Source organism: Anomalospiza imberbis, chromosome 8 (genome assembly GCF_031753505.1).
Source record: "Anomalospiza imberbis isolate Cuckoo-Finch-1a 21T00152 chromosome 8, ASM3175350v1, whole genome shotgun sequence".
Lineage (NCBI taxonomy): Eukaryota > Metazoa > Chordata > Aves > Passeriformes > Viduidae > Anomalospiza > Anomalospiza imberbis.
This window is the reverse complement of record NC_089688.1, coordinates 16,942,065-16,994,953: the sequence shown is the minus strand read 5'-3', so window position 1 is coordinate 16,994,953 and position 52,889 is coordinate 16,942,065. Positions and strand designations below refer to the sequence as shown.

The 52,889-nt window shown below is 42.9% G+C and overlaps 3 protein-coding genes across 7 annotated transcripts; 1 reads left to right on the top strand and 2 right to left on the bottom strand.

The window, feature by feature from the left end:
- The first annotated feature begins 18,373 nt into the window (after positions 1–18,373).
- LOC137478025 (cytochrome P450 2H1-like) lies at positions 18,374–26,050 on the top strand. The gene is made up of 9 exons (XM_068197522.1): positions 18,374–18,602; positions 19,572–19,734; positions 20,639–20,788; positions 22,572–22,732; positions 22,949–23,125; positions 23,530–23,671; positions 23,955–24,142; positions 24,611–24,752; positions 25,233–26,050. Exons 1-9 carry the CDS (start codon positions 18,426–18,428, stop codon positions 25,412–25,414), a joined length of 1,482 nt encoding a protein of 493 aa, XP_068053623.1. The 5' UTR covers positions 18,374–18,425; the 3' UTR covers positions 25,415–26,050.
- BLOC1S2 (biogenesis of lysosomal organelles complex 1 subunit 2) lies at positions 24,369–32,538 on the bottom strand. Of its 3 annotated transcripts, none has more exons than XM_068197526.1 (6): positions 32,399–32,538; positions 31,255–31,371; positions 30,309–30,428; positions 29,711–29,815; positions 28,124–29,187; positions 24,369–28,076 (listed from the first exon to the last, which is right to left on the bottom strand). In XM_068197526.1, the coding sequence occupies exons 2-5, from the start codon at positions 31,295–31,297 to the stop codon at positions 29,156–29,158; spliced, it is 300 nt and encodes a 99-aa protein (XP_068053627.1). In that variant the 5' UTR covers positions 31,298–31,371; positions 32,399–32,538; the 3' UTR covers positions 24,369–28,076; positions 28,124–29,155. The 3 variants fall into 3 exon arrangements, with proteins under 3 accessions (XP_068053627.1, XP_068053626.1, XP_068053628.1); XM_068197525.1 differs by lacking the exon at positions 32,399–32,538 and adding an exon at positions 32,170–32,314; XM_068197527.1 differs by lacking the exon at positions 32,399–32,538 and adding an exon at positions 31,770–32,001.
- A 353-nt stretch (positions 32,539–32,891) lies between these two features.
- LOC137478021 (broad substrate specificity ATP-binding cassette transporter ABCG2-like) lies at positions 32,892–52,516 on the bottom strand. 3 transcript variants are annotated; one of them, XM_068197511.1, is made up of 16 exons: positions 52,310–52,516; positions 49,455–49,729; positions 48,844–48,903; positions 47,471–47,585; positions 45,092–45,244; positions 44,226–44,383; positions 43,016–43,167; positions 41,709–41,825; positions 40,627–40,892; positions 39,989–40,071; positions 39,530–39,619; positions 37,935–38,059; positions 37,433–37,587; positions 35,918–36,007; positions 34,649–34,761; positions 32,892–33,771 (listed from the first exon to the last, which is right to left on the bottom strand). In XM_068197511.1, exons 1-16 carry the CDS (start codon positions 52,370–52,372, stop codon positions 33,624–33,626), a joined length of 2,163 nt encoding a protein of 720 aa, XP_068053612.1. In that variant the 5' UTR covers positions 52,373–52,516; the 3' UTR covers positions 32,892–33,623. The 3 variants fall into 3 exon arrangements, 2 of the variants coding, with proteins under 2 accessions (XP_068053612.1, XP_068053611.1); XM_068197510.1 differs by lacking the exon at positions 52,310–52,516 and adding an exon at positions 51,229–51,696; XR_011001360.1 differs by lacking the exons at positions 37,935–38,059; positions 52,310–52,516 and adding an exon at positions 51,229–51,698 and having other exon boundaries at positions 33,633–33,771.
- Between the last annotated feature and the right edge of the window lie 373 nt (positions 52,517–52,889).

Sequence of the window (52,889 nt, the reverse complement as noted above, 5' to 3'; positions counted from 1 at the left end):
AGCCAGACTTGCTCAGAGCTGTCTCCTAAAGTCATGGTACTAAGGTACAGTACCCACTTGCAGGCCCCTCCTAGGTGGAAATGAAAGTATCAGCTCTCTCTGAAGTGTGTCGTGCACTCAGCTTGTGTCAGACATTAGAGCTGGATGTGCATTGCCCCAGCTCTACCAGGGTTTGACAGCAGCTGGTGTCTTGGCCGGATGGCTGATGCTACTGGCCAATCAAGGGAATGTAGCCTGACTCTTCAACTCAGTCTCCTGTGCTGGAAAATCACTTGCAGTGATTCTCAACTGGCTGAAAGATTGAACTACTTCCAGGAAGTCCTGCCAGCATATCTGAACCTGCTTTCCTCTTTTTGCAGGGTGAATTTAACTCTATAAACTACTTTTTGTAGGATTGTCCCTTTCCCAACCCCAAAAACATACCTTGCAATAATATGAGTCTCACTGCCCCGAAAACAAAGCCTTCATGTTTGTTAGTCATCCTGTAAGAAGTAAGCTACTCTTTTCCCATCATTTCCCATTTTACATGTGGGGAAATGGAACAAGAGCAATGAAATTCAGTAGATCAGCTCTGATTTAAAGTTCATCCTTTACAGAGAGACTGTGAGAAAGTTGTGTATCTGAAGCATGCTAGTTTTATCCTTCTAGAGAGTGGACAACAAGTTCAGACTTGGTTGCTCAGAATTACTTGCTCTGTTGTGTGTTGAGCAGAACATAAAATAAACCCCCAAAGATGCATTTCTAACTAGCAAGCTTCAACCAGCCACTGCCCTTTCCTGCTACAGTAATAGCGACATGGTATCCAAGACGAAACTGCACACTGAGATAGTATCACCAGGGCACTATTTGCTTTATTTATATTATAAAAAGGCATAAATATTGCACAATCTGGTATGGCTGGTACATTTAGAGGTTAACTGAGTCATGGGTTTTTATGGCCAGAAGATGGGGGTTTTGATTGCTTAGACTGACCTCACCATAACACAGGCAGTTGGATTTCCCTGAAGCATTTCCCTCTTCAAATTCAATACAGGGGTTCTTGATCTAGGAATCATTCACTCACAATGGACCAAAACATGATTCACCCTGGTGCTTGAGACACTTGTTGCACTGGTGAATCCCTCATGCTGTGAAAGATAAATGCTGTGTTTCTAGTTCAGTGTGCATTCTAGCTTCACATCTTGCAACGGATGGCATGCTTCTTGCAGCAGCCTTGTGGGACTGAAAACCCTTCTTGGACCATATTCCCTACTACATGCTTCCCCTTTCTTTTGATAAACTGAATAATTTCCTGAGTCTTTTGCTGTAAGACTTACTTTAAACCTCTTATCTCTTTCCACTGTGTGCACAGCGTGTGGGCAGATGACGATGATGATTAAATGGCTCTTTCAGTCGTTATTTCATAGGCTGCATTTCCTTGTGCTTGCAGCTATGTATCTGCAGTTTTTGCATAGATTTTTGTTACAAACCACACAGCAAATTGTCTGTGTTACTGAACAAATTTCCTGTTTGCACATATGCAAGCAGTGGACAATACCTTCAGGGAATAAAATAAATATTAAATGAGTTGTTTAAATATTTCCTTCTAAGAGTTGAGTGGGGACCTGGACTTCAGTAGGTCCCTATCAAGCTTCAAATTCAGCATACTGTATATCCAGCAGCCTTTCATCTTCAGATTTGCAGTGTTTTAAATCCAGTAGTTGGTGATTAGGCTCAATCTCTAATTACATAGCTGAGTTACTGTAGAATCATAGAGTAGCTTGAGTTGGAAGTTGGCTACCTGCATAGAGCAGAATACAGCAGAGGTTTCTGGGGAGCCTGGCCAGCCAATTCTGTGGAGCTGTGCAAGATACAGCAGAGGAAAGCCAGTGCAGTTACCGCAGTCTGTGTCAGCAGTGGGAATTAAACTGAGAATATCCTTTAACACAGGACACTGAAGAACCATTTCTTTCCCAACTTGGTGCTTGTTTGTAGAGGTCTTCCTTCACTCTTCTGTACCTGTTTGAGCACCTCTCTCACATGTATGAAGTGACTAATGTCAGTGCAAACTGACAGCTGTCACGTGTCAATCCTCCCTCTCCACTTGCTGCCTTTTCAGGATGCCTTTCAGGAGAAATCCCCATAGGCAAGTGGTGTGCTGGTCTTCTGCAGACTTGGAAGCAAAGCGTCTCTGTGGGAAGTACAGCAGTGTAAGAGCCACTGTCTCTGGGGCAGCTAAAGCACTGGATGATTCTCATCTCATTTAAATGGCTGTAGATATTTTGTAATGCAGCGTGCTTTGGTTACAGCCTGCTGCTCTCAGATGGATGTTTTGTTTCATTGCACCAATAAGTTGAGCCATACCATTTATCTCAAAGATACTGCAGTCATGACAGCAGGGGGGAGCTCTATTTCTGCCCTCAGGCAGTGTCAAATAAAGACTCCAGCTTTTATTTTCTTTCTGGTTCTAGGGTCAGATCTAGACAAGCTACACAACATAATAAGCCAGTTCTCACTCATCTGTGAGGAAAATATTATAAGGGTCATTGTCAAAGCTGGTTGGTAACTTTTCAGATCTGCCAACTTTATAAATATCTTTTTTGCATGTTCTTGTGAGCGGTGATCTGTGGCACTGTCTGCTGCCAGTCATGTCTGCTAATGGTTAGCAGCCATCAGTCTTCAACAGTCATCAATAATCAGCATTAACCACTATCCTAATAATTGTAGGATAATGTCTGATGACATGTTTACTGAAAAGCAGACATGCATGGTGACAAAGCCAACCTGATATGCTTGATGATCAGGTATCACAAAGTGTTTGGGTAAAGCTTTGAACAGTCTGGCTTTGTCTGGCGCTTGCCTGGTCACCACTGAGCTCCAAATGGTAGAAGAGCTGTGTTTGGTCAGGTCTAAAACAAGCAGATCTGGTTTGCCTGGCACTCTGGAAACAACAGGTCAGAGGCAGACTTCCTACCCTCCTGTATTTGTGGGAAGTATGTCAGTGTTGCCTGATTTTCACTTGGCCACTGCATTTGACCCAACATAAGCATACCTGTTAACAGGCTTTATAGTGGTCTGCACAAAGTCAGACGTGATTTTGGCATGAAGAAAAAAGGTTTTTTACATTTTAACCTAAAAGCAATGGATTTACACCACTGGAATCCTACTTAAGCCTGGGTTGTATCAGTATAGTCAAGCTGTTTCAGCAGCAGCGTTTCACAGCATGTTTTTCTTGTTTGGGGAAGAGAAGGCCATCTGGAAGCCTTCTCCTTCCCAGGAACTGTGCTGCTCAGACATTATTTTTCTGGCATCAGTAGATCTCAAAGGCTAATGAGCGCTACATGATTTAAAAGTGGGGTAGTGGTACTTCTGTCTGCATAGATGGAAGTGAGTAGAAACAATCAATAAGCATGGCCAAGATTTAGTTATGTTTCTTTCCCTTTTATTTTACAGGGCTAACTTGACAGCAAAGATATTAACAGTTCTCTTCAAGCATGAATGGGAAATGTTTCTGGAAAGAAAACTTTCTTAACACTTTCTTGTGTCTCAAAAGGAAATCAACAGATGTAGTAATAGTAGGATGCAGGAGGCTTTGCAAAATCCATGTACTGGAAGCAGAGGGTCTGCAGAGCACAGGGACAGAGCAGGTTTGAGCTGCATTTGGGTGACCCACAGAAAGGTCTGAGACTTTGCTGAAGTAATGGATCATATTGAGATGTACAAATTGATCAAAGCAGCTAATGACAAAATGTCTTTCCAGGTTTTTGGGAGTTAAACAGGTGGAGATCCATAAAGTAAGTTTGGCAATAAGCTAGCAGCTCACCCACAGTTTGGATGAGCTCTGGATTAAGGTTCTTGGCTCTGTTTATGTGAAAAATCTCCCAGAACAGGTGTTATCAATCATGAAAAGGGAATCTGTGCTTCAGCGTTTGACCCAGTGTGTGGAAAACTGCCAAAGGAGACTCAGTGGGACTGACCACATGCGATGGGTCAACACTAAGAATTCAAGACTTTATAAACATTGACATCTTGTGAAATCAGATCTTGAAAGACCTCAGAAATTATGTGAATCATAGTATCATAGAATATCCTGAGTTGTTAGGAACCCACAAGGCTCACTGAGTCCAAGTCCTAGCCCTGCATAGAGCAACCCTGTGAATCACACCATATGCGTGAGAACATTGTCCAGTTGCTTCTTAAACAACATATAAATACAAGAATAATAAAACCATATGAAAACTAGAATAAAAGCTGTCACAAGCAGGTTGTCTGAAGGCTTCAGCTGCTTTCAGAAACATGCAGTGCAGCTTCACTGCATGGACTAAACTTCCCTGTTCATATTTCCTTTACCTTTGGCACATGCTGTGCTGGAAATGGGAGCACCACAGAGAGGAGAAGCTTGTCCTTTTGGTGAGATATCGCTCTGAACAAGTTACTGGGGAGACTTTTGCAAGAGTCATGTATGACTTGGCACTGGTAAAGAGTTAAACACGCTTTATTTAAAAATCTGAAGAGGGATAAAGAGCAATGAGGGATAAATTAGGAGCAACTTTTTGGACACCTATGCCCATATGCCAGCATACAACTTGTACGTATATGAAGAGAAATAGGCTTATTGATAAATTTGCCTGGCTGTTTCTTCAGGCAACTTCAAGAAAAGTGATTCACACAACATACTTCCAGTGAAGCATGAAAGCCTCACTGTTGAGTGAAACAGTGCTTTGGTTTGGTTTCATATCACTTTATCTCTTTTAAAACTTTATCTGCTTTATCAATAGAATCACTTAAATGCTGCAGTCAAAACCATGTCAAGAGCCAGTAGCTAAAGAGAGAAAAATTCAGATAAGAGGGACTGGTGATTGATTTATCATTTTTGAACTCAGTCTGGCTGAATCTTGAAAGATTTTGCTGGCAGTCTAACAAGCAAAAATTCATCATTCTGTAGAGATGGTCATGTCAAACTGCATTAGTTTATGGTTTCATCATTTATAAATGCACATTTTAACAGGAGAACCCAGTTTAGAGGAGTCAGCAGAATAAGGAAAAATCCTTGAACAACTGGAAAAAATTTAGTGGGTGCAGTTATATATATGCAGTTTTTCTGTGACACTTTATGGTTTTGTTTATTGCTTTTGGTCTCGTTTGATCTGCCAAAGTTTATCTGTTTCTAGGTCTTCCATGATAGATATTTTTACTATGAGTAAATTCACTGGGAAAAAAGTGTACGTAAAACCAGGTTTCCCATTAGTGGCATGCGTGGTGCAAGTAATGAATGGTATTTTCACACCAAATCTTCTCAGGCCAATAACATTTCAGAATATATTTTGGATGTATTCTTGGTTTTCCAAATCTTCGGCCACTTAAAGCTGGAAAATGTCACTTGTTTGCTCCTTATGCAAAGTTAAATCACGATACTGTTCTTTTACTCTTTTTACTCTTCAGTCATTCACATGGCTAATTAAATTCATAGGACCAGTAAATGCAGCTTTTTTTCATTGCAAAGAGTGCAATTCTCCAATCCTTCCTTTAAAGACAGCTGGCTTTCACCAAGGTTTTTGAAGGAGGAGCTTGACTCTGTATTGCCATAACAGGTAAGATTCAAATTCTGTCCTTTTCTTCATGAATATGACAGCCATCTTGTCACTAATGAAGTTGATTTTCAGGCTATGAAAATAACTCATAACTGCTTGTGTGAGTTGGTGTCACCCAGATTGAGCCATATGACCAAGATGGCCCTTCACATGTACAGCATGAGAACATACTGGCAGTAAAAGAAATCGTGCACTGCTTCCCCATGCCCGCTGTGCTGGTGAGGGCAGCAGGAGTATTTGTGAGAGCTTTGCCAGCGCTGTGTCCCCGGGTATGCAGTGCCTGTGGCCTGACTTCCCATGCGTGGAGCACTGGCAGGGGACAACTGTGCATTCAGACCTGGAGGGGAGGTAAGAGAGGGCAGATGTGATGCAGCTGCAGGAGAGTTTTGACTTTCAAGGGTGTGGATGTGAGCCAGTGAAGAAAACCAGAGAGAAATACCTGACACGAGTATGATATGAATCCTGATACAAACCGCATGTCTTTAATACTGTGGGTCTTCCATGTGTTGTCACTGCTGTTCTCTTGCAGTCCTGGAACCCAGCTTGGTTCAGGTGGAAGCTGGTTTGGTTTGGAAGCAGCTTTGTGACTGTGTTTAGCTAGTCTGCTGTGCTCTAGGAGGTCATTGGGAAGGCTGAGAAAAAGAAACTCTTCATAGCAAAATGATGAGATCAGAATTTTCTAGAGTATTTTATGATAGATTTATGAAAGGGGAGTCACAGTGGCCATGACCTCTCAAATTCCAGGTGTGGGTCCTTGTGGAGGATGGGAAGGAGTGCTGGAATTCTTGGAGGGGTAGTCATGGGGCAGGCACATCCCTGGGGGAAGTACCACAGGGTGTGGGGCAGCCAGGGAGAGGTACCTGTGATGTAACTCCTTCCATCTGGGGCAGGGCACCTGAAGCAAAGTGGGAAGGATGTCGAGGGGGCTCAGAGCACAAGCTTGGAGTGGGAATGGTCACGGCATAGGTGAGGATCACACAGGGAGGAGTTAGGAGAAGTATCATGAGAGATGAGTGAAACTGAAGCACTGCCCAAAGCTGAGCAGCAAGAGAAGCTGAAACACCAGAAGCGAAGCAGATCTGCAGAGATATAAAGGAGAGTTCTGGAGAACTGCTGGAGCCTCCAAAGGGCCTTGTGGGTCTGTGGGGACTGCCCTGGTTCTGGACACTGAAGCACTTAGATGTTCTTGTCACTGGTGCCCTCTGCTGCTGCTCAGCTGTGGTAATATTTTTTAGAAACATTTCTTGTTCTTTGCCAACACTGTTAATATTTACCACCTGGTAAGCGGAGCGCTCTGGCATCTCACTGCGGGATTTCTAGAGTACGTATAAGCATGGAGATAGGCTCTTACTCCTTGATAGAGTTTTACTTCTGAGAGCACTAAGGTCCCAATTCTTTACATCTCAGCAATTTGTGCAGTTGTCCCTAGTGATCCCTGCTTGTCTGCTTTCCTTTGGAATCAGCACTGAGCTCAGATTCAGATTTTCCAGAAGCTTATGTTTTCACCTGGACATGTCTGACATTCCCCTGGTACAGTGATTTTTCTAATTTTAATCACACAGTCATGGCTTTACATGACTGACTGCTATTGACTGTGTCCCTCACTCAGAGGTTATTGGTATAAAAACACTGAGTCATTTTGTGTAGACACCATTCCCATGACTTGGGTGGGTATAGCATCTTTTCATGATGAATAGGCAACAGGTTCCATTACCTGAGATCATAAAATATGTTGATGACATTTGTTGAAGTTGTGCCGGCGCTTCATCCAGCTACAACCACACAGAAGACTCTCTTCCTTTCTCAGCCACAGCAGAAACACCAGAGCAGCAGTTTCTGGAGCAAGGTGGTACAAGGAGAGCCCCATGATGGTAAAGGCAGTCCCACAGCAGTAATGTGGCCGTGAGGTATCAGTGTGGGGCTTTTGGGGCTATCACAAGTTCTGTGACTGCAGGAGTGCTCTCAGGCACATCATGTCACCAACCAGTCAGTCCCTCATCTCTGTCTCCTCCTGCAGCTCCAGAATTTTGCAACCGAAAACTTCTGCCACTCTCTTTGTGCATCTTTTGGTAGCAACAAGTGCCCAAGCTTTAGTGTGTGTGGTGGCAGAAACAAGAGATTATAGGAAACATCAAGTTTAAATTTACTAATTTTATAAAGTCTGTATGCAGACCCCTTGCAAAAAGAACAGTCAGAGCAAAGCAGGGAGAGAAAGATCAATGATCTTATCTCTGAAAGCAGAGATGGAAACCTCAGAAAAGGAATATTCATTGTCTAACTCCACAGAAGAATGATTTTCAGCTTGCTATCAATGGGCTTTCTCTATACTTATTTGACTTTCGTAATCATATCAGAACTGGATCATAGCTTTTCCTTTCCCTGGAGCCTGCCAGGCCAAGGTTAAAAATCAGATATCATATTGTAGAGAGGTCTTTTTGAAGATAATGAAGGCATTACTGGATAATTCTGCTCTTATTCATTCCCATGTTAATTCAAAGTGTTTCTTCTGAATTTAATTTTTGTGTATCCGTATCGTGTGTTGGAGTAAAGAGTCCCTTCTCATCCTGAGACTTTCTTAGATGTATTACCTGGTGTCTGCATTTGTCATTTCTTGAGCTGGGGTCCCAGATAAGAAGGTATAAGAGGATCCTTCTAGGTGGACAGAGGAATGAGACTTAACTTTGGAGCGTTCCTGCTGCTAAGTCTATCCTTGAGTAGGGAAATCACCATGTAGCTGTAACTCTTTGCATGAAGTGTTCTGTGGTAGTGGCTGCTCTGTGTGCATTCCAAGGAGCTGAACAGCAGTGGAGACAGGAGGAACCCTTCAGCCATATTTACCATATGGTTTTATCGTTAGACCCTGATCTTCTACAAGCTTTTGGCAACATTTTAGACCCTGCAATCCCCCTCAAGTCCAGCTGTTGGAAAGAAGTGATCTTTATTCCTCCCAGCAAAACAAGTGGGAAGAGATGGTTTATGAATTTGAGGCATAAATAGGAGCCCAGCTTATTTCAGGGAGGCTGGATGGTATAGTAATGCTGCCATTAACTGTCTTTAATGAAAAAAAGACGGAAAACCCCAAACTGTTAGACCTCTTCAAATCCCTGATTCATTGTCTATGAAAATTCCAGCATGGCCAGTACCAGCCAGGAGAGGGCACTGGGATCTCAAAACACTAAGCCTGAACACTACACAGTTGCTGGTGGGACTGAACAGCAACAGGATATCCTCTCTCCTGCATCCTGCATTTCTGATCAGAAGTTATTAACAAGCCAGCCAAGCAGCAGAAAATGTTCCTTTCTCAAAATAAGATGGTACCAGTTAATGAGTGTTCACCCAATCATGGTTTGGTTTGGTCTGGTTTTCTTTGCTTTGTTTTGAGATTATGCAGGTATTGTTTGTTTTGTTTTGTGTTGGGTTGGTGGTTGTCTGTCGTCATGTCCACTCAGTGTCCACCTGAGTGACCCAGCCAGACAGGCACGACAACAGCAGAGGGCAGTCCCTTAGGATCCCTCAGGTTTTCCAGGGGTGCCTCTGGAGGAGTGACAGACAACTGATCCATTGAAGAAAAGAGGCTGACTCTTGTCGGGGGTAAAAGTCCAGAAGTTTATTTGGGACTCCTACGAGCCCAAGTGCACTTGGGACTGGAAGTGGGATTTCCAGAAGCACCAACCACCAAGAGCCCCGAGAGCGCCTCGTCAACAGTTTATAAACAGGGGAGTGGAAGTCTTAACAGCCAATGAGATAAACTTGGGGAGTGGTTCTATGGGTGATGGATAGGAGTAACAACATATTAGGGAAGGTCAGGGGAGGGTCCCCTGGTCCTCACCCAATCACTCGATTCCCCTGATTGGAAGCTTCCAGACTGTTGGGATGGGATGCTGGGTGACGGACAAGGCACCAGGGAGGGGACATAGGAATGGCTCAGCAGTTGTGCTAGGTCAAGGGGCAGGCTTAGGAAGGCTTGACACGGATGGGACCATAGGGGTAAAGAGAGGGTTCGGGGATAAACCATCTATCCAACATAGGTACTAACATAGGTACAAATAAACACAATACAACAGTTGTCTTTTTGGGGATTGGGGTTTTTTGCCATAGGGCATCTACCAGCCTTTCAATGGTCTGTTACTAATGACACTATTTCTCTTCTAGCCAGAAGAACACATCAGTGGTGGGCAGGAACCCAACCACTACCTATAAACAACCTTTGCAGCCATACTGCAAGGTTTTTGGTTTTAGTCACTTTTAAATAGCACTTTTAATTTTAATATATCAGTACATGACCTTTGGGAATAAAAATAGGCAATTTTCTTTGCTGAAACATAATTGTGATAACAAACAGTTGGTTTGGGTTTTGGGGGGGTATGAGAGTGTGTGTGTGGGTCACTGTCTATTGGTTTGGGGATTTTTTTCCCCAGAATTTCTTGGTGAATTTCAGTGAAAACTGGGCTAAAAAAACAGTAATTACTTCTGATGAAGAGATAAAATTCTGTCCCCCACTTCATCAACTCTGTCATTAATAACATCCTAAATTGTACAGCAGCACACAGCTGGAAATGCATGTGGAAGTGTAAGAAAAGCCAGGCACCAACCCTGGGCCAGACCAACATTCCATCTGTGCCAAAGACTGTCTGTCAGTGGCTGGGAATGCATGAGATGTGAATGTGTGTGGCACACACTTCTGGCCACTTGCAACAGACTCTGTATTGACAGTGAAAGAGTCAAAAAGGTGGTGCTTGGGAGAGAGGACAAGGCCTTCCTCACCCCTCCAGGCACAGTCCTAGATGGGGACAAGGAGAAGACTGAGTGAGGGACTGTAGCAAGAATTTCAGCTGTGTAACTCTTCATGGGATTAATTAATTCATTCATGAGATTAAGGGTGTAATTCTTAGGTTGAACAGGAGACAAAGTTGTTTTGCATTAGATGGCAGTACTGAGAATTGGCCTAAAGAAGAAATTGCTGCCTGACATGCTCATTTTAGCAGCAGCCTGTAACATGGAAAAGAAGTCTGGATCTCAGGTGTTAAAGCACCTCTGCAGACATCCAGCTTCTTGGGGCAAAGCATGATCAATCTCTTGGTGCAATCTCTCTGTTAAGCAGTATACAACTTTCAGCACAAGCTCTAAATGAACATCACCCAGGTTTGTCCAAATTTCTGTAGCTGATCTGCAGGCTGTGCATATCCCAGTGCTGCTGGCTCAGGTGTGTCAGATATGGTCCATATGCCCTCCCTCCACCGGTGCAATCACATTGCACATGGCCATTTGTTGTATAGCACATTGCCATCACTGAAGCAAATAACGTGCCTGGCCAGAGGCATGGAAAGAAAGAGGATCCACAGGGCACCTGAGGAAGCAGCACATTCACAGCACCTCACCTTCTCCAGCACAAAGCTTGCTCAGCAGCCATTTGGAGTTTATCCACTTTGTTTATCCATGACAGTGTGAACTCCTTCCTGGACTTGGGATAAGCCAGCCAGCAGTAGGAAAGTAGCGGAGGAATGTCCCATTGATTGTGGAGCCTGTTATGTAATTTTTTGAGCTACAAGAGAAGGCCCATATATTTTTTTTTCCCTTGGAGGGTTGAGAAGAAAAAGGAGAGAGGTGAGAGAAACAGCATATAAAGAAAGGAACCCAAATTTACTTAACCCAGCCCACAGACATAAGGAACTTACTGTATTATCACACCACAGAGTGAGACTATATATACATGATTCTAGTAGGTTCAAATTTCCTTATATAGCAATAAAAAATTAAATTAAAAAACAATGACTGAAGCAAGTAGTTTAGAATCCTTTTTAAAGTGGTATACCATGGCTATACATTATTCAGCTAGCTGTATTTATTTTTATAAATATGCTTTGTCTCATTTAAATTTGTTTTTTACTTTCAACTGCTCTTTATAATAGCTAAGATATATTTCCCCTTAGGGGCACAAGGGGAAGTGCCTCAGAAGTGCCTCCTTGATCTTTGTACATCCCTTTCTTTCCAGTGGCACAGCATGTCTTTCCATGGAATGAAATGGGGCCCCCGGCCAGGGCACCTGCCAGTATCTCTCCCTCCTGCTTCCTCCTCTGTGGGCCATAGTCCCCTGCAGGGTCTCAGAAATGGGGCCACAGCCCCAGTTCCAGAGGCTGCTTCTCATAGGCTGTGCCCTCCTCCTGCATTTATTCTGCCACCTATTTTCTTTTAACCCAGTGTACCTGCTACCCCCAGATAGCTCTTGTTTGCTGCTCAGGTTTTTGTGCTGAGGCTTCCTGCTAGCAACACTTGGAGACCTCTGCATCTGACCAGTCTCCTATGGGGAATGCCAGCAGATCCATGCTGCTTGGAGCTGGCTTTCTGGGCTCCTATTTTGCTTAGAGCATTCTCTTTTCTTGGCCTCCAAGTACAGTGTCTGTGAGACATTCAAAGTTCAGGACCTGCTTTTAGGGGTTGGGCTGATAATTTTCTACCTCAGTAGCCTTTTTTTTTCCCAGGCAGCAGTCTGCAAATGATATCCAAATGGACCCATGGAAAGCAGAATTACTCTGCCTCCAGGACAGAAATAAACCTCTCATAAGGATGAATTCAGTAATCAGGATAGGGCAGTCTCTTTATATCATAACAAGAGGATGACAATGTACTTTTTTCTTTCTTTCTCAATTTTTCCTTTTATAAGGCTGAAACATTTCTAGGCAGGCCTTTGCCATGACATGATCTACCCCAGGTAGATAGTTACACCTGGATCAAATAATAAATAGTAATCCATCTTTAATAGCTCTTAGTCTAATGAGTCAATGTACCTTAGATGAAAGGTGCAATGAAAAAGGTAAGGGAACACTGAAAGAGATAATGGAAGCTAATTTTCAGTGAAACCTAGTTACAAAGTCTGATCCTTTTAGGTCATGCCTGGATTAACTGAGTTCATAAAGAAACATTTAACCATCTTATTTGCACGGATAAATCAAATATCCTTCTTGCCAAGTCCTTGTGAAATACTAAATAACCTGCGCAATGTTTGTTTTGCTTTTAGGAGCTGTGTCATCTGAGCTGTTGAATAGGAAGAGAATGTTTTGTACAGTACCACATGTGGATCACACTGCGTCTTTTGCCATAGCCCTACTGGGAGATTTACTTAAATTAATAACTTTATCTGAAAGTCACAGAGAAAGAAGGAAGAGGTACCTATCAAAATATTTTTTTCTTTTTTTCTGACAATTTTTCATTGAAATATCATATACTTCACACCTCTTAAGTGGGAAAATAAATCATAGTTAATGTTCTCCTCTTTCACTATTCCAAAAAAATGAAAAAGGATAGGGGACATCTTTCATTTTTATGAGAGAGAATGCATTAGGCATCACCATTTCCAGAGGAAGTGATATGTGTAGGAGAAGGTGGTGGCTGGGAGGGGGAAAACAGCCACTTTCACGCTTGAGGGAGACAGGGATGACATCTGAAGTAGGAGAGTCTTTGCATGGGCCCTTTGTTGGGGTCACTTCTTGGGGTTGTATCATTTTTCTGTATGATATGCACTGTTTTCAGAGCATACAGACTACCAGCAAATTATATGCTTCCATGATTTTTTGTGATGATGATAAGTAATTTTCTAAAGTTGCAGAATGCCTCTAGTTCAGGCCCTAGCTCGAGTTTGAGCAGTTCTGTGCTCAAATCTTGTTTGTCCTGCCGATTCCCTGGTCAGCCTTTGGAAAGGCACGGTGGGCACTCTGCCCTGTGATGATGGTGTTACAGCTGGGGACAGCTGAAAAATGTTGCCCACTGCTGTACACCACAGTGGGTCTGCAGCTGGTCAGGAGGAGCTCAGCTGCTCATGCAGGTAGCTGAGAGCAGCACTCTCAGGAAATCTGCTAAGGTCTTTTGCCCTCTTTGAAACTAGCAGTCTTTGATTTTGTGCCTCTTTTTACCGTGTATGGCACCTGATTGACTTTCACCATTTCCTGACTCTTTTTTTTTCCTGACTTGGGGAAATGCCTGTTGTTTTTTTATGCTGACCAGAGTCTAGAACTAATCACCTTACTGAGAGATAATGGGGTATAGCAGCAACATAGTGACTTACTGTTGGTGGAGTCACCTACAGATCAAGTGGGAAGGCTGTTACGAGCTTCATTTTCTTGCCCTTCTGATTACTAAAAAGCAGTTTGCCATGTATTGCGAATGACTGATGAATTTCATTGACTTCATCCTTTTTCAGCTGAGTTATGTTTTGGGTCTAGTGAGTTCATACATAAATATTTAACCAAGTTTTTTGATCTAGCTGGTCAAATGTAATTTCTGTGATCTGAAAACAAATGATGTAGTTTGTATCTTATCTATAGTACAACGTGTAGCATTTTACAAATATGGGTGTTCCATAAATTGGTGAATACTGAAGATATCACTGAACCTTAATACTTGCTGACCATGGCAGATTCTTTGTCAAATTGCTGCCAGAAATAAGGCAGAGGTTGATATTGTATTTTCTACACAGCACTAAGGAAAGTCCTGTCTGAAAGCAGTAAAAGCTTAGTAGCTAAGATGTTGCTATTCACAGCAGAAAAGGCAAGATGATTTCTACAGGCTACTCTGCCAACTTGCTGTCCTGGTTTTGGATGGGTAAAGTTAATTTTCTCCATAGTAGCTGGTAAGGGGCCATGTTTTGGATTTGTGCTGGAAACAGTGTTAATAATTCAGGCATGTTTTAGTGATTTTTGAGCAGTGCTTGCGCAGCCTCAAGGTCTTTTCTAATTTTCCTACCACCCAGTTAGCAAATAGGTTGGGGTAGCACAAGTTGTGAGGAGACACAGCTGGGACAGCTGATCTCAACTGTTCAAAGGGATATTTCATACCATATGGCAACATGCTCAAGGCATAAAATAGAGAGAAATAGGCTGGGGGCCAATGCTCAGCAGTGACTGGGCATTAATTGGTTGGTAGTGGCAATTGTGCTTAGTTTCTGTTACTCGTCTTTCTTGAGTTTCATTTTTATAATTTCTTCATCATCATCATCGTTATCTATTTAATTATTAAAATGTTCTTATGTCAACCCATGAGTTTTCTCACTTGTAATGTTCCAGTTCTCTTTCCCTCTACCCTGCTGGAGAGAGAGAGAGAGAGTAAGCGGCTGTGTGGTGCTCAGTTGTCAGCTGGGGTTAAACCATCTCAATGAAAATGTTTAGTGAAATGTCACATTTTAATGTAAGGACATAGGAACCCAAAGATGGGTGTACTGGATCATGACAACAGTCAAGGCAACCCAGAATTATGACCAACTCCAACACTAGCTTAAAAATTAGTTCCCAAGGAAGAGAACAAAAGTGAACGTGGCTACCACAGAGGAATATTCTTTCAGACTGCTTCAGTCTCCAGTGATTCCTGAGTTATCAGTGGTATCTTTGTGTTTGAGTACTCTCAATTTTGCTCCCATAAATTAGCCTGGTTACTTTTTGGACACATACATCTTGAAAAATTGTGTTCCACAGCCCAAGTGTATGGTGTGTGAAAAGCCACCTCCTTTGGCCTATTTGAAAATATAGAAAGGAACAAATACCAAAAATTGCTACATATATTTGTGCCTGGATGCCAGGGAATAGACACCATCTAGTAGTCTGTACCCAGCTTTCCACTTTGCAAACTCTAGATTTCTCTCTAACAGCATGAGGGAGCAATCTGGAAAAACAAAAATGATAAAATTTCCTGGTCAAGATAAAGACAGTTAAACAAAGAGACAGAAAAAATAAACAAGTGATGCAAAGACTCACCACCAAAAAGCTCATGATCACACAGTCTCTGAATAATGGCTGCATTGGAGAGACAATTCTCCAGTTTTCATTGCCAAGCATGATGTTAGACATGGATTATCTCTTAGGTCAGTTTGGGATGGTTGTCCAAGCAGTCTCCACTCCCAATCCCTTGCTATCCCCCAGCCTGCTACTTGGGCTGGGGACAGAGGGAGCAACCAAGAAAGCCTCAGTGGTGTGCAAGCATTGTTCAGCAGTAGCTAAAACACTGGTGTGTCCTCACCGCTGTCACAAATCTAAATTGCGGCGCCACACCCGCTGCTGCAAGGGAGCCAGATCCAGGTTGCCTGAGCAGGCTGTGAATACACTTGAAGAGGCTGTTCTGGGGAGAAAAAGGTGTCTGTTTTCTCACAGAGCTAATCTGGAGGACAACAGACGCAAATTGATTAAGTGCAGGTCCCAGATTAAAGGCTACGTGTAACACAGGATGGAATCCTAGGAGCTGGCCCATACATGCCACTAGGTAGGCCCAGCAAAGCAACAGCTTCCAGAAGGCACTCTAAGGAAGGTCTGGAATTTGAAATATTGGTTCATACAGCAGCATCCCACCCTGTCAATTTGAGCTTGAATTTGCAGGTGGAGCCAGAGAATAGTGCCAATTTGTAACAAGACCAGAGGCCCTGGCATCTGCTTTCCTACCACACTGGGAAGAAAGCTTGGAAGAAAACAGAATCTCTTAGGTGCTTCCTGTGAATGTGAACTATATCAGGATGGGTCTTTCAGACCCAGATAAACCTTCCATACTCAAATAATCCCTGTCTTTCTGTCATCAGAGGTGACCCTAGACCTTTGGCAGTTAAATCTCTTCCCAGTTAAACTCATGGATCCCTCCAAGCAGCTCTGGCTTTATTCCCAACACCATTTTGAAATCCTTTGGGGATTATGTGAGTAATTAGATAAATAATAAAAAAGGATGGATGTGGGATGATGCTGCAAGCAAAGCTCTGCTTTTCCAGTGCATTAGGCTTCACAGAATTTGTTCACCCTCAGGGCTGCCAATAGAGGAATGCAAGGCACTTTATCTACAAAAGCAAAGGAAAAGAAAAAGCAAACAACTAGAGTTTTTCCTTGATGACAATAAAACTGACTGTTTTCAGCAATATAATCATCCCTCCAAAGCCTAGAAGGTTCCTTTCAATTTCACTCATCTGCCCACTTCTGGTTTTAAATACCCTGGTGTGCAGTATTCAGAGTAATGCCCTTTGTACTAGAAGTTGCAGAATTTATTGCTGATAAAAAAACCCCATTAGGACCAGGAGAAATGACCAGGGAATTAGAGTCATCTGTCTCAAAACAGATCTTTAGTAGGCAGACATGTAAATCTGTATCTCTCCAGAGCCTTTCTTTGTAGTCAGGGAAAACAAACTTCTTCAGTGACTGACTCATTTCACATGAATAAGCTCATAGGCAAAGTGAGATGACCTGTTCTCTGGAAGTATCAGTATTTCCCCACTAACAGGTGACACTGTCAGCTCATTTGTACACCCATCTTTTTAATATCTAAATTTAAGCTGGCTATGTTTCTTTCCTCACTGTTGTAGAGTCTGCTAGTACTCAGCTAACTGGGCTAAAGATAAAATCTACCCATCCTTAAACCCCATTTTGACAACTCAGTAGAGAACTAAGTGTGGAATTTACAGTATGTCTGGTTATTTTTGTACACATGAACAACCAAAAACTGGTTGAACAAATGTGGACTCAAGTTCTAAGCCAACAAGTTCATGCAGGAAGACAAATTGCTTTCCATTACCATTATCAGAGAGACAAAGAAGAGATTAAGATACATATATATTCTTATGCATAGGATATGTATTCTTATATATAGGATATATAAGATTATATGCATTTTAACACATCCTTCCAGCATCACAGCATCTAAGGGGTCAGTATCATTTTGGCTATGTGTCAAATGATGGAATGGGATGGGAAGAGTCTTGGCAGGTGGCAGAGCCTGTTTCTCTGATTGAAATGGTCCCTGACATGGTTGTTTGGTTGGGATACTCCTAATCTGACATTAGTTGTCTGAAAATCTGGATGAGCTCCCTCCTTAGTATGTAAAGAGAAACAGGCACTGCCAGAGGACACTGACACCAATTTAATGCTCATCCATTGTCAGTAGGTGCTTTACAGAGACCCAGGTGTCTGAAGCAAAGAGAAGGAGAGTGCTCAGAGTGTGACCAGAGCCTATGGGGTGATAGGTGAGGGCTCTTCTGTGGGGCAAGACTTACCCCACAGAAGCAGGGAGCAATGAGGATTTCTCTCCCCTGCTAGGAGTCTGGGGCTGCAACACAGAAAGATTCTCAAAAACAGAGGGGAAGGTGGGAGGGGGAGGAGGGAGAATAAAAAAGAGATAGCTGTTCCAAACAGAACTGTCCAGACAGATTTTGCTACAGAGAATTCATACTGACCTTAGCTGAACTGATATAGCATGGTGCTAATAATGTCAAGGTTGTGCGTTTGATCCCTGGAGGGGTGATTCACTTTAGAGTTGGACTAGATGATCCTTGTTGGTCCCTTCCAACTCAGAATATTCTGTAAGTGTTCAACACATTTCATTTTTCTTGCCAGCATTATCCACTGCATTGTCTTTGAGCACCAGTTTCACAGATCAGAGATAGAGATAAATAGAGATAACCAATCTTCTTCTGCAGATTCTCATTCAGGATTACTTTAAGAGTAATGTCATGTCTCTTTCTTATTACACAGAGACTTCCTAAGGTAATGAAAGCTATTTCTTTTTTTATTCAACTAATATTTCCATTCCCCTTCTTAAGCTACAGTTTTTACCGTCTTCTGCTCTCTACACATGTTCTCATTCCTTGTTCACTTGTTTCCCTACCAGGGCTTTGCAAGGTCTTACTTACCATTGCTTTAGGACTATTACATAACTCACAAAGTCAGTTTTATTAACATTCATTCTTATCATTAGCAGATTAATAAGTAAACTCATATCTCAACAGGAATGACAAGGCTAATTTCAACCACGTGCTTTGGCATCACAGCATATAAATGAGCATGGATTTACAGGTCCAGCACCAGGCTTTTCTGACACTTGACTTCTCTTCCTCAGCCCACCATGGAGGCCCTGGGAGTGACCACTATTTTCTTGCTGGTATGCATCTCATGCCTTCTCTTTGCCACATGGAGAAGCAGATCTCAAAAAGGGAAGGAGCCTCCTGGTCCCACTGCATTCCCCATTGTTGGAAACCTGCTCCAGATAAACCCATGGAATTTGCCTGAAAGCATGAAACAGGTAAGGGACTGTCTTATTCTTTCTATGTTATCTTTATGGTGTATAAAATAAAGTCCAGTCCTGCCGTTCTCAGCTAAATTCACAAGCTTAATTTGCATTGACCAAATGTTAAACAAAAGGTTTCCCAGATTTACATGCTTATTAAGCCTAATCACAATAATCTATTGCATTTCTAAGTCTACATATTACAGGTATGTATATATAAATATATATATGTCAGTCTATATATTTGCAATGACCATAGAGAAATGAGTTATGTGCTGCACTCACAATTTGTACCACAGTACTACAATTTGCAGTGGATTAGCAATCAAGGCATTGATGCTGTTGCACTTTAATCCTCCTGTGCTCAATTCCTCACCATGCTGGCAACACAGCCTGGCCTTTTTTGGGGGAGGAGCCCTGCTCCATTTTGCTGCATCTGCTCCCTAGCAGATATGTAGGATCTTCTGGGAGTGGAAGTAGCAAGTGCAGAAATTGAAGTAAAAACGTTTGCATTTGGAGGTGAATTGTGCTGTCCATTCCCTCCCCTGACTGATGTCACCCATCTGGCAAAAATACCCATTTGAGAGACAGTTTCACTGTCTGTGGTCAAAAACCCTTTAGGCATTTGCTTCCATATTGTGTCTATTACTGATTTTAGAGCTCATGTAAATTGTTATCCACTATGCCCTGCACAAAGGTATTCTGAAATGTTTTGCCAGCCCTGTGAAGGGCTATTTCCTTTTCTCAGGTTCAGACTAGATACTCACCATTTCCATTCATATTTCCTATTTCTGGTATGATTCCCTCTTCCCTTGTCTGTAAGTCATAATTGAAAGATTTCTGCACTGTTGTTAATCAATGTTATGTCTCAACAGTGTTGGGACAATGACACATCACCTCTCAGACCTCTTTGTTTGACCTACAAACGTCACATGATTATCACTGATGTTGTCATGTTGCTCTTTGTGCTCACCTTTCCTACAGCTCAGTGAGAAGTATGGTCCTGTCTTCACAGTACATTTGGGCCCACAAAAGGTTGTGGTGCTGTATGGCTATGATGTTGTAAAAGAAGCTCTGGTTGATCAAGGAGATGACTTCAGTGGAAGAGGCATTCTACCAATGATTAAAAAACTCTTCCAAGGCACAGGTACGTTCTTGGTAATGCCAACATGCAAAACAGATGCTTTCAGAGCTTCAGAAACACAGCTGAGAGAGCACTGCAGAGGGGCATGTAGATTTCATTTACTACTTTTATGCAGACAAATTAGCAATTAAAAGCAAAAAAACCCAGTTCATTACTTATGCAGACAAATTAGCAATTAAAGACAAAAAGCCCAACTCATTACTCAAGGGGACCTTGAGTAAACTGGTCCCCTGGAGAACTGGTTAAGGTCCCAGGATGACTTCACTGAGTGCCTTTTTATTTCCAGTGTGCTCCAAGCTCTGGCTAAAATTTTGTACATTAAATGTGCCTCTAAGGTCTCTTCTCCCATTTCTGAAAATATTCTAAATATAGACACAGCTAAGGAACCAGCAAAAGAAAAGTCCAGAGCACAACAAAGATAAGATAATATAGGCTGACTCAGTAAGGGCCACAGTCCAGAGTAGATAATGATATTATTAACCAGGTCAGACCCTGGTATGGCATTTATAGTACATATTCCGTGGTATTACATATACAGTGCAGTACCATTGGTATTGTCAATAATGATATGCTCTATGCAGGTGCACAGCAGAACATTTGAGTGGTTATGTCAGTGTAAAGGCCTTCTGTCCAAGACCAATTCAGTGTTACTTCTTGCTTGCTTTGTAACATAGTTTTCCTTATCCTTGGAATAAAGTCCGTTTTATTCAAGTGCTGTGACAGATGGATCAATTTTGCCACCTTCAGAATTGCAAAGAAGTTATGGTTTTGGGCAGATAGCAATTCCAGTGTAACTCCACAGAGAGGTGTCTTTGCATACTGAGTACTTACTGTGTAGCTCCCATTAAAGGAAAAAAAAAAAAAAAACTGTTTCATCATGAAGGTCTATTTTTCCTCCCTGTGTCAGGCATTGTGACCAGCAATGGGGAGACCTGGAAGCAGCTGAGACGATTTGCACTCACCACCCTGCGGGATTTTGGGATGGGGAAAAAGGGTATTGAGGAGCGAATCCAGGAGGAAGCTCATTTTCTGGTGGAGAGGCTCAGGAACACACGTGGTATGATAAGGACTTTGTGCCTGTTGAGACACTGTGCATATCTGCAATGAGACAATGAGGGGTGTAGGGCTGCTTTACAAAATCTATGACCCAAGGAGTGGGTGTATGGCTGCTGTTTCTGCTCCCTGCTTCTGTGGGCAAAGTTATCAGTGGGTCAATCAAAGGCACTGTGACAGTATGGAGGATAAAAGTAGGAGAAAGAGACTTGGAAAGCGCCTTTTAACCTATTCTGCTTAAGGAACAAGACAGGAAGGGGCAAAAGGAATGGCTTTGCCACAGAGCCAAGGGTTTGATGGAATTCAGCCATGGAGACAGTGCTGGATGCTGTCAGGTAACCAAGTATGCTCTTCTTCACCTTGTCTCCTGCAACTCTATGTAAACAGATCTTGAAGAAGTAGGTGACCAGAGAACTGATTTGCAGATATTTGGGGTTGGGTCCATCTGAACACTAGACAATACATCCCAGTATTGGTGGGGCTGTCCAATGGGAACAGGTATATAACCTGCTTCTGAGGGCAGGGTATAACGTTACCCACTTGGTTTCAACCTGCAAATGTGTTTTCTAGTAATATATAAGTCAGTGTTACTTCTAAATGTGTCCCCTGAGGGTGGCACAGTATCAGCCACACTTTTCATTGCCAGCCCTCAATGTGTGCCTATTCTGCAAGGGGAGAAAAGGAGATTGATCTAAAAGAATGATTAAGCATCACTGGTTTCCATGAGCCACTAGAAAATACAATCTGACTTCTCAGATAAACATTCATTTTATAAATCAGAGAAAGCACTCTCACCTGCATTGCTTTTATCTTTTGACTGTCACAGTAATACTATATTTCTTATGCCCTTATGCAAGCCTCTAAATCTGGCTCACCTTGTTGCAGCATCTTTTACTGTGTATTAAAAGGTTTTACAAGCAAGATATATACAACCAAAAAGTATAAATCCAGTATAAATTATTTACCCTTAAAGCATAAATCCAGTATTAATTATTTACCCTTAATGCAATTAATAAATAGCTATGACTAGTGTCTTCTACAATCAGCATTAATATACTCACCACCTCTGAAATATCCGCTGAGTCTTCAATGGCCACGGAGTCACCAGTCAGGCAGAGAACTGGTGCTATTGCTCCTTGGAATAGTCTGCTACCAAGCTGACATTTTTTCACTCTGTGGTTTTCTTTCAGGATTTTATATATTTTCATGTTACTGATTCTCATCTTGAAACTTTGAGGTGTACCCTATCACTGTCTGTTATTAGCTCTCCTTTCTTTCTTGAGTCTAATCTTGCTCTTTGCTTACACCATAATTCTCTGCAACGGAGTCATGCAGCTGTGCTATCAAAACTAGACTTAGATCACAGGCATTTGAACCCCAAGGACAGGGTTATATAACTGAGGTTGCACTAATGAAGTTAATAAGGAGAGTGCAATAACCTCAAGACGTGGTTCAGGCAAAGTCCCCATGGTTTCATTGGGGTTTTTTGGTAATGTTTAGGCTGTTTCTAATACAGTCTATAAGACAGACAGGTATGTGCTAGCTGAAGAGCAACTAAGGCACTCAGACCAGGGTGCTGCTGAGAGCAAGACAGAAGAGATACTTAAGCCACTATAAGAGTGAAATTAGTTCACTTCAAGAATAAGTTGGTAAGCCCTTCACTGTCCTTTCAAAGGAGTGCAAAATTCTGGATCTCCAGAAAATGTGAAACTACCTTGTAGTGTAAGAGGAGGGGTTGATCCATTAAATACTGAAAGTAAGATACCTTTTTTTGATGTTTGTTGCAGAGCAACCCCTCAACCCTGGCAGTTTCCTAATCCACGCTGTTTCCAACATCATCTGCTCCATCGTCTTTGGGGATCGGTTTGACTATGAGGACAAGAATTTTCTGACTTTAATTGATTTGATAGAGGAAAACAACAAGCTCCAGGTCTCTACACAAACACAGGTGTGTCTGGTTTGATTTAATACATTTGTTAGTTATTATAATATTCAAATCGCTGAATGTAGTGAAACCATAAAGTAAATGACCATAAAATCCTGAGTAAGAAAGACCTACTGCTCCAAAACAGTTTAACTGCCTCATTTTCATAGTTACAATCAGGAACATTTTAGTTTATCCACATTAATCAGAATGTGCTTTTTCATACCTTTATTTTTACAGCTATATAATTTCTTCCCAAATGTCATGGATTATTTACCTGGACCTCATCAACGACTGATAAAAAATGTTGAAAAAGTTGATAAATTTGCAACAGATATCGTAATGGAACACCAGAAAACCCTGGATCCCACTTGTCCTCGAGATTTTATTGATGCTTTTCTTAATAAAATGGAACAGGTACTGTAAGTGTAGAGATTCATTGGATTATATGGAAATCACTACTTGAATCAGATCTTTTCTTTTTACTTGTGATGAGGCATTGGCTTTTTGCAAATACAGAGGGGAACGTGCTCTTCATGATACACTGACTTCATTTTATCATCTCTATTTTCTTATCAAGGATTCTTAAACACAGAATAAACAGCATGAGCCAAAGTGATGAAAGCTGAAGACCAATCTGGTTAATACAATTAAATGCTCCTTCCATATAATAATATTATTTAGTAAACCTACCATAAATGCTGGTGTTCTGAGTGTTGTATTTTTGAAAGAACATTAGATGTGTTCATACACCTACATTTTCTTTTTAAGCAAACTTCTTGGGTTTGTCATTCAAAACCTTCTGCCAAATCTTCCTGCAGGAGAAAGGGAATGATGACTCAAAATTCACCATTGAGACCTTGAGCAGAACCACACTCGACTTGTTCCTTGCAGGAACAGGGACCACAAGCATCACACTGAGATTTGCGGTTCTGATTCTCCATAAATACCCAGAGATAGTAGGTAATGGAAATAAATAGTTTAAAACTTTTTAATAGGTTGTGGGATCAGTTTGGACAATTCCTGTCACTACCACATGTGGCAACAGTCCCCTGACTAAGGAAGTATGTTTTTGCAGTGTGGAAATGTGTATGTCTTGGATGTCTTCACGAAAAGCAAAAGTTAGTACTAAGTATAAAAATATATTCCTGGTGTGCTAAAAGCATATTTTGTTGTAAATATGGAGAGAGGTTCAGGCAAACACATGGGGGACTTGTTCATCCAACATTTACTGATTTCTCAACAGAGAAAATGCAAAAGGAGATTGATTCCGTGATTGGCCGAGACCGAAGCCCTCGCATGTCGGATCGGAGCCAGATGCCCTTTACAGATGCTGTGATCCATGAAATCCAGAGATACATTGATTTCCTTCCTACTAATGTCCCACATGCTGTAATCAGAGACACCAAATTCAGAGACTATTTTATTCCCAAGGTCTGTTACACTGTGTCTGAGAAAGGTCGTAATCGCTTGAAAACAATTATGAGTTTTGTTCTTTGTATTTCATTTATTTTCAAAAGCATTGAAATGTGATACTGAATTGGATTTTTTTTTTTTCCAAAGGGGATTCTGGAAGTTATTGAGTCCAATCCCTTGTATTAGAAAAAAAAAGAAGAAAATACTTTTGCATCCTCTGTATGAAGAGGGTGATATTTCTGGGTTTTTTTTCACATCAGTGTAAGTTTTAATTTATTTGGAAGCAATATTAAATACTCTAAACAGACTCTTTATTAAATTCACAAAAAAACATCTTTGCCATACCAATGGCACATATTTTCATGCATTAAATGTTCATTTAAAACTGTTTAAACTTTGACTAGCCTTCTGTTTGGCTCTGGGAACTTCTTAGTGCCTCCTTGCTTTAATGTATCTCCATTGTACCTTTCTTTTTTGTTAATTCAGGACACTCTGATATTCCCTATGCTGAGTTCTGTCCTACATGATAGCAAGGAATTTCCAAATCCAGAAAAATTTGACCCAGGACATTTCTTGAATGCAAATGGGACCTTTAAAAAAAGTGACTACTTCATGCCATTTTCTATAGGTAAGACCTCTTGCTATTTCAGATCCTAGACTATCCTCTCCTGAAATCTCTCTGAAGATTTCATGGCTCCATCACTATTGTCTGTACAATGATGTCAGGTGACATCTACTAGAGTCACTTCTAGGAAGCTCTAACCCCTGCAATACAGTTCCAGCTGACTTCCTTTTTTAGCTAACACAAGAACTCCCCCAATGCCTTCTACAAGATGTGTATGAAGTAGGACTCATACAACTTGTCTCTCAAACCATCAAACAGCAACAGAACTTGAGCAACCAGAGCCTTCAAACTGCCTTCAGACACTGAGCACTCTCATTGTTCTAGATCTTGAGTTCCTAGTTTCATTCATGCTTCCCCAAAATACTGCAGTGCTGCCTGTGCATTCTGAGATGTCTGAATTTTCATGGGACTGTGGCTAAAATCGGTTATCAGCAAAATACTCCATGTGACCTTTTTTTTTTTTTTTTTTCTTTTCGGTTGTAGGAAAACGCGTATGTGCAGGAGAAGGTCTGGCCCGGATGGAGATATTCATATTTTTAACATCCATCCTACAGAACTTTACTTTGAAGCCTGTTGTGGATCACAAAGACATTGACATTAGCCCAGTAATCACCAGTCTGGCAAATATGCCCCAACACTATGAGGTCTCTTTTGTTCCACGTTAGCCAAGTGAAGACAGTTTCCAGCTCCCAAACTCCTGAGTGCTCTGGCTGAATGACAGTCATTCCCCACTCTGCTGAGAATGAAACACTCAGACCATTTGGTAGATATTTTATGGAGAGAAGAGCGTTTAGAAAAAAAAAATTGTATGGTACTTTTATAATCACCACAGCCAGCTCTTAACAGAGTAGGCAATCACACAGGGAAGGACACAGTACCCTGTGCAGAATTACAGATTCTTCTCTGCATCTACCTCACCCAGCTGTGGTTCCTGTCTGGCTCCTGACATGCCAGGCCACCTGCACTAGTTCTCTGAGAGCCCTGCTGCTGCTGTCCCTACCACCTGAGGCGTTCCAGCAGGAATAGATGCTTGTACTCCAGGGTTTTTACAAACTCTGCTTGAAGTACCTCTCTCTGTACTTTCAGTTAGTTTGCAATCTATTTGTAAAGGCAAACATAAAATAAGGGTTTTTTTGTGGTAGATAATGATCATCTATTGTATTCGTGACCCAATACTTACTGTCTACTGTGGTGGGGATAGAGTTTATCAATGACTAGACAGATGGGTTATCCTCTGTGATTACAATGAGAGTTTGTGAAATTACAATTTATACTGCAAAATAAAGAAGTAGTGTACTGAATTGTTGTTTTTCTGATATTCCAGAACATCTTTTGGTGAAAAACCAGTGTCCACAAAGCTTATACTCCAAAATCTTTTTCAAGTCCTGTACACATCTGACTGCTTCATTTCACTCATATGAAATGTACTATGGCTTGAAGAATGAGCTGGTTAAAGATCTATAAACATCCATTCCCAACTTGGGATAAAGCTACACTGACCCTATGGGACCCATTAGAACCCCAACTGTGGATACAGAGCTGTTCATTGGGGAGAAACAGGACAAATTAAATAATACCAGGATCGCCCCCTAATGCCTTTTCCTAGATGAATGCCAGCTTTCATCTTCCCAGTATTTTATAAAGTACATAAAGATCACTACAGCAATGTTACAATCAGGAAAAAATTCATAAATAGAGTTTATATGACTTGCCAAGCATATATGTACAGATCAATGGCTGGCATTTCCTGCCTTAATCACATTCCCATCAATGTATAATATATAGTGATTACAGTGAAGAAAGAGAGCTGAATCTGTATTATGTGGGAAAACACAGAACTGTAATATTACCACAATGTCATTAACTGTTTATGTGAAACGGATAGAATTTGCTTCCTTTCAAAGATTAATAAGCTAGATATACTATGCATTACTAGCACGGCATTGCAAAGGCAAAAAGCCACAAATTCCACAGAATTACAGAAATAAATTCCCTCACCAGATAAAAAGAAAGCAATGTACTTCCTCTTTAGCCGTGCCACTACTAAAATAGCCAAAACAAATGAGTGTAGCTTTCTTATTCCAGTTATCTTCCTCCATGCTGAAAAGTCAAGGAGGCAGCCAATGCAAATCAGCTTTAGTGCCTGGAGACTCCACCATGGTATGAAGTGGGCTTTGGGATTAGAGGAGGGCTAAAGCCATGTGCCCTGATTCCAAACACCGTGGATATCTCCACAAAGTACTGCTCTGAAACTTGAATGACTTCAGAATAACCTGTTAGAGCGGCTGAGCAGAACTCTCTCAAGATGCTGGAAAAAAAATTCTCTGGAACTGAACTCTTCTGCTTCTTCTAAAAGAGCTGTTATTTGCTAGGCTGATTTTCATCCCCTGGTTTGCAGTTGCAGTCTAAGCCATCAAGAATTGCTTCAGCCCTCCCTTTTCTATTTTCCTCCTGTTCCTCCTTTTAAGAACCCACTATTTTCTTACTCTATCTTCCACCAGAAAATGCTGCAAAGGAGAACTCTGAGATTTAATCTCTTTCTGTACCTACTCTGGAATTTCTCAGGTGTTCTCCAGGTGAAACATCTGAGCAGTAACCAAGTTGTGGCTTTGCTTTTGGACTGACTACACCTTTCCCCAGTACAATGCTGTTCACACACCTATGTCTCTTCCATGGTGCTACTCTCCAAGGACATGCTATCCCTGACATGATGTGGATTCTACCAGTGACACAAAGGTCCCTCAGGCAAGGAGGGTAACAGTTACTCAGAGACACAATGGGGAACACAGTTGTCAGCTCTTAGCCTAACTGGGATGTCACACAGTCCTCCAGCCAGCCAGGAAGTCCATCTCTAAAATTTCCTCTCAAAAAGAAAGTCTATTGTGGGACAAGTCCCTTCTCTCATTTTTTCTTCCTGGACGTGGAATACTCAAGAGTTTGTGAAGGATCTCACTATTTCTTACTTTTCTTACCTGAAAACAACTGAGCACTTGGTGACAGTGCATGGCTAGAAGGATTTCCAACTTCAGAGCCCCTGGAGGTTTTCATCCTTGTTGTTTTAAAATAGCACTGTATTTTGTATACACAGAAAAGCAACTTCTTCAACAGGAACAGGACATGGTCCATACTGTGCCTTTCCTGCAGGATCTGTGGTTTTGCCTGCTGGTATGGCACCTGCCTGTGTCCCCCTGCAGTCCTGCCAGGTAACACCATGAGCACAGAAATGTTATTTCTATTTCAAACCCAGGACTTTCAAAGTGATGGTGAAGGCTCTCAAAAGTCGTCTGCTTCTTTTTAAAGAGCACTAGGGAAAAGTATCCATCCTGACTAAATAGTGGCTGTACACAGCCTGACAGCATGATGATCTTTATTACACTAGCACCTGACTAGACATTCTTTTAAACACTCTAAGTTTGAACCACTTCTTTCCTACATACAGTACTTGTACTACCTTCAACTACAACTCACTCAAAAGCCAGCTTGAATTACTTAAGGTCAATAGGTACAGAAAAAATATTCTTAGAGTAAGATGAATAACTGTTCAGTACAAAGGGTTCTGCCAAATCAGCAATTTGGAACATTGTTAACCTAGCAGAGAAGCAGGTTTTTGTGCTAGGTGTGCCATTTCAAAAACTATTAGGATCAAAATTCACTGAAGTAGAGAAAGGGTCTGCTAAGTCAACTAAGCATGTGATAAAATATTAAGTCTTGAAACTTCACCAGAGATCCAGACAGTCAAAGAATATAATTGCAGGAATACTTGATGCAGAGTTTAAAACATGTTCTCTTCTATCATCCCTAGTAACTTGAAGGAGTTTGTCTTTATTAACAGATTCCTTTGAAAAAAAAAATAAAAAAAAAGTTTGTGTAATCTTTCCAACAGAACTCGAAATTCCAGAGAAATATATGCAGCAAGTTTACTGGAAATTTTTAATTCTTTCTATTTCAAACAGATAAAAGGGGGCACCAAAATGAAGTGTTTTCAATACTCCACCCAGTAAGTCCAAAGGTCCAGGTATCTTCCCAACAAAGAGCTCAATGAAGGAAAAACTGAAGTTTAGGTCCTGCTGCTACTAAGGGAAAATGTCTTTACAGATTATGGAAGACTTTCCCTAGACAGAGTATTTCATGTGGAAAACAGGACTAACGCACAAATAGCCAATATCGACATGAGTTAAAGACAAGCTTCTACTTTTCACTGCAGAACTGAGGCAACAGTACCCCTTGAGAAGAGGCAAATATTATTCAACCTTAAGCCTGAATACAGCCTACCAATAGCTGGAAAAAGTCCCAGTCTCCATGTCAGCTGTAAACCAAATCCTTGTCAACATACAGAATTGCTGTTGTGCAAAACCAGAGATCAGTCCAATTCACTGCCCAACTCCAGCTTATAGAGTATTGTAATTTCATCGTTTCTCCAGTTTTTTGTACTTGGCTTCTGCAGAAGGAAAAATAGTATTTTAGTACTGGGTAGATAAAAGCTTTGCATCCTGTAAGCTAATTGACTGTATCATCCAGGATCCTTTTTTTTCTACTGCATTTTAGGCAAATATAATTGTAAAACAATTTTTTAAGAATCTGGTGTTTTAAGTCAGAAATTAATATCAATTCAAGCCAAGAGGAATTGGGTGACCAGTGGAACATTATGAATCCCTCAACTTGCAAGGTTAAACATCAGTCTTTAAAATATAAGTCAGTGCCTACCATAAAAAAGAAATCAAGCCTCACTAATAAGCAGTAGTTAAACAACACCTGTACTGGTCCCCCAAAATATAACTCATTACACGAATCTTTTCCCAATGCTTATCACTTCACACACAATATTTGTGCTCAAAAGCTGCATAGGCAACTCTACACCTCAGATTTGTTAAACAAAACAGAGTTTACTTTCTTTCTTCCTCTTTAAATTCTCTTGCAAGACACCATGCTGCTAGGTCTTAACAGTGGAGGATGATAGTTACCAAGTTTTTTGGAATATGCATCCAATTTATAAGCTGCCTGCTCCAGAGCTGCAACCTGTTCCTCAATTAGGTTTATCTGTTCCAGATATGGCTGAAGATCAGCATCTTAAAAAAGCATAAAAATTTTATCTGTCAGTTCTCAGTAGTGCACTTCCAAGAAACAGTTCACATTTGAAACACAAGAATTTCTTATTACATTCTTCAGACAATACAGTTCAAAAGGTGCCCTCTCCCGCCCCAAAATTAAGTGATGACTCTGACAGCCAGGTTCTAGGAAAATATTAAATGTTTAAGAGTACTGTCTAGTCTCTAACACAAGTAACAGGAGAACAGGAATAACACTTTTTCTAATTCATATCAGCTCCAGAGTCTGGAGTAAACTAGGACACAAATTCAGATTTATTTTCTCTTACAGCAGCCTACAGCATCTAAAGGTGTTAAGAAATATACCAGACTGGCATTGCATAGCAGCACATCTACATCAGTGAGTTTTTTTTCCTTCAGCACTAATGGAGTGTGAACCTTCTGACTCTAAGATGCTTTATTTCTCAAACAAGTGTGACATTCATGACATCCCTACCTTATTTGGTGTACTTACATTTTTGGTTTAAATCCTTCAGATTTCTACTGATGTTTATAGCAATATCTTTCATTTCTAAGTACTTCAAGCTAGTCAGCTTATTCATGTTTTCCAGGAGTTTGTAGTCTTCACTGGTGGCTTAAAAAATATCAAGTTTATTTTAATTAAAGGTGATGTAGTTTGAATTGTGTGCAGACTCTTCAAGAGGACAAGAGATTTCAAACCAACAGCCAAATGAAGCACAACAGTTTAGATGGCAGTACAGGTTATTAGTATACACTCTACGGAAAAATAACATTTTGTGAATTGCAAAAATCAACTGCACTGATGAATTCACTTCCAAACTTTTTTTGAAAAAAGTTTACTAAATCCTCCTACTTCTACTCTTAATTCTGTCAGTTAGACACTTATGTTTACAAAACTGATAGCACAAATCCAGACCGGTAATTTTTACCATAGGTCCTTAAAGTCTGCAAATCAGGAATGCTTTCAAAATTAGAGCCTATGCAATGCATTAACTTCGTGAGTAGTTTACTTCGCTCCAGTTAATTTTGCACAGCAGTTAATTCTAAAGCATAAATGTCGGAAAATATGTATGATCCCTGCTCTCAAGAAAAAAATGACTCCACTATCTGTAGTACATCCCTCCTACTCTGTCCTAACCCAGACCGCTTTTGTTAGATTGACTTTCTATGTACAAACTTCTTTGAGACAAAAAATTATTATTATTAAGCTGCTAATATCACACTGAATTGTTCTGAAAAATATTTGCGCTATTCTGGGACTTTGTTAAATTAATATAACTAATCTCAGCGTTAGCAGCCTAGCAATGTGCCAAATTTGGACTGCCAGCCTTACCAGATGAGATCCAAATAGTTACAGTTTAAACAAACTATCCAACAGATTTCTTTGAAACAAAGTGAATAGAAAGAAGAACTTGCAGGTCAATATTGCAGTGCCTTACCTGTCAGTTCACCTGTCAAGTAAGTGGCCATTTTGCTGAACATGTCTTTGCAGAGTTCATTGATATCTGCTTCCGCTGGCTCCTTAGCTTCCTCTGCAGTTTCAATAGCAGGATCCTCTACTCAGGGTAAAGACATTACAGGGTTAAGGCAAACTATAACAAGTCCAGAAGCACAATAGAAATATTACATGGTTCCATTTCTCCCCCTTCAAGCTGCCTTCAGCTACTTTCCATGTAAATTGCCTTCTTTACACTGTTAAGGAGTTACAAACCATGGCAGCTTCTTCGAAGTAGTACCAGCATTTCCAAGTAATACTTTACGGAGCATTCAAGAGACAGGCACCGACCTGACAGCACTGACAAGTATTACTGCCCCTCGCGCCTAGACAACAAAGCAATCTGGGGAGAACTTCCGAGTGGCTGTGCACGGTGCTGCTGCTTATTTCTAGTCACTGACTCGGAAAAGAAGCACAGCTGCCCCAGTCCGCTTCATAAGGGCTACAACAGATCCCCACCTGCGGAAAGCGGCAATCGCCGCTTTTCTTCTCCAAACCCGTTTCTACCACAATCTGCCCTTGTTGGGCCCCTCCCCGGAGCAGTCCGCACCTCTTTCCTAACCCGGCAGGCCGCTCTTTCCCCCGCCGGCAGAGTTTGCCGGCTCGCACACGAAGGCTGCCCGAGGCCCGCGGCTCCCTCCGACCGAAGCGGCGGCGCGGGCAGGACCCGGCCGGGCCCCAGGGCAGCAGGGGCAGAAGGCGTTCGGCCCAGCCCGGCCGGCACACGCCAGGCCCGGGCTCGCCGGAAACTCGGGCCCGCGCCGCGGCCTCCCTGGGCTGGGCCGGGCCGGGCCCAGCCCCGCACCGCGACCCCGGGGCACGCCCGGGCCCAGCCCCGACCCCTGCCCCGACCCCTTACGCTTTGCGGGCTGCGCTCCGGCCTCGGGCGGCCCCTCCGCCGCGGCCGCCATGGGCACGCAGCCGCTCCCCCGGCCCGGAGCCGCCTCCTCCGGCCCGCGCCAGGCCCGGGCCCGCCCCGCGCCCGGCACAAGGAGGAGCCCCCGGAGCCTCCGCCCCCCGAGGGGCGGCCGCGGCAGGTGCGCGGTGTGCCGGCGCCGCGCGGACGCGGCTGCAGGAAACACGAATACCGAGGTGGAGAACGTGGTACGAGGTTACTTTGCTCCAGCCGTTAAAGGCGGTGAAGCAGAACCGAGAGCGCCTGGTTTGTGCTCGATGCGGCTGCGCCGTCAGCGCGATCGTTTCCCCCTTCCCACCGCAACCGGACCGCTCATTGCAAGAACGCCGGCAGGACTCTCACGCCGCACGTCCGGGTCAGGGGCTGCTGCCAGCCCGACCCTCACAGGCAAACTCTTCAGTCCTGTGTTTGAGGATGTTTTCCTTTGGCTTAGCTGATCCGCTTACGTCTGCAGGTCTTAATGCGATTTAAAAGCATCTCTTCTGCTGCTGATGAGGTGGCTAGGAGACAAGTAGCAGCATGATAGTTCATCCTGTGGGGACTGTGGTACATGTTGCTGTAGTTGCCACAGCCGTATCTACATCAGTTTTTTTCAGTCCAAGTAGCACTATATACAGATAGCGCAGCTAAGAACTGAGTCTGTTGTTTAAAACTTCTGCCAGTAATAAGTATATAATTTTTTATTTAGAAAGTAATAAAGAAAAAGGGCATTCCCTCTCCTCCTTTAAAGTAGTAAATATATTTCTTGCTGTTCATGGGGGGGAGGGTTTGGTTTCTTTTTTCCTGCAGTACAACAGTACATATTTCTCTTCTTGGGTGAGACATCTAACACCACTGCTATTTAGTTTTTAATGATGCTCAAGTCATTTCTGGAAGTAGCTTCCACTGAGAAGCTACTACAAGTGCAACTGTTCTTTCCTGGTAATGAGAGCTTGGTCTCTGTATTGACTTCAAATTCAAATACATCTCCAACATATTGTGAATGGTCTCTGTCTCTCCTCAGAACTGACAGGCGTTAACAAGAGGCAACATGTCATTGCATAAATGCCACCATCACCTTCCACCTTTTGTGATGGAGAAGCTCACATGTTCAATGGAATATTTTGTGTATAAGCTGGCCACATAATAGTAATGGTTTACAATATAAGGTTTGATGTGTACCTAAGGAATTATGAGAATGGTATTTTCTTAGGAAAAATCACTTATGCAGCGTACATTAATGCATTTCTTCTTAAAACCCACAATCCTGTGGAGATCATGCTCCAGAAACAGGAGAACAGGCTTCCCATCTGAAGTCCAGTAAAGTCAGCTGAAACATTTTGGCAATCTCCAGTAGGCCCTAACAAGCTTTGCAGTTTTGACACTTAAGAAGCTGCAGGGCAAGGCATCATAGGAGTCTATGTGAACTTCCTCATAAACCGGAGTTTTGCATAGGCAATGATAAGGAAGATAACAGTCATGCAGAAGAGAGCCACTATGTTTTCCCACATTGCCCAGCTGGTAGGGGCAATTCCTTGGCTGCACAGGTATGCTTCACCAGAACACCTGCAGAAAAGCACAGGGCACAAGTTCGTATTACTGTGTGGCACACATCTTCAGGTAATTACTTTTATTCCTGTTTCACAAAGATCCTGCTACCCTCAACTCTGAAAAACAGGTGATAGAAATAGAGAACCCATCACCAAATAAAACTCAAGGGACAAATCTAGATCTCTAGTTCTCAAAATTTTTCAGTAGCAACCTAATTTATAGATAACTGGCAATTTATGAGGAAACCTCAGAACCATCTTAAACCATGTTAAGTACAGAAGCATTAGCTTCCCCGCAACAATCACTGGAAGTCCAAAAGCTGTGGAAACAGTACTCTAGCACTGTTCCCTGCAAAATATTCAGCTTGCCATCTTTCTAGTACAAATTACGAAATTGTTGCACTGCTACAGCTTAAGGTATCAATAGCCAAGGGTATTTCAAATGGAGCAAAATGGAGCACTGCGAGAGAGATACTTTGGCTCTCTCTGTATCTGCAGGGAGGTTAACATTAAAGAGTTCTGTGGGGGAGACATGTTTCTGATCACAGGTCTACTGCTTTCCAGCAGCTCTGTAGGTGTCCACACACTACATTTCCATTGTTGAGTGACCCTGGATTTATTTAGGAAAACTGATCAATCAAGGATAGGTTATCAAATGCAAAACTTAATTTAGCTCATCTGCCTATTTTTACAAGAAAAGTTTCATCCCTACTTCACTCTTGGGTAACTGTGGAGTTTTACTGTATAATCCTAAAATACATTACTTTGGGACATGTTGTTGAGACTGGCTTTTAAGTGGCTATTCTGCAAACAGTATAAAAATTTGTCACTGTCAGATTTCCCTTTAAGCAAGTCATCATGATTCAGGCCCAGAACCACCATGAGTTACTTACACTTCTTCTGAAATACTGGGGGGACAACTGCCTGTATCTCCCACTGACACTGTAGCATTTGGATTCTTCTCACCACAGAAGTAGAGATCTCTGTACTCATTCACCTGAAGAGCCTAGGGAAAGAGGAAGACACAAGATTTTTGCAGAGTTCATGGTTTGGGCCGTTAAAACTGAAACACTTCAAAGGAACTTGATTATTAGAATACACATACCACCATTATTGGAATCATATGTTCATGTTCCTTTTTATTTTCAAGTTCTTAGACACTGCCTTTCTTAGCAACTGCTCCAAGTTCTGCATGCAGGGTGGTTTGGTGTCCCAGGCCTTGGCCTCAAAGTTATTTAGCCATGGGTTTCTGTCTTACCAACTACAAGTTCCTGCTCAAACACATTCACCTGGATCCAGAAAATCTTGTGGCTGAATGCAGATACGCCAGCATCACCACACTGAAGGCATGGCAAAGTCAGCCAAAGCAAGAGGTGAAAGGTTCCCCAGCACTGGCATCCTGCACTCACTGCTATCTGACAGGACACTTCCACATTGAGTAACACCAATAAAACATCTCAGTGATACTCAAACAATGAGGTCTCACATATCTCCCACCCTGCACCAGCTCCAGCATTCATTTCAGTCATTGTTACTTGAAGCAGGACACTATTCCTTTCCAAAGAGCCTTGACAAGGATGCAAACAGGAGATGGAAACACAACTCCCACCTGTGACCTGCTCTATTTACTGTGTTTCAAGCAGCTGCACCCTTAGATTTCTGGTATCCCAGTTCCTTACTATTCATAAAAGTCAAATTTCATTTCAGAGAAAGCCATGCTGAAGACTGAGACAGTCATGCACTATAGTAAATCCTTTAACCAGTTGGAAAGTCATTGGCCCCAGACTGGCCACCCATACAGTAGTGTCTGGAGAGGCTGTACAATATTTGATTTTATTCTAAACCACAGGGATCAACTATTCAGGCTAGGAATTAGTGCCTGACTGGACAGCTTGCTCTGCTGCTGTCCAAGCAGCACTAATTCTGTAGCACAAAGTGTTTGTTCAGTCCCTGAGACTTCCAGATCTCACACAGAGTTCTAAATTTCGCTTCCTTTTTGAGGCTGGCTGGTTTATTTTTTTTTTTTTTTTTTTTTTTTTACCATGTTCATGCAACAAAACAAACCAAATCTGGCTTTTAAGAGAACTTCATATGTTATACTTTCCAGGAAGCAGCAGTGTGGCTACATAATTTAGAGGAGACCAATGCTAATTTCTACTCACAGTGAGGCCATATCGGGGGATGCTGAAGTACTTGAGCCAGTTCAGCCAGCCCATTACTGAAGGGAGGTTCACTAAGAGGCCAGAAAAGATCTGAAATAGAACAGAGGAGATTAATGAGTCACAAATTCTGTTTACTGCAAATAATACCATTCCTGCACAGATGCTGCAGATCCCAACAGAGATGCACTGGGATTGATGGACCTACTACTGCTGTCATCCCTGTACCCACAGACATGAATTGGAGCCTTGCAGCACTCCCACATCACTGGCCAACAGCACACCTGAGTACTTCAGCTGAACTGCTCGCAAAGAGGTCAGAAAGGTTTTCTACAGACCCACATGTGAGCTAAGAAGCATGATCACAACTTCTTATTCAGGAGGACTGTCTTATGGTAGAGCTAGGCAGAGGCTAAAGAAGATGAGAGAAATGAGAAAGAGATAATGGAGTGGAGAGATGAGAAAGTGAAGAATCAAAAAGGAGAAAAATGGGGAGCCTTACAAGCTGCTATTATTTCAATCTTCCCCTCTGTCCTACATCTTTTATCCATGTTTCTCTTGTCTGGAAAAAGATTTGCTTTTACTTCTTATTACAAGTGGTCTTCATAGCTAAACATGACACTTCAGCCTCTGCTTCATCACAAGTGATTTTGTGCTTACCCCACTGACTTTCAGGACATGCATGTATCACTCCTTATACACTGTGACTTAATGTACATCAGTTGCCCTTCACTACACATGCACACTTCTCACCCACAGTGAGCAGCTGAAGCAGTGCACTATCACTTGGCTTATTGCAAAAGCAGCTTAAATTGCAAATCGAAGAATAAGGGATGTACTGTGGCTCAGAGTATGTACACAGACAGTGACCAGGAATCATCTAACAAGAAATACGTAACTTGGTAGGTTTCACAGTCAAGACATTTCATCACCAGCATCATATCTTTGAAAAAGAACTCACAGCTCTCATCTCCGAGTAGTCTAAATTCCTTTCTCTCTCTCTTGTTCTCTTCCTTAAAAAATCCTCGGGGAAGAGTATTGAAGTAATTTCTTGAACCCCAGGGTAATATTGAATTACAAAAAAAAGAGAGGGTTTGTGCCTTTTGTGCCACTTGAGCAGCAAAAAATCAACAGATCTAAAGTTTATTTCAAGGCTTTTTCCTTTTAAATGATCTAGTTGATCGCTTAGATTTCTAATACTGGAAGAGCAAGATTTTTTTTAAAATCAATCTGTGTAAGGACAATTTCATTTTAAAAAAGCAACACGCGTTTGGGGCACACTGTTTGGAAAGCTCTGGTGGCATCACAACTACTGAACTGCACCCAACCCTTCGACTACAAGCTGGCAGAAGTATATCTTTGACAACAGTGACAATAAAATCACAAGCATGGGGCTGACATGCCACTGGACTATGAATATTTTAGCCTGCCTAGGGTAAGCTCAACCCAGTCCTCTCAGCTGGTCTTAGCTCTTCCCTCCCCTCCACCAAAGGAGCACACATCCCCTAATATACTTACAAGCATCAGGACAAAACAAATGGTGATGAGCAGATTTGCCACAGCCACCACATCCATTCCAGCACTGATAGCCAGGGACATGGCTGTGGCAGTGTAGGACACCAGTATCAGGGTCAGCATGAAGAAGAAGAACCGCCCTGCAACAGCCTGGTATCCTGTCAAAAAGCAGAAAGGTAAGAGTCTAAACAACCACATTATGAATTCCAGAGAGGTACCCTTGGATTCCTATACAAGACAGGCAAATCAGGAAGAAAGTCTGGAGTTGGCAGGAACTATGCACGCTTCAAAGGCCCAAAGAGCATTACCAAAAGACGTCATCAGGCAGGTCCCTGTGTTAGATTGCTGGTGTCTCTGCCCCTGCCCCAGAGTCCTCCGAAGTTATGATGCCAAGCACTTAAATCAGTTGAAGGTTCAAGTAGCAGTATGTTACAGATACAGGAATCTGGCTAAGTCAGAAATGTGCTGGAAGAGAACAGGTTCAATGAAAGCATCAATTCTTTACCAATCATCCAGTAACTGATGCATGAGAATATGATGGCTGGAGTAGTTCTCATGGGCAGCAGATCTCCTATCATCAAGGCCAGGAAGTAGGCAGACACACGGTAATATCCACTGGTGTACTGATGGCTGCGAGGACAGGAAGGAGGGGAGTTGTACAGGTTTAGAGGTTCTCTAGGAAGCAGGCTCAGAGTGTTGTGTTTGATTTATCCTTATTTGTTTTCTGCTCTTTCTACCACTGATTCCCCTCTATGCAAATTGCTTATATTCTTTGTGCTGTCACTGACACTCTATGAAGTAAGGGCTGATCTGTCTCTCAGACCCTGCAGTCAAACAGACAGCCCACCAAGGAAAGTGAATGAAACACTGTGTGTAAAATATCATAAAAAATGATAAGTAAAATATCATAAAAAACCTCCTAAGTCTCTTTTCAAAGAAAAAGATCCTTAATACAAGAGCACGGGGAAGCATTAGACTTCTATAAACTGGAGAAACACTTCATCCACTGCTAACTCATACAGCTGCTTCCAGGAAGAAAGAATGATAGCCAACAATGGGAAAACACCTTTGGGACATCAACTCACCTCCAGTTCAGGGAAATTAAATGTCATTATGATTGTTTTGCTGCTTAATGGAGCTCATGAAAAGATGCTTTAACAGGTGAGGTGCCTAAATCCCCATTGACACAGCTGGTAAATTACACTGGCAAGCAGGGCAGACTAGCAAGAAATGGCAGTGTTGGGGAATTTCATTCCTGAGCAGCTGTTAGGGACAATACCAAGCTGCTCTGAGCAGCCTGTGGGTGGACATGTGCATTCCAGGCATAAATCTCCAGTTTCCGTTTTACTGCATAGGATCTATCTCTTGCTCTTCTATTGCATGAGCTGGAGGCACCTCCAAACTATACTTTCAACATATATGCATCTATACATGTGTGTATACTGTATCTATATTTATTTACATATGTATACACACATACAAAACCATACACATACATGTATATAAATAGAACTATAAATATATTATATATAAATAATATTATAAGTAAATAACTATATTTAATTATATATTAATAACTTATAACAACAATGTAATAATCAAGCACATCTCTCTAAACACAGAGATGCGCTTGATTATCAACGAGCTCTTGTAAGCCAGACAGCAGCCCCCTTCATCTGAGCATCCCTTGCAAAGTTTTTCCAGGAACTCTCCCTTAATTTTAATTAATTTAATGGTCCTAAAGTGACAGTCTTGTCACTTTAGGACCATTGCAAGACTGTGTGTCATCCTTGTGAGAAAGAGGGCAGGAAGAATTCACAGTCTGCAGGATTCACAAGCAGACGTCAAAACCAGCTGTTAACAAAAGTGGGTAGGAAAACCAGTAAGCTGTCACACAGCAAGGAAGTAAAAGCATTTCCTCTTTCCCCCAGCTCTTAGCATTTCAGCTCCCTGCTCTATAGACTAACTTAGCATTACTATTACAATCTCATGTTGCAAGGGAGCAATCAAGTCTTTGGTGGTAATGATTTTGTTCAGCGTCTAAGATACTGCCCCATCTCATTCCAGGGTATGAGACAGTCCAAGTGCCTTATTACTTACACAAATAGTTTCTTGTCTCTGATGAATAGCTCAATTGCAGAGACACTGGAAAAACACTGGTTTGTAGTGACAAAAAACAAGGATCCAACCCTAGAAGGCAAAATAGAACAGTGGAAAAGTGAGGGAACAACCAGATCAAATACTGGCAGCCTCAGACATCATCATATCATCAAGTCAGTGCTTTTCTCTGTCCACAGAATGGAGATATTTAACTGTGCTACTGTAAATCTTAGCTGTATCCTTTATCTTCCCTTTTACATCCCCTATGTACTTATGTGCAAGCCTGACAGAGCTGTGGCCCCTTTAGGACCCCTGGCAATTCCATGCTGCATTGCACTGAGACTTGTGAACCCAACCCTCCTTTGTATTTCAAGTGGATCCCAAGGCCTTTATTCCCTGTGCCTCAAACCTTACTGTTACAGATAGAAAAATGAGCAAAGCTCTGGCTTTTCATCCTACCGATTCTGAATGCCACTTCGGTCCAGTTTTACACCAAAAAAGATAGCACCCACAACCAAGGCTAGAATTACGGTCACTGCAATCTGGAAGTGGAAAGAAGAAAGGTAAAAGGAAATCCTTCAGGTAAGTAAAAAAATTAGGAACTAACATTATTAAGTCATATGCAGGGCTAAAGATTCACACCTGCCTAAAGCCTTGCTCTTGTGAGGCAATGTATACCTGTGACACACACAATTAAAATCCTTATGACAGTTTTTCAGATTTTATCCTCTTCACTTTTCTACTTCGTTCTTTGGCTAGGAGAGTTTAGGAGAAACATGCTTATAGAATAACTGAGTTTAAATTTTAAAGTGAGGCACAAAATTAGTATCACCCTAGAAGATCCCTATGTGACCCAGAGAATGGAGCACTTTCCCCCCAGCCCCAGTCTTCAGTGCATTAGTTCTTATGCTAAACTAAACTGGAGATTTTTTCCAAAGGCCACAAAGGTAGCTGAGCATCTTACTCCACTTACATGGCAGCAGAACAGGACTTTTCTGTTTCCCTAACTGCCTTTGAAAACATGTTCTGTCCTACAAACTGCAGATTATGGGACTCAGAGTAGCAAGAGCCTGAGACTTTTAGCAATTGTTACCTACTTGTGCAATAGAGGCCTGTGGGTTCCTGATGAGATTTTTCAGGGAACGCTTGGACACCCAGTACAGCTGAGTGAAGAATCCATTTGCATAGGTGATCTCATGCTCCTGCTTGGACAGTCTCTGCTTGCTTCCCCGTCCAAGCTCCACTTTCCCCAGTGCTTCCTTTGTGCTCTGATACAGGCTCGAGCTGAGGTATTTCTGGTGCAGCACATCTACCACACTGCTGTCCGCATTGTCTTCTGTCACTCCATTTTCACTGCTCACTTCTGAGTGAGAAAAAGAAGATATGGATTGTGATTCCCTATGAACCTGACCTTCAGATATGGCCCATCAATAAGCTCAGCAATTCTGGAGGCTGAAGAAAAAGGCAGAAATGCCCAGAGAATTTGAGGGCCCTAGCCCTGAGTTTAAGAGGCTAGCTTGAGTGAGAAGTTCTTCCTACATTTTTAATCAAACCTAGCTAATCTGCCCATTCTTTCTGGCACAAAATGGTCATATTCTTGTAACATGGCACCAGAAAACCTTTCTTTCATTTAATTTGGAAAAAATCAATGTTTGCTCTGATTCACATCACTTCGGTGATGTGAACTGCTGTGTAACTACTTTACAAAATCTGTTGCCTTATAGTCCTTCAGTCAACAATGTGCTACATGATCCCCAAGCAAGTATTTCCAAACATTTGACTCACTATACTGGTAGAGAATTTGCTCTCTAACAGTTCCAATCTCTTTCACTCTCCTGTAAATCCAACACTTCTTAGCCTATCTACCTAGTCTTCTCTGCAGCGGCCTCTTACGTGACTGAAAACTTGTCAGCTGCCTCTTGAGACTAAGCAGTTCTAGTTTTTCCATTCTATCCCTCACAGGCTTTTTAAAAATTTTTTGGTATTTGTCATTGCTCTCCTATGCTACTGAAGTGAAAAAAATCCATTTAAAAAGATTTCTGATCTCTTTATAGAAGCCCAAAACAAAGTGTATCTATTAGTAGGAACAATGAAAAGATAATGAAGTGCCCTTAGACTCAAGGAAACCCAGAGAATAAAAGCTTGCCATCACCACATACAATTTCCCTTTGCAATTTACCTTTTCCTGTGTCCACGGGTCTGTGATCTTCCTTGTTTGCTGCCACAGCAGTGGAATCACCATTTATGACATCAAGGAAGAAGTCAGCTGGATTATTGAAGGGTTCACATTCATATCCTTAAAAAAAAAAAAAAAACAGAACAAACACCAAAATCACACATGCAACATGTTTGCATTGCACAGGGCACACCACTGAAGGTCAAGTCTAATACTGTATCACTTTTCCATATGCGTGTTACCAGAAAACTTCACTGCTTTTCATAAGTGTTACTTTACAGCAGTAGATGGACAGGATTTAGGAGATGGTGAATCTGGGGTATCTAAAGACCTTCAAAGCTGCTTATTCACTGGTTTCAGATGAGGAGGAATCTCTAACTTGCTTCTACCACAGCTCAGTATGGACAACTCTTGCCTCCTTCCCAGTGCTGTTCAACCACATTCCACTCTGAAAGACACACAGTTTCTAGCAGAGTTTCCTGGATGTCTGGCTCTACAGCCTCAGATATTTCTTCCAGAGGCTCAATTCTTGTTGGTGTTTCCTTGGTCACAAGGATGAGGAAGGGCTGTCCAAGAGCAGCTTCTTATAATACAGTTCTAAGTATGGGACAAGGAGGAAATTAAAAACAAACAAATCCCAAGATACTTCTACACCTTCCCTGAGAAGGGCTACTAGGAGGAGGAGCAGAAGTACTGACATTGATTAAAGCACCTCCGTTAAAGCCAGGGAAAGCTTACAATCTAATGTGTCCACGGTTGCATCTAAAGATTGGAAGTTCACTCCACATTCTCTGTTCATTATAGTCAGACACCCTCACCCTGCTTAAAGATAGGGCAGCCACCCAACAGTGCAACTATTAACCCATCTTAAGACACACCCTAATTCTGTCCTCTTGGTTGCCCACCTGCATTCAGTCTAGAGCATATTTCTGGATCAGTCTGTACAGATTGCTGCCCATCTGCAGGCTGTGGTTCAAAAACCACTGGATCTGTCACTGAGGCCTGGTACAACTACAAGCATCATCTTGTCTGTTGGACATCATGCATAAACATATCCAGGTGATTCTTGGTTTTGTCCTCATGCAAGGCAAAACAAAGGCAAGAGAGAGCCATACTCTCTTGTCTGAAAATTTATAGGTTTCTCATTCTTCTTCCTGTTCTAACATAACACTGCTTAGACTGTATGTGTACAGTCTCTAACATCCTAGTGATAGAAAAGCATGGGCCTGTTATTCCATGCTATGACAAGAATCTACACACAGATTTAATTCATGAGCCAGTTGCTTTTGCTCTTGGCATGGAAGACTCACCAATAGAACTGAAGTACTCCAGGGCATGTTTTGCAGGACCGTGGTACAGCACCTTTCCTGAAGCCAGTAATGTCAGACTGTCAAACAGCTTGAATATGGAATAACGGGGTTGATGGATGGAAAATATGATGGTTCTCCCTCTTCTTGAGAGCCTGACATAGAAACAAATTATCTCTTAAGTACACCACACTTTGAATTTCAGGAAGGCAAACCCCAAGTATCAAAATCCAAGAGAAATATTTGGCAACTTCTCAGGGTCTTGACCCAGAAAAACCTTCTCTCCCTTCTCTGTCACTGTATCAGATGCTGCCTGCAAGACAGCCCCCATCATTATAGGAGACCATCACTACAGCCTAGGTAGCCAAAGTGTGCTATTGTCTGTAGCTAGCAAAGCCTGAGATCACAGCTGTGTATAAACGCTCCTTATGTGTTTTTAATACCAGATGTCAACCTGACTAACTGGAACAGTCCTACTGGGCTCAATGGCAGTACTTATCAGGCTGTGGAAGTCTGGCCAGCTGAGATTTCTCTTAGCTCTTCTGCTAAAGATTTACTCTAAAGAAAATTCAAACCAAGTTTTCCTTGAAGCTTGTCAGATGTTATTTCAAGTGCTTTAGCATTGATGCCCAATAAGTATCCTTGATGATCAAAGACCTATATCCACAAACCCCAGACCAAAGCAACCCCCACAAGCAAAACCAGACAAGATGCCACAAACCCAGGAGCAGGATTAGAAAGTCATTCTCATTAAATAAGCCTATTTCATCCTCCTTGCATGTAACTTTGTTCTAATTGTCAGAAGACACCTCATCTCCAAAACAAAGGACACTCAGGGTAGATTTGCAGGTGAAGTTATTATCTGAGTTCAAGACTGTTGTTGGGTAATAGACTCAGAGGGAAGACCAAGAAATTATGATTACAAGACCTGAGCTCCCAGTCCACCCTTTGTTGTGGCAAAGTGAAGCTATCCAAGCTACATCTGCTTTTTGGGCTCCAATCCAATGCTTGCTGTGGAAAGATTCTCATAAGCTTAAAAAGGCTTTGGAAGAGACCCAAACAAATAATTTGCCACTACTTATAATTATATTTGTCTAGTTTTTATGTTTTTGTTTTTTAAAAGAGCACTAGAACTACTCAGTCATAAAAACATTCCTTTTTTTACTAATGAATTGACAATCAAATTGCAACACACTGAAGAACTGACTCTTACTTCTTCAGAAGGATGAGGACTGCATTGGCTGTGCTGGCATCAAGGCCAGTTGTTGGTTCATCCAGAAAAAGGACTGGTGGCTCTGTGATGAGCTCCATCCCAATGTTGGTTCTCTTCCGTTCCCCTCCAGACACTCCCCGGATCAATTCAGTTCCTACCTGCATACAGAATAAATCAGATATTTGCAAAAAGACCCAGTCAGTACATGCTCTGGAGTTGTGGGCTTTCCACACCTAGCAGCCATTTTCATTTTCAGAGTCCCTTTAATGAACTCTAGGACCAACAACAGATGAGTTTGACTCAGTGTGAGGGACTGTGTAGCAGTACGCTAAGCCTGATTTTCAGAGGTACCAGGTGACTTATGACTTCAGGGAACAAGGATGACACTGACAAGGAAAAGACAGAGTGGGGCCACAGCATTCAGAGGAGGCATTGGTGTGCAGAGATGCCTTTTTTTGGTAGCTTGCATGTTAATACAAGCTCTACACAGAACTTTTCCATCAAAGACCAGTTTTCCATCCCTCAGAGCTTTCAGAAATGAGAAAACAACTTTCTTGTCTTGTTCCACAAAGCCAGGAAGTGACTGAACAATTTTCCAAGATGCAATGACTAAGCAACTCTTTCCCTTCTGAATTTATACAACATGCTGGACATGATCCAAAATCTTCCCCTTTTAGTAGCAAATACAAATACCTCTCTCCAAGCTCCCTCCTGAGCTGGAGACTGATTTCTTGCATGCAACATGGTTTAGTCAGGTTCCTGTCTGGCTTCCTGTAACTGCACTACATACACCATACCGCCTAGAGACAAGTCGTTCAATTTCCAGAGGTAGTAGGATTTCTGAGAAAGGTGTCCTTCCTGCTCACCTTAGCATCAGCCACTTTGCTTAATCCCAGCTCATTGATTATCTGGGTGACTCGCTCTTCCTTCTCTTTAATGCTGATGGAGCTGGGGAGTCGCAGCGCAGCAGAGAATTGCAGGTTCTCCCTCACCGTCATCGTGCCCATAACAACATCATCCTGAAAGTACAAATGGACAGTTGGAAAGACTCCTCAGCTGCTGAGTGGGCACAGGAGTCCCTTAGTGGCAGTTACTGGATAAGCTGTTTGCATACCACAGTGGAACCCAGACTGAAGGACAACTCCTACTTCGAATTTTACATGACATGAAATTCAAAGTCCTTCAGTAGCAGTCAAGGGGAGACTGTAGCTCTGCAGGCTCCACAGCTTACACCAAGCACTCCCTCAGCCTGGTTTCAGGCTGAGTAGTTCAAGTGCAGACAGTGCCACTGTGTACTGCATGTGCATTTTTCTTACTAACCAAAGTGAGGCAGAGCAGATAATGATTTTGTAGAGTTAAACTTCTGTCAGTCCAGCTGGAGCAAAAGGACATTGCTAGTGCTCAGTGTTCAAGGCAGAGACACTCAGGGAACCACCCTGGTCAGTTCAGCTCTGTTCCCAGGTACAAGCCATACCTCGTTGTGGTCCAGAGCACCTGCTGAGTTCAGCTGCCAACAAGGAGCTTTCCCCAGCTCCTCACTGGCAGCAGATTCTCAGAGAAGCAAGCGTATTGCACCAAGATGGTCCTGCATGTCTCAGCTATGTACAACTCTTGGACCTCAGACTTTATTCTAAGGGTTACAAAAGCTTCAACAGTCAAGTGCACTTTGAGGGAGAATCAAATCTATCCAGCTGACAGACCTGGGCAGCCTACAGCAACCTGCAACAACCTTGAGCTAAATAAGAGATTTGTCATCAGGTCCATTCAGAGCTCCATCATCCCCACTTTGGTATTTGTACCAATTGTGTATCCTACCATATGATGAGAAAAGGGCTGCAACACTGGGTAGCTGCTAAGAAATATGCTTGTTCCAGCAGCCATCTTTGGAAGACATTCCCTAAGCTGCAGGGCAGCAGATTCTTGCCTGCTCTGGGACTCTGCCCAAGTCAGATGTAGTGCATCATTAGCACACATGATATATCAGTCAACCATGTTTGGCACTGGAGTTAACAGAGGAGACAAGAATGTGCTGCTTTGCTGCCAGAAATGGTTTGGGCATTCCAAGCCTTCCCTTCCCACAACCCCTCAGTCTCTGACCCCAGCCTCCCATTCTCCACTCTCAGATCCGCCAATAGAACTGTTGGGTCGCTACACTGCAAACGAAGCTGTGAATTTAAACTTAATACCAAACATAACCAACAGTGGCATGACACCTTCACTCTCACAGCATGAATGCAGAGACCACCAGCAGTTTTACAGGGATAACATATGACTTAGCATGCTGTATGCTAATCTGCATAAAAATGATCCTATAATTATGTATTTATGAGTTCAGTGTTCATAGTTTTTGGTCCATCTTTATTAATCCAGGGAGTACTGCATGGGGTGGGAGGGGGGAGAGACCATTTAGCATTTCACCAAGTTGCTAATCATTTTAAAGTTATGTTTGGTTGCTTTGGACATTTGAGAGACAAATGTTTCAAATTGGGACCACTTGTGAGAAACTTACTGGCTTTTCATTGGCTGCTGAGGATTTGGGGATCTCTGACCTGCAGGATCAAGATTTAGAACCCGTCTCATCCCATGGATCCTGCAGAGCCCCCCAGCTGGCAGCTCTCAGCTGCCTGTGTCACATCTGCCTGCAGTCAGAACCCTGGATGGTTTCCAGATTTGGCTGCTCATACGACTGCCAAGAATCCCCTTCTCCCCAGGGCTTTGAGGGTCTATTATTGGTCCAGGCCTCCACCCACTTCCGCAGATTCAGCTGGCTTTTCCTGTCTCCTAGTGGAATGAACCTCTGTCACAGCCAGCTAGAATCAGAGGAAGAACAGCAGGGATCTATTTATTTCCTAGAATTATTGTCTGATAGTTTGAAGGTACTTCTGCCAGCTAGAACAGCTTCTGAGTTTAACAACAAGAGATTTTAGGTGTCATGGTTTTTTTTCCTCTCTTTTTTAAAAAAACTTCAGGGCAGAGCCCAAAGGCCAAGTCACAGTAGCCCAGCAATTTGGGCATCCATGTGGCTGGGGGAAGACACACCTCTGTTCTTGACTAGGCTGGAGTAACAGTGTGATCTTATTGTCTTCCACATTCCATATTAAAACTAAAAACTGTAACAGCTGAGTTATCAAATTAGGCTCTGTAGGGATCACAGAAAATTACTTAAACTAGTCGTTGATGCTTCCTCATCTTATGTGGTCTTCCATCCCAAGGTCTCCCAGGCCTCCAAGAAGGCAATTACTCACCTGCACAACATATCCTGAGATGCACTTGAAATTTGGAGGTTGTGGGATGCCATCTATAAGCACTTCTCCAGACAGACCTGCTGGGTCCTTTCTGGCAGCCAGCACATCTAGGAGACTTCAGACAAACACCAGGCATTAGGTTTTGCAATAACTGCTGCTTTTACCCTTGACTGGTTAAGTACCACCAGCCAGGACTGAGTTACAGCCTGCTCACAATGTGCTGCAAACCAGAGGGCACAGGAATGCAAGCTTTAGCTCTTTGTACAGAAAGTCTGGTGTACATGCAGGGTTTTCCAGCACACGGTGTGCCACAGCAGTATGGCAGTGTACAGACTCTCACAATTCACAACAGTCAACCCCCTACAGACATAAACTTGGTCTGTGTATTTACAGACAACTTCAAATGCACAGAGACAAGAGCACCCTGCTGAGTCGTTGCAGGCTGCTCTCCCGCCAGGGGAGCACTGAACTAACTCCTCTTATCTCAAGGAAATTAATCCATATGGGTGTAAACAAGACAAGAGTTAAGATTAATTCTAGAAAGTATTTTTTTTACATATCACTGGATTCTCCTCTGTCAATGCAGAGGCCAGCCTGTCTGCCAGATAAGTAAACTGCCCTGATGAAGTGCTGTTCTTGAAAGCATCCTGATTAACCAGCAGTCTCCTTAGAAAAGAAGACCAATGGTCACCACAAAGACAGACCAGTGTGAGCCCTGGCCATATTTCCGAGTGTCTGACATTCTTGTAGTCAGAGAATGAGAAAGAGCTCTCTTACCACAGGAGAGAAACAGCATTAGCATTGGATGGAAATAGTCTACATGGAATTTCTCTGTGCCTTCATCCAAACAACTCAAGAATGTGTGCACCCCCACGAGCAGGCCACAGCCAAGTTGGGCTAAGGATCTAGAGCATCCTACAGACTGCATTACACCATATTACTGTCAGTTGTCACAGAAGGGTCTGGCCTGGCAGCTTCAAGGAAGTCTTGCTGCAGAAAGTTCAGAGAGGGTGACATCTTCCATGCCCCAGAGGAGCTTGTACCCCATCCCCACCCCATTATCAGTGAGAACAGAGCCTACATCTGAGCTCCAGACATCCCAGTTCTGCCTCGTATCTGAACTCAGGCCACCACCAAAGATAACTGCAGTAATACAGAGCACCAGCTGGAGCAGATGAGGGGTGTGACACAGTCACAGTGCAAGAACTTCAGCAAAGCTGACAGAGGGGCAGGAGGTCAAGCTGCATCACCAGATTTCTCAAAGGCATGCAAAGATCTGAGCGTGCAGTTAGCTCACATCTCCCCTAACCCTCAGAATCCCAAATATACCCTGAACAGCTCACTGTCCATTTAAAGGAGCAGAAGGTACTCACGAAGATTTTCCGCTCCCTGTTGGCCCCAAGATAGCATTCAAGCCTGGTTTCATAATGCCACTGGAAGAAGGAAAGAGTTGTTAACAAATAAGGACGTTTACAAGGACCACCCATATGCAGATTTTAGTAGATGTGAAAAAAATACTATTGAAAGAAAAACCTCATATATTAAAAACTACTTAAATCTGAAATCTACAAGCACTTTTCCTTTCTATCGCAGACTGCCACTCAGAACAGAATCAGAACTGGACATAAAAAGCAATCTATGTAAGACAGAAATTAAATGTCTTCCCTGCTCAGCAGGGTCTTGAAAAGAAGCAACAATTGCTCTCTGTTGCTCATTTCCTCTGACTGCACCTTGAACCACAGTTAAGGGAACCCTCAGATCTTCTGGCAGGAGAGTTCACACAAGTTTGGTCCTAAACTGCTTCAGCTATATCCCAGCTATTTTGCCTGAAAGCAAATCAAAGTGCTTACATGAACTGCTGACTGGCAGGAGGGCAGTCATTTCTGTACCAGCACAGCTGGATCTAGAAGGTGACACGAGGTCACTGGTTCACAGCAGCAGATTAATTCCTACCCTTTAGTATTTCATTTAAGCAAACACTTACTTAACGTTATGAAGGATCTTCTTTTCCACGATTTTCCGTTTACAAAGGAACCCACTGGACTGCTTAACGGAGTAGTGGATGTTATGGAAACTCACAACAGAGCCACGAGGAGATCGGAGGGACTCTTGTGTTGGAACAGAACGTTGGAAATTGCCCACTCCTTCCTCTTCTCCAACAGAAATAATGTTGTGATCAAATGTGTCTGACATCATGTTCTTGTTACACAGGCCAAGCTCCACTGCATGGAGGTCACTGTTGTTTTGAGCAGTTCCCATCTGTTGAGACGAAGAACACAGAAACACGCAGGGAAGGAGACATATGAACAAAGATTTCTCCAGAAAGTGTCTTGGAAGAGCAAGTTCATACACGCCACACCAATCGGTACACATGCCAAGTTTCCAAAAGGATGGACATCCGCACCGGAAGACATCCAGTAGTCAGTCCCCAAAGGCACGGAAACCCACAGATTTAGAACTAACCTTTAAGGACAATAAGTATGTTCTTGAAGTAAATAATGCTTGCTCAAAGGGCATCTAACGAGGCAAAAACAAGCCTACCTATGATGGTCACCATCTTTGGCAGCACAGTCAGTACTGCTAATGGAAGCTGTTACCACTTGAGGAGACTTAAGCTCACCTTCTTCAGTCATAACATGCTTATCCCCGTACTCCCCAACAAAGCCAGCAGAGAAAGCCTATTAATAAATCCATATAAAGAACCACAGCAAGAAAAATGCTTGTGTTTATGAAAATGAAGACCAGCCACATTCACCTTGTTTGCTGCACAAGTCTGTCTCAGAGATATTAATGTGATTAAAATAACAATTACGCATGCTAAAAATTACTGTGATGTTGGGGAAAGCCAAGGTGCTCATCAGGTTAAAACAGCAAGGAGAAAGATCTGTCCACAAACACATCCATTGCTAGCTCCTCAAATTTTGTGTGAAGATAGAAGTATCTCAACAACTACCCCTTTCCTACCATCTGCACTTCTTTCCTCAGAGCACTGAGAGGGTGATAACTAGTAAGACCACCACTACAGTAACAGTAGATTTCTCAGGGAAAGATGGTCACCCTATTAGGAAACTGGGGCTACAAAAGCCAGGTTTAAAGAAACAGGAATTGTCCTTTCCTCTCTGCCTCTTCCTATCACTGAAAGCTCAACAAGTTGCATGTATTTTTCCCTGTATAAGTAAAACAAAAATCAGGGGCAAAGGAAGGGTTGTTTAGTTTGAACCCATAATGAACTCTAAGGCTTGTCACCCCTAGGAAAGACTTGCTTATGGGAAACTACACAGGATATGCTGGTGTTACATCAGCAAGAGATGGCTTATATACTTGAAAGGTTGCGCAACAGATGATGAGTAAAAAAAAAAAAAAAAACAACGGGATGATAGTGACCCTAGGGACAAAGACCTTGTTAGACTTTTGAACATTTTTATTGTACCTGTCCAGGCTAGGTTCTGTGATTTAGTTCACCGTACACCCTTTTACGCAGGTTTTCGTAAAGCTACCGATTAGCACTGGCAAGGGGGTGTGTGCACGGACGGCATGTGAACGAGAAAAGCCTAGCAGAGGCTACAGGTAGGCTCGGGCTGCAGCAGCACCTCACGGCAGTGCCCCTCTGTCTCCCACCCACGTCCCGCGGGCCGGTTTCGCCACTAAACCGGAGCCGCGACCCGACCCGACCGACCGCGCTCCGCTCTCCTCCCCCGGCCCCGCCAGAGCGCTGCTCGGCCGCCCCCGGCCCGGCCCGGCCCGGCCCGCGCCGTTACCTCGCGGCTGCCGCGGCGCTCGGAGTGGCGGCGGCTCTGCCTTGCCGGTGTTTTATAAGCGGGTCCGAGCGGCGGGTTACATAAAGCGGCGGCGGGGAGTGCCGGCGGTGGCACGCAAACCCCGCCGGTGGCGGGCGAAGGCGGCGGTGATGGAGCCGCGCTCCGCGGGCGGCGCGACCCCCGGGGCGGTGCCGGCGCCGAGCGGGGCCGAGCCCGGCCGTGTGAGGGCCGCGCTGCGGGAGCGCTGCCCCCGGCGGCAGCGCTGGGCCCGGGGCGCCGGCGCGGAGCAGCCCCCGTGAGCCGGGGTGCCGCGGGCTGCCGCGGGCTGCCGGCGCCGTCAGCCCGCCTTCCCGGGGCGGGGAGAGCAGCGGGGCAAAGCCGCGGTGTTCGCTCCTGGGAAGCCCCGAGGCGCGCAGCGGGCGGCGGACGCGAGGAGCCCCGTGAAATGCACGGCCCCTGCGCACCCCGGCGCAGGAGGGACAGACGGGCAGCGGGAGGCAGCGCCCACTCTCCCTCCCGCCTCCCGGACAGGTCATCACCCCCGGGGCATGGGTCCAGTCCAGCCGGGTCAGCTGGGGCCATTGGCCGCCCCAGCAGCCCTTCCCAGGGTGACACTGCCACTCCGATCTCACCCCATCCGTGGCAGTGTGCTCCTTGGTGAGCCCAGAGGGGGTCAGGACAGCCTGCTGGGCCGTTGTCCATCAGGTTGCCTCTCTGTGCTGCCATGTGTTCCCAGCTAGGAGAATGGGTGAAATCAGGAATATTGGATTTCCTTCACTTTGGGGTCAAGACTTCTTGTCTTCCCATTCTCAAGCACTATCATCTTTATAAATAAGCTCTGTCTCCCCTAGTTCCTTGATACTGTGAATGCAGGAAAAGTCCAATTTTATGGTTTATAAATACGATTTATGGCAAAAGTCATCATATTAATTGCCTCTGGTTTGACTGCCCTCTGCAGCTCTGTAGAGCATTGGTTTTTCTCTAACTACACCTTTTGTTAGATCAATTTAAGGCTCAGCTAGGATAAAATATACCTCTATCTATCAAATCAACAGTAATAATGAAAACTCCAAAGGCTCACCTCTCCCTTTTCCAACACCTGCCTCCTCTTGGTATGGTGATACACTCCATGCCATTGATGCATTAGGCAGAAGACACCCCCATCCTGTGAAGCTGCATTGTTCTGCAGGCCTGACAGGGGTCAGCAGCTGGGTTTATGGGGGTGTTGAAATAGCCCTAGAGATCTCTCAGAAGACCAGATTTTGCCATAGGCTTGCTGAATGCTATCTTCAGTCACTCTATGGGTCAGAAGTGGACTTGAGTTCATGTTTCCTATGTGATTTAACTTCCTCTTTTGGGGAAAATCTGCCTACATTGAAGATTTTTGCCCTAGTGTTTCACCAAACATGCACATCTCTGTCTCCAAAAATATTTCAATCCCAAATACTCACTACCCCTCAAAAAGCTGCAGAGGCAATCTTCTCTTGTCATGTGTCTGGAACAGTGAGGCAAACAGAGCCTGTGTGCTTGGGAACAAAGGTGAGCGTTTTCTGAGTCATGAACTTGCTGCTCCACATGGTGCCTGCACAGTGGTGCAGGAGAACAGCTCACTCAAGGAGCACAATTAAAAAGTTCAGGTTATTCTTGACAGCTTCAGTTGT

Coding starts and splice junctions, on each gene's coding strand:
- LOC137478025 (XM_068197522.1), top strand. CDS start 18,426: ATGGAGGCCCTGGGAGTGACCACTATTTTCTTGCTGGTATGCATCTCA. Junction 23,672..23,954: donor TAAATACCCAGAGATAGTAG/GTAATGGAAATA, acceptor ATTTCTCAACAG/AGAAAATGCAAAAGGAGATT. Junction 24,753..25,232: donor CTTCATGCCATTTTCTATAG/GTAAGACCTCTT, acceptor TTTCGGTTGTAG/GAAAACGCGTATGTGCAGGA.
- BLOC1S2 (XM_068197525.1), bottom strand. CDS start 32,221: ATGGCGGCCGCGGCGGAGGGGCCGCCCGAGGCCGGAGCGCAGCCCGCA. Junction 31,372..32,169: donor CGGAGCGCAGCCCGCAAAGC/GTAAGGGGTCGG, acceptor TACCCTGAGTAG/AGGATCCTGCTATTGAAACT. Junction 30,429..31,254: donor CTTGACAGGTGAACTGACAG/GTAAGGCACTGC, acceptor ATATTTTTTAAG/CCACCAGTGAAGACTACAAA.
- LOC137478021 (XM_068197511.1), bottom strand. CDS start 52,372: ATGCATCAATGGCATGGAGTGTATCACCATACCAAGAGGAGGCAGGTG. Junction 47,586..48,843: donor ACAGGGAGCGGAAAATCTTC/GTGAGTACCTTC, acceptor GTTTGTCTGAAG/TCTCCTAGATGTGCTGGCTG. Junction 40,072..40,626: donor CACAGGCCTCTATTGCACAA/GTAGGTAACAAT, acceptor TTCCACTTCCAG/ATTGCAGTGACCGTAATTCT.